We start from the raw sequence: 69,728 nt of genomic DNA on the forward strand, positions 1-69,728 counted from the left end.
AGTGTAGCTCTATCAAGAAGTGTGAGTGAGAGCTGTCTTACAAGGGCCGTCCCTCCATCACTAAGCTATCTATAAACTAAAGAGTGCAGAGGTGGATGAATGAGATACGGACGGATGGATGCGAGAATGTGTGCTGAGAAGTGTGCGAACGTACTGTGTACTGAACCTCTAACTGCCAATCAGAGTGTTATCTGTGTGTGTGTGTGTGTGTGTGTGTGTGTGTGTGTGTGTGTGTGTGTGTGTGTGTGTGTGTGTGTGTGTGTGTGTAAGCCACCTTCCCTGGGCTCTGGTCCTTGCTCTTTTGAGCTGGACACTCCTTCATCCCCCTCTCCCCTCCTCCTTCTTAGACCCCCACCCCCTCCTCTCAGCAGGTGTTTGATTATGATGAGCTGGTTAGTCAGGGATTGTAAGAAAGGGGCCCATGTAGTGTAGCTTTAGCAATAACTCTGCTCACCTGCGCTTAGGCGAACAAGACCTTGTAACTGGATCCAAATCCTTCCCAGCCACCGAACATCAAAGAAATGACCAACAAACCGTCCTGAGGGTGAGTCATAATGTTAGCAGGTCTGTGTTAAAAATATGATGATGTAGCAACCAAAGCTTCCATAGCACTGGAACAGCAGGTTTAGAGCTAATGTAGAGCTTATCTAGAGCTCATCTAAACATGAATGCAGATTTATGGTACTGAGCAGATGAGATCCAGGGTGAAGGTGGGTCAGTGTGTAATGACAGTAGCGGGACAGTTTTGGGTCAGATGGGGACAGAAGAAATATGTAGGAAGGTGACTCTGCTCTGTGTGTGTGTGTGTGTGTGTGTGTGTGTGTGTGTGTGTGTGTGTGTGTGTGTGTGGAGGGAGGAGGGGGCAGCAATTAGCCAGATTGTGTGGATTAGTGGCATTGAGGCCTACTGATAGTCTCCTCTATATACAAGCATTTGATGAAATGCAGTCTAGATCTCACTTTTGCTTGTTCTTGGATCAACCTTGTGTCGAGGATCAGACTTGGACAGCATGACAAGCAAATGTAAGAGTGAATGAGAGAAATATATAGAATGAGAGAGAGAGCAATAAAGAGAAAGAAAGAAAGAAAAGAGACTGCATTTTGAAGGAGAGGGCATAAAAGGGTTCCTTCATACTTCAGCATCATCATGCACATTTTTCAGTGCCAAAGTATCACTTCATGTTTGAAAACTAAGCTTTGGGATTGTACCAAATATCACTGCTGTCAATTCCAAGCTATTGAGCCAAAGGTTCCCACACAGGTTCACAGGTTTCACAGGTTCCCACAAGTTCCCACAAGTTCCCACAAGTCTTCATAGTGCAGATTTTTTCTGAGTTGTGAAGTCCAATCATTTTGTGTCAAAGAAGTTCACATAGTCATATCAGCTGTCATGTGAAATGTGTTTCACCTCAACAAAAGGAAGAACTCCAGGAAACCATCCCTATCATGTGTATCTCCCTCCCTATATATAGTTTAGATATACACTCCACATTAAATAGTCAGCACTTTATTAAGAAATGTTCACATATTATCCAATCTTGTTTTTCTGGGAAAGTGTGATTTAATTGCACAACAAACATTAAACAAACAAAAAACTAACATTGTTTTACTCCTGAATAAAATATATGAACAAAACAAAAATGTGTATTACATTTTAATGGAGGAAAAAGTTAGGACACATACCCTACCCTCTAATAACTAGTGTTGCCCCATTTGGCTGAAATAACTTCAGTAAGATTATTCTTCTAACCATCTACCAATTTCTGATATCGATCTGAAGAAAGTTTACCCCATTCCTGAACTGCAAATTCTTCAGCTGTGAAAATGTTTGAGGGGTTTCCTGCATGTACAGCCTGTTTTAAGTCACTCCACATCATCACCACACTTTGACTTGGCCATTTCAAGACTATCCACTTCTTCACAGTTGGTATGAGGTTCTTATCTTGGAATGCTGTATTTGGTTCAAACCAAACAGGTCTTCTGTTCTAATGTCCAAATAAATCCATTTTAGACTCATCTGTCCAGAGAACAATATTCCAAAAGTCATGGTCTTTGTGTTCTCTCTGTCAAACTTCAGTCTGGCCTTAATGGTTTAGAGAGGAAAGGTTTCCTCCTTGCACACCTCCCATGAAAATTAAACTTGTGTATCAGTAGTCTATTTTGGATAGTTGAGTCATGTACTTTCACATTGACAGTAGCAAGAGCCTGCTGTAGGTCCTGCTGAAGGTCCTGCTGTAGGTCCTGTGATTAACTTTCAGGATTTTTCGTGACTTCTTTTAGCAGCTTACGACCTGGGCATGGTCTCAGTTGTTCTGAATGTCCTCCATTTGTAAACATTTTTCCGCATGGTTGAATGACTGATGTCAAATGCTTTTGAAATCTTTTAAAATCCCTTAACGGACTCATAAGCAGCCACAGTCTTCTTTCTGAGGGCTTCAGAAGCTCTTTGGATCTCACCATGGTGCTCACTCTCACTTCAGCAGTCAGGGACACACCAACCTAACACCACACCAAACCAAATTGTTCAGAAGTTTAAACAGGGCAAGCCTCATTCAAAATGCTAGGTGATGAAGTACTGATCATGTGCACCTGATGTGATGCACGTATGTGTGATCTTAACTATTTTAAGTGGAACATGTACGGGTGTCCTAATTTATTCTTCACCAGAAATTGAATTATTTTTAAATTACATTTTATAGAAAGTTGTAAAAATGCCTTTCTTAATTTTACTTTCTTAAGTAATGTCTAAATATTTACATGTCAGAAATGTTTAAAAATATACAGGCTTTCATAGGGTGTCCTAATTGTTTTGCATGACTGTATACATACTAGGGTGATGACTTTTATACAACCTCGTTTCCCTGTATCATAATTTGATGAGCTTTCATTTAAGATTAAATAAAATATTACATTCAAGGCAAGTTGATAAAAAACCTCACGCACAAAATGATTTGACTGTCCTGGCTGACTGTGTCTACGATGTTCTGGAAAATTCTATACATTTCTCTGCTACGTAAATTATTGCACAAGTCGGTTTCATGACTTATGTTATATATATATATATATATATATATATATATATATATATATAGTTAATACAATTTATATATATATATATATATATATATATATATATATATATATATATATATATATATATATATATATATATATATAGTTAATACAATTACATAAAATGTAAAATGCTAAAATTTCAATTACATTAAATTTCTAAGTGGTTTGTGCGTGACCTTTTTCAATATTTTAATGGAATAAACGTCATTTTAGTCATTAATAGGCAAAAGTTCATTCATTCGTGCTACAGGAAATAATGTTTGAGAAAAAAAATAAAAAAGTCATCACCCTAATACATACACACACACTCACACACACACGATGGGCCACAGAAAAGTACATTCCAGCGATATGACAAGAGGAACAAGCAAGTCACACCATATTTTGAAAGCGAACCCTGTTCATGTCTTTGCATCTTTGGGCAGGAAGGTTTATGTTTATGATTATGGCTAAAATTATCATTATGGGGTGAGTTTCCCAAAACGTTCTTAGCGCTAAGTACTTCGTAACCTACTTTGTACGTACGAGGATACAAAGTACTTAGCGCTAAGAACATTTTGGGAAACTCACCCATGGTTAGTGCCTATGTATACACGTCTAGCCTTAAGCCAGTTTTAGGATTTACATTAGTTACATTAACATTTGTCTGTGTGTGTGTGTGTGTGTTTGAGTAGGGAGAGAGCCATTGACTATGAGTATATTAGTGTTTACTGTCACAAGGGCTCAGTGTTGGTCTGTTAAAATATTCACTCTGTGATTGTGCACAGAAATCATCTTCACTCAATGATTGTGCTATATGAAGTCTGGCATTTGACTGGGGTTTGACTTGTCCTGTGTTATGTCGACAGTATGAATGCTACCTTGAGCAAAGACAGAATCCTAACAAACCACTGGTACTGCCCAGATGTGCATGATGTGAAATTCAAACAGAACCCAGAAATCTCATCTAGACATGTAGCAGATATCTAATCTAGAGATAAACTGCTGGATGCTTGCCTTTCAAGTATCCATCCACACTCTGGCTGTTATGGTGATTCCTGGACATGCTTCCTAAATGTTTTAGAAGTGGTGAAATCTCCCTCTCTCTTTCTCTCACTCTCATTCTTTCTCTTTCAGTGGTTATATAATTAATTCAGGCCAATCACGTCTCTTATGTGATACAGTATACCTAACTGGCTGGCTAACAGAATCATTAAAATATCAATGAGCGTAACTGACTTCCCTTTGTGTCAGTGTTTGTATGTGTGTGTGTACAGGAGTGTGTGAGAGAGTGTCAGTGTTTACATATATGTGTGTGTCAGAAAGTGTGTGTATGTAAAGAACTGAGTAATCTTCATGACCATTAGAGGGCATTTCTGCATCACAAGGTCACAGCACATTGTGTGTGTGTGTGTGTGTGTGTGTGTGACACAACTAATAATGACAAGAAAAAGAATCCAAAATCTATATATCCAATACAAACTGTATTAATAAATAATGTTTATTTTTATAGCACCTTTCAAGATCAGGGTTGGCCATCAATAAATAGGAACAAAAAACTAGGGAGTACAGAGACCAGTGAACCAAAACAATACAACGCAGATAGTGTGAAGGCCTAAGAGACAGCAGTATGTATGTGGCTGGCTGAGGCAGCACTAGCAGAGCACAGATACATTGATGTGAGCTCATGAGCTTGTTGCAGTGGACACACTGAAGAATCTGGATGCGTGACAGGAGATGGTGCTCACTCTAGGTCAGGAGTGTGACCTTCGACTGTGACCCACTAACCTCCTTGTTCTCATGCGTAGCATGTGCGTGGATGTGTGAGCGAGTGAACTTGCCGTGTCAGGATGAAGTGTGTGTGCGTGTGTGCATGAGAGAGACACCTAAATAGCACACCTAACAGATGTGGAGGAGCAGCACAGACGTCAGAGCGCTATAAATAGCTTCTCTTTCATCAGTGTTCCTGTATGTATTATCTGTGGGTTTGTATATGTGTATGCATGAATGTCTGTTCCTTTTTTGTTTTATGTTAAAGGTTTTGTTATAATATTTATTATAAGCTGTAATAAATAATGGAAGATGGTCCATGGAAGATGGAATTGTAAGCACTGGTGGACTGAACAGAGAGAGATAGATAGAGAGAGAGAGAGAGAGAGAGAGAGAGAGAGAAAGAGAAAGAGGCAGCAGCATATTTTTGCCCTCCTTGACCTCGGCTCTGGGTGTCTGTGTCCAGTCATCCCTGTTTGTCTTTAAAGACGTGGACCGATGAGCCGTGTCATACATAATGGACAGGGACAAACTCAAAATTTTTGCTATGTTTTGACATATAAGCAATAACTATGAGTTTAGAGCATGTAATACAAACATTACATCCCTATGGGGTAAAAAAATAGCAATCATATCCCTTTTAAACACAGTCCCCAAATTTTCAAAGATCAAAAGTAAGGAGACAAATGGCTGCTCTGCTGTGTCCAGACCAGGTGTGTGCTGTATCAAGAAGTCACACACGAGAGAGTTCCTCTGGTTTTTCTAGTGATTCACTTCGCTTGCCAGTTTGGCTATTCCTGTTACTGCCCCTTTTCCTGCTCCCGGACTCGCGTCCTGGAGTCGGGTCCCAGAGTCGGGTCCTGGAGTCTGTTATTGCTTCTGATTTACACGTTAAACATTCAAACCTTGTTTTACATTAACCTGCTTGTGGCAGGACACAACAGTCCTGGCCCTCACAGAAACTCTCACATGACACCACAGTCCTGGCCCACAAGGAATCTCCTACAGGAGACCACAACCCTGGCAAAACTTGCTAACAGAAACATAAAGTTACACAATATAAAAGAAAAATATTAAACATCCTTAAAACAAACATGTAGAGTTTGTACGACATTAAGTAGAGCTGGGCAATATGACAAAAAAACGAATCTTCATATGCTTACAAGAAATGATGATAGATATGATATGATGAAATATGATGAAAATGACATTATGAAAACTTTTGCAAAGTGTAAAGTGTCACTGTTTATCTGTAATAACAGATAGATAATGTATTACCTGTCTGTTCCTCTCCATTGTTTTTTACTGACTCAGTACACTGCAGTGAATGTAGTATGAAATGGGGAAATAATGCTGCTACCTTTAGCTGCAGTGTTTTGGGGGTTTTGTTGTTGTTGTTTAACGCATACTTTCCACAACACATACAACCTTGGGGGTCATGCCTCCGACGTGTGTTTGTGTGTACGAGAGGGCGAGAATGACCGTGTGTAGCAGATGTAAAAATATAGGCCTACTTTGGTTCATGTTTGCTTCATATAAATAAGCATTGGGCAACTGTACAACTAGTTTTCACTCTGCAACATTCATTATGTTTTGTCATTTTAGTTAAACAAAATGTTAAAAGGCTAAAAGCATTTGAGTAAAAAGCGGTACTATTTATTTTACAGACATGCAGTTTGTAGGTTCGCGCTAAATTTCTGTACTTCAGTCTGCGTTAAGTAGCCTACACAAGGCGCTCGTATACCTTTATGAACTGCTCCGTGTAAAGGAGGCCTAAAACAATTACTGTTGGACAATGGCATTAATTTGTAATATGACGTGATTACAGACGTATTTCATATTTTGGAATGTTTTGTGTTTCTTGATATGGTGGTAAAATGAGTTATGTTGAGTGTCCTAAGATAGGCCTACGTGAGCGAATAGCTGGAGCAATGCTATCTGCTGAGATATTGAGAATTTCTTCTCTCGTTGTCTCAGGAGTCTCTGTAATGAACCATCCTTTAACATTTAATTATGTTACATCTTTTACAACACAAAACAACAATAAATGTCTTGCGAGAGGACTGACTCAGTGTATTTTATATACACAAGTTCATACAAGGTTCATCCCAGTATTACCAGTGACGCACAAATGACAGGACCGGATAAATAGGAAAGGCTGCTGGTGTGCTAGTTTATTTGTGTTTTAAATCGAACTGTTAACGTCATTTTCTATACCTTGCACAAAATAATATCGAATCTTTCGGTATTTGCGATATCTCAGCGACACGATGAAGGTATGCTCTCATTAGTGTAGGATCACAGGAACACCTCTGACTACACAACACGTTACCTCAACTATGAAGTCCAGTGTCGTGTCCAATTACTTGTGAATGACATGAACCGTACAACCATTCAAACGTTTGGGCACGTGTTTGTTTTCTAGCGTGTGCGAGCGTGTTTCTTTCTGACGGGCACATAATGGGATGTCCTAGACAGCTGTTTGTTTTTTTTTGCCGTGTTGATAGAAGCAGAAGATGCAGTGTGTACCAGGGAGGTATGCTAACACCTCTGCACCATTCCTCACACACGCATGCACACGCACGCACGCACGCACACACACGCGCACAGCAGAGACACTGCACCAACTAGCACAGGCACTTGCGACAATAGGCCCCCTGCGTTTAGCACATGTGGCAGGGCAAAAGCCAACCACCTCCCACGCCTGCACCCTCTTCCATATGCAATGTGAACTGATATTTCATTAAGTTTGATTTGTGTGTGTGGGGGTGGGGGGTGGGCGATGTATGTTTTATTTGTGTGTGTGTGACTTCGTTATCCTCACTAATGCTTGAAATGTCCCATTTCCACATTTATATCATGATTTCTGGTCTCTTTTATGCTTTTCTTTTAATCGTTGTTGTGCTCTTCGTATTCCCACATGTTATAAGACTAATATATCTGAGAACTGTGATACCATGACACCATTGAAAAAGAGATCTCTCTCTCTTTTCCTCCTTCCTCACATTATACGGCTTATAGCCACGCAAGGTCATTTTCAAGGACACTCCAGTATCCCTGCCCGCCTCCTGGTTGGCTAACTGACTGTTAAAGAGACAGCATTCTGCCAAGCACAAGCTCCCAGGGCTTACACACACACACACACACACACACACACACACACACACACACACACACACACACACACACACACATGTCTTACAGCAGACTGCAGCGTCAGCAGTCACACATCGTTTACAAGTGTGGCAATCCCTCAAGATGCACCATGTCAGAATATAAATAATTCTTCAGCAGTCACATTCAGCCTTTTTAGGTGAGTGCAGAACCAGCAAGCCCCGCCCCAATCTGTCCGCGCTGCAGCGATGACCTTTCCTCCACCTGCCCTTTAGCAGGGGAGCAGGGGCCCCGCTATTCATGAGCCCACCTAAAGGTCACAGTCATCAGGAGAGGGGGTGTGAGCCTCAGCCCCTCGGTCCGAAAGGCCCGTTTCACTGACCAACCACAGCCTGCGGTCCCTGCTGGAGGAAGGGAGCGGCACTCACAGCTTCTTCTGACCCACTTTAAATTAAACAGGCGTGAGAGAAAGAGAGAGAGACAGAGAGAGAGAGAGAGAGAGAGAGAGAGAGAGAGAGAGAGAGAGAGAGAGAGAGAGATGTACAGTTGAATGGGACTGAAAGGATTACAGATGATGGACTACTGCAAACTTTACAAAAATCAAGTTGATGATCAAGTAGATGTCGTGTAGACTTTTATAACGACTAGTACACCATTCAGTATGCCTAGGTAAAAATACTCACACAACTGTTTGTATGTGTGTGTGCATTTCAAGCTGAGGTTTATTGGTCATATATCACCTAGTCCTCGTCTAATGTTCCTGTCTCGGTGTCCCTGTCTCCTTGTCTCTGTGTCCTCTTTCATATTCACTCCTCAGGTTGTCTTCCTCTGTCTCAACACCATTCCACCCTGCTCATCTTTTCCCTCTGCCTGTTCCTTCTGTCCACCAGCTAACTCGGTCATGCTAGCCACTTCCTCCCCAAGGGGGCATCTTCTCTCTCTATTCCTCTTATCCCTTCTTTTTTTCCACTCCTCCATTCCCATGGTCCTTGTCCTCATCTGAGAAGACACCCCAGTTACTATTCCCAGTCTGTGTGCTCCATCACAGGGAACACTGCATAGAATTTGTGTACTGCCCTCCCCTCACACACACACACTCATACACACACACACACACACACACACACACACACACACACACACACACACACACACACACACACACACACACACACACACACACTCACACACACAAAACATGTGCCCAAACGTGCCTACACAGCAATCTTAGTAGAATAGAATGTCTAGCTCTCAGTTATATGCTGTGCTTGTCAGACACTGTTCCTGTCACTCTCTTCCTGAACTGCTTACACAGGCCTCAGCACGGAATGACATTTCAGTCTCTTCCTCTGTCTTGCTTTTCCTGCATGTCTCTTAAAGACTTCTATAGTTTTCTATCTCTCCCTCTCTCCCCCTTTCTCTCTCCCTCTCCCTCTCTCCTCTTTTTCCAAGTCAGCACAATGATTTTGAGGCAAGGTCACCTGACCGCTGTTGCTGTGGAGACCGAAGTTGGGGATGTTTTTCCTCCTTGGAGAGATAGCAAGAGAAAGACTAAAGGTAAAGAGTTACTGAAGGATACTGAACATACACTGCGACGGCCATTTTACCTATTCAAAAGGCAAGGGAAAACTTTATTAAAAGTGCAAGTTGTGAACAATGTTTAAAAGATTGCAGTCTCAAACAACACCTTAGGTTTATTTTATTAAAAACATGTATATCTATATATGATAGTAGTATAAACATTTAAAGTATTAAATGCATAGTAAACACAATGTTTCTGTGTGAGAAGCTGCCACTGTTTTCTAAGACATGTCTGGTCTTTCAGACCTCAGGAGACCTCCCCATCACTGCATTGAGGGGGAGCTCCTAACAGGAGGTGCCTTCATCCTGCCACAGCTATACTCATCCTCCTCTCTTCTGTTTCCAGTGTGTTTGTGTATTAGCACATGCCAAACACACAACAAAGTATATACAGTGACTACATATCTATCTCTTCCCCTTCCTAGGAGACAATATCTCAGAGGGCTTTCATTCCTACCACTGACCACAGGAACCGACAGTTGCAGCAAAATGAGCTATGACACTGTATGCATCTGGAATAAAATTAACTGGGGAATAAACTGTAGCAAAAAGCACAGGTTTTCTTCTAAAGAGATAAGGTCCTTGAAGTAAGATGTGCTGACCTTGTGCAGGGTCATGGAAAATAACTTATGTATAATTTACATATCATGAGGAACAAAATTTCATAGAATTTGCATAATGATTCCATAAGTGGCACTAAGAATACTTTAATTAGCAGCGAGTGGCGCAAGATTTGGGTGGAGTGACCAAGTATCTGTTTTAACGGTACATTGTTGGATCGCCCCTCTTAAAGGAGCACGCTGCATTGTGTGATCTGTGAAAATCTTCTAATGCAATAGAAGCTTGTTTGAATTGCTTGAACGACTCTGACTGATTTCCTTTCTACACATCAAGGAACACGTGAACACTTAAACACTAAACAAGGAGGGTGCTCATACAAAGGTCATCTAAGCAGCCATTTACAGGTGAAAATCAGTGCTGGCCTGTAGCACAGGATGCAGGACCTTCAGTGATAATTTCCTAACTGAAATTTTGGTCCAGAGCTGTAAATTGCAGGGAAGGGAAGCGATGTTCGCAACATTCGTACTGAGAGGGTCTGAATATGCAGTGATGTGACTGAGGACAGACCTAACAGGCATGGAGTAACAAAGGGCCTAGTGCAGCACAACTGGCGCGCGTGGGGCTGCATGCACGCGTGTTCAACGCTTTAACATTTACGTCACGCCACAAAAGTATTCGGCAGGCCAACCTTTTAAAAAGAAGTGCCATGCTACATTACTAACTTTGACTTAGCTTGTAGAGTCCGGTCATTAAGCAAATTTCTCCGGAGAACAACGGATGATGGCCCGGTACACTGAATTCTGCAGTAACGAAGGAGGGGCATTTGTTACATTCGATTGGTCCGTTTAATCATCCATCGCCGTGAGGATTGGACGAATGATACGTCGATCGAAAAACGCACTGGGTTCTCATTGGATCTGTGGGTATATTGTGGGCGGTTCGCGGAAAATGTTCATTTATGAGGTTGGAAAGGTTGAAGAGTGCATCACTTACATCCACCGGTGCTTCTTCCTAAGGCGGAGTGGTGCGGGGAGTAGCGGGGAGTACTGCGGCAGCTGGCTGTACCGCGGAGGTAGACGAAATCCCAAAAACGGGACAGTGCAGCGTCTTAGTTTTGCCGGCTTTGTCGCAAGTACTGAGCAGTGTGCTGAGACCGGCATACTCATGAGATGTGCTGCCCTGCTCTGTAATTTAATTCGATAGTTTATTTAATTCGCTTTAATCTTTTGAAGGTTATAAAACTCGATAACTTTATATTCCAAAGAGTAACTTATTTTATTTTAATACTTATTGCAACTTTGACAACTAATCTGCAGTTACTTTGTTAGGTTAACACATCGAAAAATCTAAGCAGTTCAGTATTTTTACCTCGCATTTCCATATATATTTTTGAAACACTCACATTTCCCTCCTCGTTCAACCTGAAAGGCTGACATCTTCTCGTCGTATCAAGTGAGGAGAGCGGACTGACTGCGCAACCATGGGGGTAAGATTGGAATCTCCAACTTTTTAAAAGCATTTCATCGTTGGTTAGGGCGCAGATAGAGACGCGACTGGCCGACAACGAAAGAATTTCTGTTCCGAGGACATTAAACTGCAGTGTCATGAGTGCGCTTGAGACGAGCTATGACAGAATGACATTGACTGTAATGCGGAATTTGTTTTACCTCCGTCTCAGACTGCGACAATCTGATGGAAAAGCCTAGAACAATCTCCCGCAGTTATTCATTCAGATGATTTGAAAGGACAGTAAGAACTGTAAGGACATGCTCATTAACTTGTATCCTGTGGACTCTCTGCAATTATTGATTTATTTATGTGGACGCTGACGCTGAAAGTAATGACTGAAAGCTTTGCGCATTAAACGTGATCGATTGATCGACTCGGGATTGGAACGACTTGACCGTCGTTCGTATTTTATTTGTTATTTAAGTAACCTCTTCGCGGCAGGCTAATCGGTTTATGCTGAGCGTAAGCTTTCTAGAAGACAGCAATGCGTAATGCAGTCACCTGCGCAATAGGAGTCATTTTGGGTTACAGAAAAAAAGAGTTGTCGCTTTTTTACCTTGTCGCCATGCATTTTCATGACTATTGCGCTGTTTCATCACATGTGCACGTGTGAGGGTGAATCCTATGGGGTGAGCCCCCCCCCCACCCGGCCCCATTTCAGCTGACCGCAGCTTACTGTAACATGCTCTGTCCATGTAATTGGCTGGGCGCTTTTAACACATACTATATAATATATATATATAATCGGCTGCTAAATATGTGTTCTTCCTTCACAGGAACCTATATAAAAACTTTTTTATTACAGCGCAAATGTGCCTGAGACTGGCGAGCTGCTGGAGTCCATGCGTCATAATGCGGTTACCGGGAATCAGCGCTCTGCCGGTTTAAGTCCGCTGTTAATTTGTGACATAACCGCGTTTTGCTAATCGCAACCAAAGTATTCCCACACGGCAGATTTAAGATGTTATCCCTGCGCACTCGATAACCCCAAGGTTAAAATTACTGTATAGTAAAGTGGCTATCGGTGAGCCACTGCGTCAAATAACGATAGCTCGACTATTTGGACAATAACTTTGTGTTAACAACTAAATCATCTGGTTGGAGGAACTAGATTTCGTCCAATTACACGTACAATGACAAATTAATTGTTTGAATCAGTTTTTGACTTCCTGGGAATACACGCGGAGCAACAAAAGCGGGCGTTTGGCTGATCTAGACAGTTTTTTGCTTCATCATCCTCCCGTTACAACCCCCCAAATCACGTATGAAGCGACGACCCCTTCAGAGCATGACGTGATAGAATAACACAGTGCATGTCGTATCATGACGACGCACAAGATCAAGAAAGTTGCGTTCGGTGTCAGATGCGATTTGAAATCCCAGCCAGGGCCTCGCACAATTGATTAAGTCTGATACTTTATGCTGTTAACGGGGATAACAAATAGGTTATCGATTGAGACGTTTATGTTATAGGATCTGAATGACAAAAAGGCACTGCGTCAAAAGTGAATTATCGGCAATGTTCGGTGGATGCGAATAAAAAAGAAGACGCATGCAAATCGTGTAGACTATAAATCGTTCTGCTGTGCGTGAATGAGAGAGTAACAAAATGAGCAGATGAAAAATTACGTGGACGTTCGTTTTTTATCTGTTTTATTAAATCGCACATTCACCATTGCGTGATGTGCCGGCCGGCGTCTCTCAAAACAAGCCGCGAGCTCGCGCTGACGCAGTGTTGCCTCGTGGCCTTGTGCCACACTGATGCTGCTCGGCCTATGGGTTTATTCTGCGTCATTTAAGAGGCGTGGCCAGACGAGTGGAAATTCCCTGTAACGGGCTGTGATAGGTAAATTGGTCTGATATGAAAATAATTTTCATAAAGAACCGTAAAACAGATGATATAACTAATTTAATCTAGAAATGACGGAATCTAAAATACGGGACATATGAAAGCTCCCATCTTTCGAGGCATTTAAATCATTACCAAATATGATTTAAGGATAGAAATGTTATTGATATTAGCGTAATGTTGCATTTACTGAGAGAAACAGACGGAGAAAGGGTCAGAGGGAGAAAGAGAGCCGATGTTAGTGGATTTATTTTACACATTGTTACAGCCAATGCTTTAACTGTAATAGTTTATTATTAATAGTGTAAAATCAAGGGGGTAGTCGGTTCCACCTGATGGGTGGTGTATTAAATGGTGTGCCTTGGGCCTGTCAGAATCTGACCTACAGCAGTTGCACGCACTAAACCAAAAGACTCCACCGTATAACGGAGAAAAGTGTTCACATCGCCCCCTACTGTTAGCGTTCAAAACGAAAGTTAACGTTTTTTCGTGATTTGGTTTGAAGAACTCGTTTCTAGACATAATTTAATTAATAGACAATTGACATCTTACGTGATATCATATAACAAAATGAATTAAGTGGAGTGGGAGGGTTTCTGGCTCTCTTGTCTTTTCTTTGCTGGGGAGATGGAATACTATCACATCTACCCTCAGATCGAGCCCTGGTTACAGCTCACCTCACAGACACGTCAGGACTCACTCAAACAGTGTGTATGGGAGAGGGACCATACTGTGTGTGGAGTCACAGGACTAAAGAAAGGTCTAGGAGAGAGAGAGAGAGAGAGAGAGAGAGAGAGAGAGAGAGAGAGAGAGAGAGAGAGAGAGAGAAGGGGAGGAATTGTGTTCCGCCTGAGCTTGGGTCATGTTTCTTAAGTTAGTATGTACTCGGGTGTTAGGTAACGCTGAGCTGTTAGTATGTACTCAGCTGGATGGATTATGTGCTCTTTGTGGGGTGATGGTGAAGACAGAAGTGGACTGGGGGCTTGTACGATCTTTTACTTTAGCTTAATGTCTGACTGTGGTTATATGCTTAGAATTCATAATCTGTTTGGGCTTCCAGTTCAGCACCTGCATCCTGAACTTAACTATTAAGGCCAATATGCAGCTAGACTTCACTACACACCTCATGAGTCTTTGGAACCATGACTCTCCATGAGGATGATGGAAGAGTCACCAGCATGGGTTCAGGAGCATGTGATGTAGGCCTACACCATTGTAGACTGTAATTAGTCCTCTTGAATCTGCAAAGTTTCTAAATCTGTGAATTTCTAAATGTGTTTGTAATGAAGGAGTGACTGTCACACTCTGAAGGTTACATTTGTATACCCACCAACACTCAGGGCCATACCAATACGCCCTGCCTAGGGCCCCACCCAGACACCTCACCTAGGGCCATTTCTATATTCCCCACCCTGTGGATCAGACCCATTCCCTTTACCAGGGGTCACACCCTTACGCCTCACATGGGGGTTAATACTTATGGGTTAATACTTGGGAGTTTAAAAAATGTATATAGTAAAAGTATGTAGTAGACCAGTACTTTAAAATGCTAAACACATGCGCTGATCTGAGATCAGCAGACAACAGAGACGGTGGCTGTACGCCTGTAATGTCTGGCGGGTTCTTTTACATGCATGTGCACATGTGATGGGTGTGTGTGCGTGTGCAGTGAACGTTTGGGCTCCCAAGGTAGGATTACCCCCTCCTACTGTTCCCCAAGTCATGATATGGGCCACTGGCCCAAGGTTAGTGCAGCAGTGCAGAGATCAAGGCGACCTGGGGGAGGTGAGCGGAGGTGATCCGGTTCCCTGTGAGGCACAGAATGACTTATTCATGCAGCTCCCTTCTACCCACTGAGATCGGCCATGGCTGAAAAGAAATACATGTCTTTTTCACACAGGAAATAGGATCCCCCTCTCCATTTGCGTTTGTGCCCTCATAATGTTTGGCATAGGGAGCTTACCAGAGAGTTGGACTTGGCACTGAGCAAAGCAAGCTTTGAAGTTATCTTACCTTTTTTATTTTTGTTCAGACATACAAGGTGTCAGGTTTTAGATGAGACAAACAAACTGATGGGGAGTGTAGGGAGAAAGTGATATGTGCTCTTGTGTATGTCCTTGTATGTGCATGTGTACCTCGTGTGTCATAAGCACAAAGACTAATTGAAGGAGATCTCAGGAAGTTTCCTGTCCAGTGGAACACACATGACCATGTCACAGTATCTTAACCCTATCTTAACCCTAACCCTAGTAATATTTTTATTTGAATGCTTATTAATAAGATAAATACCTAGTGAAGCTGATAGACAGAGTCGATGGAATGAAGGATCACAGAAAATGATTGGGGTAGTGCAGAGGATTGATGTAATTAAAGAGATTTTAGTTTAAGACATTTTCCATTTCCATGAAGATAAAAACATAATTAAAGGTAGAAAATAAGGTAGAGAAAACCATTCCCTAGTGGACATGAGAATTATTACATATTCTTTCTATTTTACACTGTAATTTCTGGTGAAATTACATGGCCATGGTAATGCACATGGATACTGTCCTGTCCACACAGAGGCATCCACCCTTCGGTGCTAAAATAATGTGGATCGCTGTGTGAAAAGAGCTTTCCTACGTGAGGGCATCGCTGGATGTGCATGGTTCAACAAGCGTGTTGGGGAGCCTGGCAGATTGATTCCACCCCTCACACCCTTGCTGAGCACAGTGGAATCAGAGCTCTCACAGAGGAGCTAAGAGCCCAAACCGTGGCTGCAACAGTGGTTGGCATCCATGGTGCAAAGTTATTAATTAGACCCTGACCTCACGTTAGAACAAGCACTGACTACAGTGAAACGGCTCTGCGCGGTAGCTCAGCAGAGCGCGTGGAGGTGTGGGAGCAGACGGAAGGGAACAGGCTGGAGGGCACCGCGGCACAACCAGAAGACCAGGCGCCACAACAACGTGGAAGATTTGGTGATGCAGGGGGGAAATCAGTGGAGAGACGGCCGGTGTCCCTCCAGAAGGGGCACTGTGTGGGGCAGTCGAGCATCAGGAGAAGAGATGTCTTTCCTGGTTGAGCTTATAGCGAGCATTTCGGAGACAAGGACAGAACCGGTCAACTTGAATTACGAGAACATGGTGTTCAGGTTAGACATGAGAACATGCAGTCACTGCTATTCATCTTCTTCAAAACCACACACAGTTGGAGGAGCCCTACCAGACTAAGCTGGAGTCCGTATGACATTGAGATCATGGGAGAGACACTAATTACAGCGGACATGGTGTCCTGTGCAGCACTAAAGCACACATTCACTCAAGCTGAGAAAGATCGAGCATGCTACCAAACCTTTTGCAGACTCAGTCACTCAATTCAGTCTGTCATCCATCAGGAGGTTGTGAAGGGCAGAGCCATTCAGTCAGGAGACCCGAGTGCAACAAGATGGCAAGATGAACAAGATGAACAGCTGTGAGGGAACCCGTGTTGACCACATCTATACCAGAGAGGAGCTCTGAGAGAACCGTGTTGACCACATCTATACCGGAGAGGCCATGGCAATGTGATGTCTGATAGCCACAGCAGAAGATCTTTGGAAGGATAGGGAGATGTACCATGCTACACCATCGGAGACCATCTACTCTCCAGTTCGTCTTCTATTGGGGAATTACCTCAGCTGCCAAAACCACAAATTCAGGTTTAACACCGAGACGTCCAAACAGGCACAAGCTAAAAAGAAGAGACACTAGGAACTGTTGTACACCAAAGGACAAAACACACCCACTTCTTCTGATTGGACCAGACCAGAGTGTAATAACCTTTGAGAAAGTACAGGGTTTAGTGATCCTGCAGTCCTACTTGATGAGAAGTAATGAGGGACAGTCACACTCACCACATTCACCTGCAAGACACTCACAAACCACAAGCCTCCAGCCCCGCCCAGATTAACCTATTTCTTGGTAACACACACACACACACACACACACACACACACACACACACACACACACACACACACACACACACACACACAATAATATCACCTACTAAGTACAGTGTTAGTGTGACAAAGTCAGGTAAAGTGTGATGTCCACTCCAAAGAGGTTTAGCTGATGGTTTTCATGGAGAATATGTATTAGTTATTAGTTCTGAATGTCACTACTCTGCTCTGTATCCGTTTGGTCTTCTGCTGTGAAAGTGGTAGGTAGATTATCTAAAGATGTGATTAGCTGTGTTAAATTAAACCCATGTTTATGGACCTATGTTGACATGTTGAACCCTGCCTCATGTATGAAGGTGAATTCATGTGGGTTTGCATAAGCATCCATTTGATAAACGCAGGGGGAAACAATGAAACTCAATATAGGTATGCTATACCTTTGCATGCAATAAGGCTCTGTGTGCAGGACATGGTACTTACACCCACCTATTGATGCCACTGGTCTTTACTCTCTCAGAACCACAAATTCAAATTGCACTCAGTTGCTTCATCTGAATGTGATTTTTTAAGCATTCACCCCAGAGGAACATTACTGAAATCACTAGAGATGTTTGCTGTAATTTCCCTGAGGCACAGAAAAGAACAAAACTGGAGTTAGTACAGACATGTTATTGCAGAAGATGCATAGTGCAAATCCAGAGTCCAGAAGGAGGCGTTTGACAGCCTGTGGAAATATGTGTAGTTTGTGTGTAGTTTGTGTGTAGTTTTGGTCTGTGTTTCTTTTCAGAGGGCAGGGGGAAAACAGACTATGTCCAGGGTGAGTGGGTTCCTTAGAAATACAGCTGCCTTTCTTTAGTAATAGTCCAGTTTAAATGTCCCTGAGGTGAGGTAGTGTCTGTCGTCATGTAGATCTGAGCGGAGGTTTTACTGCGTGTCACATTTCACTGACTGTGTGTTATTCTTAATTATTAAAAAACTATGTCATTGAGCATTTACATTTAATCAGTATATTTATCTGTGTGTGTGTGTGTGTGTGTGTGTGTGTGTGTGTGTGTGTGTGTGTGCATGCATGCGTATGTGTGTTTGTGTGTTCAGTCAGTCTGTAATTCCAGCCTGTGGTTTCTGGTTCTCAACATCCAATTTCATCATGGGTTCCCTTTTGAGTATTGGTCCTCCCATGGTTTCTTCCTAATCCCCGCCCGGGGAGTTTTTCCTTGCCTTTGTCACCTCCGGCTTGTTCATTAAGGATCTGGACCCCTGCGTTAGTGCTATATAAATAAAATTGACTCACTCATTCACATACAGTGTTATATAGGAATTCAGTGATTCGGGCACACTTTAAGGACTACCACACAGCTCCAACACATGCTCTACCCAATACATCTACCTTTATTCCAGAGGTCACTTCCTCCTCTCTGAGCCTAGCTGTGTTTGCCTGTCTGAGATCAGTAAGTTGTCATTTATCCTACAGTGTCTTCTTGTGGGCTGATTTGGTGATAGAGTTGGTGTAATCTGATCTCATATCAGTGTTACAGAGACTGTCCCACTCGCCCTCTCCCCTTACCTCCCTGTCTGCACACCGCAGTGCAGGTGGCATTGCAGATGTATCTGCAGCGGGTACACACATGCACAGTGCAGGTACACACACACACACACACACACACACACACACACACACACACACACACACACACACACACAGGTGTACAGGTGCACAAACACACACAAACTCATATATATATATATATATATATATATATATATATATATATATATATATATATATGTATATATATATATATATATATATATATATATATATATATACCTGCAGTGTTGTTTCATCTCCCATTTCTGTGTACTGTGGTGGTTTGTGGACAGTTGTGAAACGAGAGTTGATTAGAATTTGCTAGTGTTTATTCATTTTCACAGGTTTGTGTAAAATGTTGTTATTGGACTCATCAAAAGGTTTTTGTTCTCAAAGTTTCATTAACCTTGTACAGACTTGCTTACATGAGTCACTGAAAATTTGGTTTTGCAAAATATTTTTAGTGTTTGACATTCACATGCAGAAAGGACAGTTCAGCCTCTATAATTACAGTGGATGGCAATTTAATATATTTTCGAAAATTTAAACGCTGTCTAAATTAGCCATGAGCCTTTTGCTTTTAATATAATCTAAGTTGGTGTTTTGCTCAACAGTATTATACAAGGGGGTGTTTTGCTACAACAGGTTAATATAGGAGAATGTTTTGATATATTAATATAATATAATATAATATATAACAGTTTAATATAATCTAAGAGGGTGTTTTGCACCAAATGATTTTCTGGCTACACGTCTATCCCCTCACTGTCCTTTATGACAGATTTACTGCCGTTTGTCTGACGACATCCAGATGTAGCAAATGACATCCAGATGTAGTTAATTACATCCAGATGTAGTTAATTACATCCAGACGTAGCAAATGACATCCAGATGTAGTTAACTACATCCAGATGTAGTTAATTACATCCAGATGTAGTTAATTACATCCAGACGTAGCAAATGACATCCAGATGTAGTTAATTACATCCAGATGTAGTTAATTACATCCAGACGTAGCAAATGACATCCAGATGTAGTTAATTACATCCAGATGTAGTTAATTACATCCAGACGTAGCAAATTACATCCAGACGTAGCAAATGACATCCAGATGTAGTTAATTACATCCAGATGTAGTTAATTACATCCAGCCATAGTAAATTACATCCAGACGTAGTTAATGGGCTGGATGTGTCCAATTGAGTTGCAGAGGATAATTTGTGGATTTATTCATAATTAGAGTTTAAAAGTGATCCGTCATTTCTGGAGTGTTACAGTAATGAACGCTTTTTCACCTAGCTTAAACGTTCAGGCAAATGTTTATTGAACACTTTTGTTTGTGCCTCAGCTCCACTTTACCTGCGAACTGTAAATGTAAATTAATTATACAGGTGGTTTAGTTCACCTGTGTAATGTGCGTTTACACAGTGTCATGTACTCGTCTTTGTGTGTGTCTGCACCTTCGTGTGTTCCAGGTTCATCGTGCGCTATCCGCGCTATTTAAACTCCATTAAAACGTATACGTTCATGCTCGTCTCTGCTTTCTGCATCCCTCGCACGTCACAATGAGGCTGACATGGACATGGGAATAGATTTTGAATTATTAATATTATATTACTATATTATATTATAAGTCAGCAGATATAAGCTGCAGAACTAGTGTGTATGGGTGTATGTGCAGGTGTGACACACAGCAGCTTCTGCAGTGGTAATCCTCAGCCTCCCAGCTCTTACACTCACTCACACACACACACACACACACACACACACACACACACACACACACACACACACACACACACACACACACACACACACACACACACACACATGCCCGTGTGACCATTACAGGAGCCTGCTCATATGTGTGTCTGTGTGTCCAGTTAAAAATGGACAGGTGGCATGCTGGTGAGAGCCATTAGGTGTTAAATGGCATCGCCGCTGGCAACAAGCATCCATGCTGTCCGAGCAGCAGGTCAATATCTAATTACCATGCAGGACGAAAAGGACCAACACTTGCTTTCTTCTCTCATTCTCCTCGTCTTGCTTGCTGCCTCATCCCTTCATCCCATCCTCAGTCACCTGTCCTCCATCACCCGTCCTCCATCACCCGTCCTCGTCATCTGTCCTCCATCACCCGTCCTCGTCATCTGTCCTCCGTCACCCGTCCTCGTCATCCGTCCTCCATCACCCGTCCTCGTCATCTGTCCTCCATCACCCGTCCTCCGTCACCCGTCCTCGTCATCCGTCCTCCGTCACCCGTCCTCGTCATCCGTCCTCGTCATCCGTCCTCCATCACCCGTCCTCGTCATCTGTCCTCCATCACCCGTCCTCGTCATCTGTCCTCCATCACCCGTCCTCCGTCACCCGTCCTCGTCATCCGTCCTCCGTCACCCGTCCTCGTCATCCGTCCTCGTCATCCGTCCTCCGTCACCCGTCCTCGTCACCCGTCCTCGTCATCCGTCCTCCGTCACCCGTCCTCGTCATCCGTCCTCGTCATCTGTCCTCCGTCACCCGTCCTCGTCATCCGTCCTCCGTCACCCGTCCTCGTCATCCGTCCTCGTCATCCGTCCTCCGTCACCCGTCCTCGTCACCCGTCCTCGTCATCCGTCCTCCGTCACCCGTCCTCGTCATCCGTCCTCGTCATCTGTCCTCCGTCACCCGTCCTCGTCACCCGTCCTCCATCACCCATCCTCCGTCACCCTTCTCCCCTTGATATTCTCTTTCTCATGTCCACTAGGGAAGATCTTGCTCTCAGTCAGTCAGTCCTTCCACCCCCACACTCCTCTCTCTTTCCATCTGCCCTCTTTAACTCACCCCCCCCTCTCTCTCTTTCTCTCTTACCGTCTATTCATCTACCTCTTCTGTCTTATCTTATTTGTTCATTTAACTGGGGTGCCACCTGGCAGCTGGTTCCGTGTGTTTATACACCAATGCAGGTGTGTGTGCGTGTGTTTGGATTGGAGGGGAGGGGTGGTTATAAACACAGGTGTGACTATACATATATATAAATATATATTTATATATTTAACACCTGTCTACATTTGAGAAGCCTGTCGTGAAGACATCCTCAGGGCTGTATAGAAGGGGAACAAAAGCAGACATGTGGATGGACGTTTTCGATCATCACATGTGATCAGTGTATGTGATCAGCTGTTTGCAGACTGAGTGCCTGACTGAACAGGTGTGCTCACGTTTAACTGGAAAAAAAACAGCAAACACACAGGCCATCTTTACCCGCAATACAGTCTGGTATCATGACATTCGTCAGTCAGCAGGGGGCGCTACTGTTTGGACCTGTTTGTGGATTCTAAGCTGCAGCTGTAGCTTCAGTGCTGAGTCAGGACGCGTCTCCACATTCTCATCTGAATGGTTTCCTGAAAGGGAATTTGCCTCCAACTAAAAGGAGCCGGCTGATATTGATCAGGCTGCGTGATCAGGCTGTTTCCTGTTCTAAAGGAGCCAGAGACATTGAAGCAGAGCCACTGATCCCCATGGCAGCCATCTTGGCTCTGTTCCCTAGGGAGGAAGTGGTGGATCCGATCCATTTGACAGACAGCTAGTATTACACATAGCCAGTGAGGGCAGGGCAGTGGAGAGGTGTAAAAAAGGATGAAAGTGGATAGATCTGTCAGTGTTAGGGACAGATGCCCTGCTTAGAGTCCTCGTGTTTTCTGGGAGACTAAACCCCAAATCTCATTTGTGATTTTAGAGAAATATGAATGATGTTTTAATAATGAACTTATGATAAAAAGAGTTCACAACCACAGAGAGAGACAGAGAGAGAGAGAGAGAGAGAGAGAGAGAGAGAGAGAGAGAGAGAGAGAGAGAGAGAGGGAAGAACAAAATTAATGTTCTTGGATCATTTATCGTCTGAACAAGGCAAGCATCAATTAATGTGCTTTTTGAAGCATTAAAAGTAATTAACCTATGTGTGTTTGTGCTCAGATTTGTGTGTATGCATGTGTATGTAAGTGTGTGTTTCAGGTTTCAAACTGTTTAATCTGATCAAAGACTGAGACAAACCAGCTGGTCTAATCAGAAAGTCTTTCATGCGGACAATGAGTCATCAGTAGTCTTTGTGTGCGTGTGTGTCTGTGTGCGTGTGTGTCTGTGTGCGTGTGTGTCTGTGTGCGTGTGTGTCTGTGTGAGTGTGTTATCAGAAGCATAACCTGAGTAATACAATGAAGAGGGAAAAAAGCAAAGATTGAGAATTTTATTCTTTACATTTTCTGTGAAATAAGAGGTTGTGTTTGCAGTTGTGTGACACGGCAAGACAGAGACGGTTATTTTTAAATATTATGTTGAAATTGTAAAACAATGTAGAAACAGTGAAGATGTTTCTATGTTGTAGTGTACATTAACACTATTTTTGTGCACATTACCATTATTTTAGTGTACATTGCCACTATTACCACTATATGACTCATTCTAACGATGGACACGTAATACTGCTGGTTTGGCGGTGTGTTGGGATTGACAGCAGTGGTCTGCTGGCCCTGAGTGACTGATGCTCTATGTGTGGCCTCCCCACAGGACAAAGACAAGGACTCCCCCAAGAAGAAGGGGGGAAAGGATCTGGATGACCTGAAGAAGGAAGTGCCTCTGGTAAGAGCTTCTCACACACACACACACACACACACACACACACACACACACACACACTGGGGGTGAAAATGTTTTTCAAGATGGTTTTACCTTTCACCTGGTTGTTGTTGTTTCTCACTCGCAATGTTGTTTCTCAGACAGAACATAAGATGTCAGTGGAAGAAGTATGCCGGAAATTCCAGACAGACATAGTTCAGGTGAGCACTACACACACACACACATCCACATGTGAATACACAGGCACACACACACACGCGCACACACACACACACAAACACACACACACACGCGCACACACACACACACACACACACACACACACACACACACACACACACACACACACTTATTTTAATGGAAATAAAAGCTTTATTTGTACATTTCAGTTGAATGCTTCAGAATGTCCAATAGATGGCACTGCAGAGCCACAGTGTTCAGATTTGCCGTGTGACAGGCTGCCCTTTGCACTGGTCCTATAAAGCATTAATCATAAGCCACATATACACAGGAACAACATATACACATGGGTACTTCCAAATGACTTTAAATACATTTTATCTGACAAGGGTACTGCCAGTTTGTCCGAGACCTACTTTGCTTTAGCAATATGCCTGTGTCTAAACAGGCATCATTTTCTTTTCTTCTGTTTCTCACAGGGACTGACCAATGCGAAGGCAGCTGAGGTCCTGGCCCGCGACGGCCCCAATGCCCTGACTCCGCCCCCCACCACGCCCGAGTGGGTCAAGTTCTGTCGGCAGCTCTTTGGAGGCTTCTCCATCCTGCTGTGGATCGGAGCCATTCTCTGCTTCCTAGCTTACGCCATCCAGGCTGCCACGGAGGACGAACCCGCTGGAGACAATGTCAGCATTCCACATTAGCGTTGAGTTGCACGTGTGCTTTGTTTATTAACGAATAAACCCAGTGCTCTGACGCTGTAGGATACTCTGCTGGAATGATAAGTAATGCTCTGTGTGGTCGCTCTTGCCCTCAGCTGTACCTGGGAATCGTGCTGTCGGCTGTAGTCATCATCACCGGCTGCTTCTCCTACTTCCAGGAGGCTAAGAGCTCCAAAATCATGGAGTCATTCAAGAACTTAGTCCCACAGGTATCATCTATGCACCAGTAACATGGTGCATACATCTATTACACAGACACATGGGGGCAGGAAGAGACATGCATGTTGTGTTGTGTGTGGTAAATATTCTCCTTGTCCACAGCAAGCATTGGTGATCCGCGAAGGAGAAAAGATGCAGATAAATGCTGAGGAGGTGGTGGGAGGTGACTTGGTGGAGGTGAAAGGGGGTGACAGAATTCCGGCTGATCTTCGCATCATCTCCGCCCATGGCTGCAAGGTACACACACACATACATAAAACTGTGTGTATATCTATATACATACACATATTCAAATCTATGGTGACTTTGTTAGGTGAAATATGTAATTGAAGAGTCTGTTCTGCTCACAGGTGGATAATTCCTCTCTGACTGGTGAATCAGAGCCACAGACACGATCGCCCGACTGCACCCATGACAACCCGTTGGAGACCCGCAACATTGTTTTCTTCTCCACTAACTGTGTAGAGGGTACTGCCTCTCATTGGCTCTCTCAGTCACTTGTTCTTTTAATCTGAATTACTGAATTAATCTGAAAACTTTGTTTCCATTCATTGTTTGTCTCTTGAATTTATGGTTGAAGTTTCCATCTAAAAATTAATGTAATAATTGTGTTTTCTCTTCCTCTCTTTCCGCTGTCTTTTTCTCTTCCTCTCTTTCCGCTGTCTTCCTCTGTCTCCCCTGTCTGTCTCTCGTCCCTGTCTCTCTGTCCTCCAGGCACTGCCCGTGGCATTGTTATATGTACTGGTGATCGCACTGTGATGGGCCGCATCGCCACTCTGACCTCAGGGCTGGAGACGGGCAAGACGCCCATCGCCAAAGAGATCGAGCACTTCATCCAAATCATCACTGGCGTGGCTGTTTTCCTGGGTATCACATTCTTCATCCTGTCCATCGTCCTGGGATACACTTGGCTGGAGGCCGTCATCTTCCTCATTGGAATCATTGTTGCCAACGTGCCTGAGGGGCTCCTGGCTACTGTTACTGTGAGCAACCTCTCTGACATGTGTACACACACACACACACACACACACACACACGCTTCAGAGAGACCAACACACTTACACTCAGTCGATCAGGGATCAATTTCATTCACCTTCCTCCAGGTGTGTTTGACGCTGACGGCTAAGCGTATGGCTCGGAAGAACTGCCTGGTGAAGAACCTGGAGGCTGTGGAGACGCTGGGTTCCACCTCCACCATCTGCTCAGACAAGACAGGCACCCTGACACAGAACCGCATGACTGTAGCCCATATGTGGTTTGACAACCAGATCCATGAGGCTGACACCACTGAGGACCAGTCTGGTTAGTAGCCTTCACCTGGCTTCAACCAGTGCCGGCTGTAGTCTGTCCCACAGTGCTGGGCAATATTATGATCAATTGTATTGTGGCCATACAATGTGTGTCAAATATTTAGAATATTGTGATACAGTCAATTATAGATTTCTATGTTTTTCTGTTTTCAGTGGTTCTCGATGGTTGATGTTTTTGCACAAGAGTAACATAATACTGTGATATGTCCAACATACTCTGAATCCGTTATGTAAAATGAGCGACACTTCACTGAGAAGTACATTGCAGAGAGAGAACAGAACAAATTGGGTCTTTCATGAGTAGCCTGCTCTGAAACGGATGTAGGAGGCCTGTGTAGGAGAGACATCACCCAGGGTAGCAGAGCTAAAGAGAGGCAAGAATAAGAGACGCAACAGGCCATGAGTCAGATCAGCAGGCCGTTTGAAAGGTTTCACGTACGGTAAACCTGATGGTGTCAACGTCCTCTCTGCAGGTGCGTCGTTTGACAAGACCTCGGTGACGTGGGTGGCTCTTGCCCGGGTGGCCTCCCTGTGTAACAGGGCGGTGTTTAAAGCAGGCCAAGATTCTCTACCAATCCTGAAGAGAGATGTGGCAGGCGACGCCTCCGAGTCCGCCCTGCTCAAGTGCATCGAGCTCTCCTGCGGCTCCGTCAAGCAGATGAGAGAGAGGAACAAGAAAGTGGCTGAAATCCCATTCAATTCCACCAACAAATACCAGGTAGGGATTTAAAATAAGCCAGAAAATATCCAAAAAGCATCCATCAGTTTTACTATAAATGTGTATAGTCAAGATTGCTAATTCATCAGGTGGTAGAATTAATTGGTGAATTCAACTGTGCAATTGAGAATCATGACAAAACTTTTACTTACCCTTGAGGTCTTAGAAGCCTTAATAATTAGAAAAATGACAAACTGAAACAAATATATAAACGTTATAGACAAGGACAAAGTAGTGTAGCAATATTTATTTATATATAGGCTAAGCAATACTACAAATGTAGTTAAAAATGATAAATGAAGTTAAAAATTTGCAATAAATGAATGTGAAAAACCACCAGCAAATAATTCTCTTGTGGTTTCAAGTCTTCTTTGCTAGTAGCTTCCAGTCACTGTTAGTCATGTTGTTGTCAGCCATGTCTTGTCGAGCTGTTCCTTTAGTTGTGAAGAATAATGGTCATGCGAGACAACCACGGCCCCCTCACACATGCTCTCTTTCCCTCAGCTGTCTGTCCACGAGACGGAGGACCCCAACGACAACCGCTACCTGCTGGTGATGAAGGGGGCGCCAGAGCGCATCCTGGACCGCTGCTCCACCATCTTGCTGCAGGGCAAAGAGCAGCCCATGGACGAGGAGTTGAAGGAGGCCTTCCAGAACGCCTACCTGGAGCTGGGGGGCCTGGGGGAGCGAGTGCTGGGTGAGGGACGGAGGGATGGGGTTGGGGAGAGAAAAGGAGCTAGAGATAGACTGGCAAACTTTAATAATACAATGCAGTTTTCACAGTAATAGAACAATTTGTGTCTGGAAACCTTGACTGAACTGAAGAGAACTGAAATTAATGGCTTTGAGAAGAAGCCATTTGTTCACCATTATTGCAATATTGGTTTTTGTAACATTGATCTGAGAGAAGGCTGCAATACATAGATTAGATTTCAGACAAATCACAGCATTTTTTATTGTGTAAAAAATCCATCTTTCCTCACAAAAATATTTTGTCCATATCTAGTATAATGATATAATCACACTACAGTACTACAGATTGTGGATTTTATGTAATTTATGAATGTCTGTAAGTCTGATCTGTACTGCTGCCCATCTAGACCAGGACACCCTCATAAAAGAGATTGATAATCTCAATGGGAACTGTCTTGGTTAAATGAAGGTTATTGTAATAATAATAATCCATATCTACATGGATTATTGTGCTCCATGTGCTGATATGTGGTCATCGCTGTTCCATCCTCTCAGGATTCTGTCATGTCCTGCTGCCTGAGGACCAGTACCCCAAAGGTTTCGCGTTTGACACGGATGACGTTAACTTCCAGACTGACAACCTGTGCTTCGTGGGCCTGATATCCATGATCGACCCGCCCCGCGCTGCCGTGCCCGACGCGGTGGGCAAGTGCCGCTCGGCCGGCATCAAGGTCATCATGGTGACTGGGGACCACCCAATCACAGCCAAGGCCATCGCCAAAGGTGTGGGCATCATCTCGGAGGGCAATGAGACCGTGGAGGACATCGCTGCCCGTCTCAATATTCCAGTCAGTCAGGTCAACCCCAGGTGAAGCTCCCGTCCGGCACTGCACAACACACGCACAGCTTATCTGGAGCCCCTGATCATGTGTGTGTGTGTGTGTGTGTGTGTGTGTGTGTGTGTGTGTGTGTGTGTTTCAGGGATGCCAAAGCGTGTGTGATTCATGGCACTGAGCTGAAGGATATGTCTCAAGACCAAATCGATGACATTCTGCGCAACCACACGGAAATCGTCTTTGCCAGGACATCTCCTCAGCAGAAGCTCATCATCGTAGAGGGCTGTCAGCGACAGGTACACACACACACACACACACACACACACACACACACACACACACACACACACACACATATGTGTGCAAACACGCACACAAACAAAATCCACACTCTGTCTTCATCTGTCTCTCCATCTCTCTCTTCATCTCTCTCTCCATCTGTCTCACTCAGGGGGCCATTGTTGCTGTAACCGGTGATGGTGTGAATGACTCTCCCGCCCTGAAGAAGGCCGACATCGGTGTTGCCATGGGGATTGCTGGCTCCGACGTGTCCAAACAAGCTGCTGATATGATCCTTCTGGATGACAATTTTGCCTCCATCGTCACAGGCGTTGAAGAGGGTGAGTGATGGAGAGGAGAGGGGAGGAGAGGAGAGGGGAGGAGAGGGGAGGGGAGAGGTGGGGAGGGCAGCTGAGGGGGGGCCGAGAAGAGAAGATGGGAGCTCCAGTGTCTGCCAGTAGAGTGCTCTACTCTCACTCTTCTCAAAGGTCGCCTGATCTTTGACAACCTGAAGAAATCCATCGCCTACACACTGACCAGTAACATCCCAGAGATCACGCCCTTCCTCTTCTTCATCATTGTCAACATCCCACTGCCCTTGGGCACCATCACCATCCTCTGCATCGACCTTGGCACAGACATGGTGAGATGCCCACATGCATACACTCAAAAATCAGTTTAGGCCAGTTTATTTGTATAGCAGTTTTCAAACATAATGGAAATTCAAAGTGCTTCACACAGACATTGTAGAATCAAGTTATGATAAAGCGTATTTCATCCTGAGATCTAACCTCAGGAAATAAAAGTTATTTAAACAGTTTATGTCAATAGAAAATGCAATTAAAAAAGTGCAATTTGTTTAAATATCAAGGAGACATACAAATAATCTAGGAAATAAAAATTAACTACATATTGATTCAGAAGGAAAATTATAATGAAACAGAACAAAGCTATTAAGCTATTAGGCCTATAACCTATTCGTCTTACACACCGTTTCTGCCTTTAGGTTCCTGCCATCTCTCTGGCCTATGAAGCAGCTGAGAGTGACATCATGAAGCGTCAGCCCCGAAACCCAATGAGGGACAAGCTGGTGAACGAGCGTCTCATTAGCATCGCCTACGGACAGATTGGTCAGTTCATCTGACACTAAGGCCCATGTTGAAACCCCCCCCCACACACACACACACCTTCCCTCTGTTTTTTTTTGCTGTGTCATGCACCTATTTGCTAAGTGGTCTCTGTCTGTATGTAGGTATGATCCAGGCTCTGGGAGGCTTTTTCAGTTACTTTGTCATCTTGGCAGAGAACGGTTTCCTCCCATCTCACCTAGTGGGCATTCGGCTATCATGGGATGACCGCTCGTGCAATGACCTAGAGGACAGCTATGGACAGGAATGGGTAAGTACTCTGTGCATGTGCGCACAGTGTGTGTGTATGTGTGTGTGTGTGTGTGTGTGTGTGTAGTGACTGGAAAGGTTAGAGAGTGTTATGATCACCTCCGTACCATGTTGCTCGCAGACCTATGAGCAGAGGAAGATTGTGGAGTTCACATGCCATACAGCCTTCTTCGTCAGCATCGTGGTGGTGCAGTGGGCCGATCTCATCATCTGCAAGACCAGACGAAACTCTGTGTTCCAGCAAGGGATGAAGTGAGTCGCTGTAGTGTGGGTGGATGGGTGGGTGTGTTTGCATCTGTTTGTTTGTATGTGAAGATGTGGGGTGTGTGTGTGTGTGTGTGTGTGTATTTGTGCATATCCATAGTGAACCATATTTGTTCCCCTACAGAAATAAGATTTTGATATTCGGGCTGTTTGAAGAGACGGCCCTGGCTGCGTTCCTTTCCTACTGTCCAGGGATGGATATAGCACTCAGGATGTACCCACTAAAGTGAGTCACACACACCTCACACACACCCTTAACCCCTCACACACTCCTAACCCCTTACACACACTCCTAACCCCTCACACACACCCCTAACACCTCACACACACTCCTAACCCCTCACACACACTCCTAACCCCTCACACACACCCCTAACCCCTCACACACACTCCTAAACCCTCACACACCCCTAATCTCTCACACTCACTTTTAACACACAAAGAGCCATGGCAAGACAAGACAAAATGTATTTATGCAGCACCTTTAACACAACCATGGTTGACCAAAGTGCCTGATAGGCTTAATAATAAAATTAACATAAGGTAAAGTTAGGGTTATAAAATACAAGTGCTAAACCAACTCAACTGGATTTAAAGGCCAAAAGTGAAATGATTTTTAATGTCTTCAGCATTGACAAAAATATTTTAAAAATCAAGCATAATATGGGAAGAGATGTTATTATGAAGAGTTTGGGGCAGCTACTGCAAAGGCTAAATTGAGGCTCATTTGATAGTGTCATCCCATTCAGGGCTTTAAAAGAATAACAGTTGTGATGGGTAGGGTGAGCAACTAAAAAGGAAGCGATCACGCCAAGTCTCAGGGAAAGAGGATGGTTTAATAGAAAGTGTGCAAACCACTTTCCCAAATACCCGTGACATAGATTGAGATTAAGGAAATAATAACCAGCAGTCAACTGGTACAAAGACAAGACATATAGAGACGAACAAACGACCCTCAGGTGAGACGGATCACGGGTCCCGCCCACCTGAGGGACGAACATCAGGTGACCCAAAACAGGACAGCTGCCGCTGTAAACGGGGGCGACCGGCAGGGGCCCCCCCCACAACGTGACAACAGTAAAATCTTTAAATCGATCCTCATTTTCACTGGAAGTCAGTGAAGGGATATGCCAGGACATGCAACATCAAACGACGCTTAAAAGACACACTGTCTCATTTTGAAATAGCTGGAGATTATGAAGAGACAACTGATCCACAATAATTCATCCAAGAAGAAATAAAAGCATGAATTACATTTTCAAAATCATTCAAATAAAAATTATTAACTGAAATATACTAAGAACTCGTCCTCTTATTCAACTAAGAATTTAGATTCAACCAGTTTTTATACCATGCAGAAATGATTGGCCAGATTTAGATTTGAAATGGAAATACATTTCTGTGTCATTGTCATAACAATTAAATAAAAATAGTGGCAGCGTATACAGTGAACAAAAAAACTGGACCCAAATACATCCTTGGGGAACACCAGAATGAGTTGGGACACGAGAATGAGACATGCAGAAAAAATGTGATCATCCACGTGAGATGTAAAGGAGCTGAGGGCAATGTCTGTGAGAGCAGCATCTATAACCCCAACACACCGCTCAAAGCAAGCTGCTCTCAGACCCAAAACCAATACAGCAGAACTCCCACAACCAGCATTTAGCGATAAATCATTATAAAAGTTTTAAATACCACTTTCTGTGCTTTGAAATAGATTAAACCTGATTGAAACTTTTCATAAATATATGCCATGTTCAGCTAAAAATGCTTGCAGTTGAATAAATACAACATTCTCTAAGACAGTTGAAAGGAAAGGAGATTTATAGTCAGAAAGATCTGAGGGGTCCACTGGTTTCTTTTTAATGAGAGACTTTACTACAGCAGGGTTCAAAGCAGCTGGAGCACAGCTTAAGGTGAGCGATGTTATCAAGGCAAGAATGAACATAATCAAAAACCTCTTTAAGTAGACGGGTTGGGATGCTATCCAATGGAGCTTAGGTAGGCTTCATCTGGTGAACAACCTCAGCGCACATTGAAAGGGAAACGAGCTTAAATGAGGAAGCACTACCATATGCACAGGAAGGACAGAGAGAGCAGGAGCAGGTTATATAACAGTGGACCTAATTGTGTCAGTTGTATCAATAGAAAAATGAAAAGTTTCACAAAGATTAGGTGTAATGAAGCAATAGCAGCAGTTTCACTAGAATTCATAAGCGAATTAACAACATTAAAAAACTGTGGTCTAGGAGAGTTTTTTGGATACAAGCAAAGAAATATCCTGGGATTTAATGGCTTTTACAGCTTTCTGATAGTATAGGAAACATGCCTTTAGAAAACATAAGGAGACATATTTTCTCCATTTCCTCTCAGCTTGTCTATACCTTCTTCTAAGAGTACAGTAGTATTGCTTAACCAAGGCTCCTTGACTGATTTAACTTTTAAAATATTTAATGGTCTCAACTCTCACACAGAAGCACACACACATCCCAGAGTAGGTGGATTCAGTTAACATGTTCTGGATAATGAAATCTACATGACATTTCATGTGCTGGATAATGAACTAGATTGAGTGAATATAACACCTTTTGTGCAGGCCTTCCTGGTGGTTTTGTGCATTCCCGTATAGCTTCCTAATCTTTGTGTATGATGAGATCCGAAAACTTCTAATCCGCCGAAACCCTGGAGGTTTGTTCTTAAATCACAACACAAACACACCATACCACATAGCAAACATACCAACAATATTTTATTCATGGCAATTTGATGCTAAATGTCAAATAAATAATACAATTACTGATTGCCTTTTGATGCAATACTGCTTTGTGACATTCTCTCTCGATCTCTCATCTCTCTCCTTCGCAGGTTGGGTGGAAAAGGAGACGTACTATTGATCGACAAACTCCTTCCGTACTCCTTCCTTTACATCTCCCATTTTTCTTCTCCTCCGTGTTCCTCTATGCCTGATCAAGACGCACAATCGTGTGCCCTCTCAGCCCCTCCCCCCACCATCCCGTCACACAGCCGCTTAGAGCCAACGCCGCGTCCGCCCCCAAAGAGATAACCGCAAAGCCCCCCCCCCCCCCCCCCCCAGCTCACCACAGACCACCTCTGCGCCCCTCCCCCGCTGCCCTATAGTACTCCTTGCATGTCTTTTCATTTGGGTGTGTACATAAAGTCTACAACATATTTACCTATGGCAGCTGCATAATCATTATGTAGATCTGAGAGGAGCTTTCGATGCTTTAAAGGAGAATATGTGTGCGTGAACGCGCGTGTATGTGTGTGTGTGTGTGTGTGTGTGGTTGCTCGGCTACCAAAGGGCCAGTCCTCCGCCCCTTCCTCATCTCTGCATTTGTAACTCCTCCCTCGGTTTATCAGACCTTTTTTACTCCTCTCCACTCCACCCGCTCCACCCCTCCATCTTTCTTCCAATCACACACGGGTACACGGATCACATGACTTGTGGCGGGACGCCACCGCCGGTAGGCTTTCCTTAATGCTCCCGCCACCTCCGCCTGTCTGGAAAACCTCCCCCCTCCCCCTCCCCCTCCCCCCTTCTTGTCTTCCTGTCCATGTCGATCGCCTTTCCATTTCTGGCTCTCAGTGTCCGGTCACGTGACCAGTGGCGGAGCACAGGGTGGTTCAGAGGCTGGAACTGGTTTTCTCTCTTTTTTTTTGTCAAAGATGGAGAGAAGCATGTCAGCTGTTTCTACAGGAGAACTTAAGTACACCCTCATCTTTAGCTCTCTCTCTCTCTCTCTCTCTCTCTCTCAGGCTGTTTTTTTCCTCTATTACCTGCTCTTCTTCCTCTGACTTTGTGTTCTCTGCTGCAGTACCTATTTCAAACACAACCTCAGAGTGTGTGCTTTAGAAAAATACAACATATACTATATCACAGTACCGTGTTCTCTCAAATGAATTACCACTTTGGAAGACAAAATGCCTGAAGAAACAGAATGGCTCTCTTGCGTGTCTGTTGTGACTGGAATATACGCTGATGCAAAACAATGTGGATGAAAGTCCCTTATCAGGTTTTTGGAGAGTTGGTATTAACTCAGAATAATGTTTCAGGTTCTACTGCCATTTTGGTTCCAACCACACCAGGTTCTGCTTTTTCCCTCACACTAATGTTTGTTTTTTTTTATTATTAAAAAAAAAAGAAAAAAAAGAATGCTGTATCATCATTGGATTTTGCCTGAGTGGACAAAAACAACATTTCCTAAAGCAGAGTGGTCATATCATACTACATTTCTTTATTATAAGAGATATAGAAGTTTAGCAAACCTGCTTGCTTATTGATGCCTATGAGATGGACCCCAGTCTCTGCCACAGTCGCATTACTGGTGATGACTGCAGTGAACCTGGTGTGTGTTGGGCCGCTACTGCTGGTTGATCTGAAATGGCAAGCATGTGCTGTGTGTGGAGCCGCCACAGGTCTTGTGCTGTGTGTGAGTGTGTGTGTGTGTGTGTGTGTGTGTGTGTGTGCGCGCGTGTGTGGTGGAAGAAGTGTGCTGTAGCAGTCTGCCTAAGACTGCGTCCATCTCAAAGAGGAGTTGAGGGTGACAAAGGAAACAGAAGAATAACCTATGCGGAAAATTATTATAGAAACAAAATGTTTGAAAGCAATGAAACCAACACCAATAAAACATCTAGAACATTTAATACAACAAAATCTATGTGTCTTCATTCCACTTGTCCCTCATCGTCTCTGCGGTTACCTCTCCAGTACACTGACCCTCACATAACTGCATATAAATCATGATTTATTAAAGTACAGTTAACAATTATACAGTTACATGCCCAGGCAGTACAAACGCAGAAGCCGCACTGCAGCAAACTACCACCAAAGTCACATTGTAATATCTGAACTTTACACTATAAAATCTGCAGTGTGAGTGTTTCTGGACCGATAAGTCAACACAGTAAGAACACGGAATATGAGAATCATGGATTTCTAAGGCAAAAGCTGGCAATGGTTCTGGTTTAGAATGAGTCACTGTTGATATGCTGACAGAAACAGTTTCCTTTGGATACTCTTACATCAGCACCACGTCCTTATTTGAAAAGCAGGCAGCCCAGCCAAACACACACACACACACACACATACACACACATAGTACAAGTGCACTGCAATCAGCCCCCACCCTGTTCACTGCACCACTGTAATGAAGTATCGACCGGCCTGCCTTTTTTGCCGCAGTATGGTGTAAAGAAAAAGGGAGAGCTTATTCTCCAAGGTCATTACTATAGCAACCAAAAAATATATTAGACTGGCTGCAGGGAACAGGTCCATGAGGTCAATGAGGTCAGGGAAGAATTGAGAGATAGACAGAAAGAGATTGATTGATTACGAATGAACGCAAGATACAAAGGGTCTCGACTGCCCCAATATCCATCTGTATTGAGGGAATTCAAGGCCTCATAACACCATGAAAGCTCCACCCTTCCCCAGACATTCTGCTGCGACATCAGACACAGCACACAATGTTTTACAGGCTGTGAACTTTATTGCACTTCCCTTTAGATTAAAAACAGAGAGAAAAAGAAAAAAAACTAATCTAAAAAATTTTATGTTATGGACAAAATTAACATAAGCCCCGGCAATAAATGCATTTTGGTTTGTAATGCAGCAACATGCGTTAACTAAATCAGACTTAAAACACCGTATATCACACAACATGGCAGCCTACCACCGCTGGGAGCAGGAGGTATGGAGCAGGACACAATGCTGTTGATGATGATGGCAATGACAGCACCCTGGATAGCTTTCAGTCCACCTACACTTGCTTTAACTGGCTTCCTTTACTCCCCCCATATGGATTCTGCAGACTTGATTTAGTCCATCTTCAGTAAGCTACTAACACTCTACTCAAAGCTTCCCATAAGGGTCTGAGGAAGCACCAATTTTAAGAAACATTGTTTCTCTCATGGAATATGACAATTTCTTTTAGAGGTTGCTGATCATTGCCTTTGCATTCCTACATTATTTTAAGGCTCAATTTGTCTCACACATTTTGTATCTGTGCATGCCTTGGGTTCTCGTTATCTGCCAAGCGTGTGCACTTAAAGACAACATACGGTGCACATTCACCATATAACACATGTGGGTGGATTTGCATGAGCTGCCAGTAAAGATAAATTGTGCTTGGTCAGTTTTCTCATTGAAGTACGTCAGTTTGCAAACAAAACAAATTGGACTGTGAATGATGCAGACGGGTAAGGGTGCAGTACCAGCGCCTGGAAGCGTCTGGGCCAGATATGTAGGTCTAGGTATGTATACTGATCAGTACGTGAGCAAGACAATATTGACCTCGTTCATAAGAACTGGAGAAGAGAATGGCCAATAAGAGGACAGTAACAACATGCGTAACAGGAGAGATGCTTTTTTAGATAAATAATTGGTCAAAAGGCAAAAAGGTCGGAGGCCATAGGTCAGAGGATTAAACAGGCTCCATTAGTAGCTCCTCCACGTCTGAAGACTCCAGCTCACGGAAGGCTGCATGGGTGCCAATCACTGCCAGCGTAGCTCCTGGGTGAGACCGGACAAAACCAATCAGCACAAACAGGGAGAGAGAATGGTTTCAAAATGGCTTCATTCAATTCACTGCAAATAAATCTAATAAATTAGCTTTTTCCATAATGCCTATAACTTTTTTCTTAAAGATTGTTTTCAGATAGCACACAGCTAGACCACAGTATCCATTGATCCACAGGGGCTAGCAGGTGAACCTGCAAATACTGCAGTAAAAGAAGTGAGGGACAGGCCACTTACCCAGTACCCAGAAAACAGCTGCTCCAGCCCCTGCCAGCCAGAACACAGGTAAAGACACCGCACCGGCCAGTCCCAACTGGTGACCCTGAGTCATCTCACGCCCTGCCAAAATAGAGAGCACAGTGACACTGGCTTATTGCAGCTCTGTGAGATATCAGTACCACAAAGGCCAGCCAGCACTGCGATACACTCACACCCAGATTGGCAGACTCATACTGACCAAAGACAACCAGCTTGGACTCCATGGACCTCAGGTGGATGATGTAAAAGGCTCCAACAAAAACGGCCAAAGCGATGAGCAGAATGGGGGAGCTGATGCTGTAGGAGACAGAGAGGCAGTCAGCAGCTACACTTCTCACAGGACGGTCACAGCCACTTACAGCATGTTGCTTTACCGAAGGTGAGCGTCTCAATAGCTGTAGCTGTGGTGTGTTATCAGTATTAGGAGTAACAAATTAAAAAGAGGGAAATACATGAAATCAATTCCATTTCTCAAGAGCCAGTTTCAGTAACCTATGATCAGAATGCCTTCGGACACTGTCCCATCCACTACGCACTGGACCCTTACTACTGCCCCTCCCACAGATGGTAGGCCCATGGGAGAGGGGATCCATGTAGCTCCTTTGGGCTGAGCCCAGCCGGGAACCATGCGTAAAGATCAGGCCACCAAGTGATCACCGAGGAGCTCCAGGGTGAGGCCTTGGTAACCCTGATCCAAGCAAGGGTAACTAGGTATTGATATTTGTAACTTCCATAGGATCTCTCTTTGTCTGGCCCATTACCCAGGACCAATGTGCGAATATAACTACGAATCTCAGTTATATGAGGAACAATGTGGGTTCCATCCTGGTCGTGGAACACTGGACCAGCTTTTTACCCTTGCGAGGGTCATAGATGCCAAGAGGCAGAGGGGATTCGTTTTAGTGGCCGTAGGATTCCGCGTCCCTTTTTAGCAAATGATGTGGTCCTGTGTGCTGATGATGTGGTCATCGGGCCATGGTGCTCAGTTGGACAAGGAAGGAATGTCCTCTCTGGGTCGGGAGTGAGTCCTTGTCACAAGTGGAGGAGTTCAAGGAGGTTGACAGGTGGATCGGTGCAGCATTTGTGGACGTTGAACCGGACCGTTGAGGTAAAGAGAGAGCTGAGCCCAAAGGCAAAGCTCTCAATTTACTGGTCAATGTCTCCTACGGTCACGAGCTCTGGGTAGTGACTGAAAGAATGATATCGCAGATACAGGCAGTTGGTCCGACCCGGACGCGGATAAGCAGATGAAAATGTATGGACATGTAATCAAATTAAAAATAAATAAATGAATTAAACAAACATTTCACAAAGAACAAAACAGAATTTTTGAATTATTTTTAAACAAAATAAAAACATAAAAAATGCAAGTGTGAGACTAGTGGTATGATGGCAGAAAAAGAATGAGGTGTTCTAGAAACCTGATATACAGTAGCTCCAATATACTGCCTACGATGCAACTTGAAATCTTTTTATAACCATCACTGTACACACTGTTCTGAGAGGATGTCAAATGTAAGAATACATAAGTCTGAGAAAGCACTTACATCCACAGCCACCCAAACCCACTGTTAACAGCTACAAAGCAAATACAACAAAGAAACATATGCAGATAACACAAAAATAAACAAAACAAAACAAAAAAACCTTGTGACTTGTTCGCTTTCGACTTTGAGAACGGCTCATCCTAATTCTATACCTTTCTCAAAGAGAGAACCGAGATGAGGAGGCATGGCGTTCCAGGAAGGGTGGCTTACATGCAGTAGAAGATGAGACCCAGGAAGATGAAGGTGTAGTTGCTGTGGTATGTGTCCAGGTTGCGCACCACGCGCTGACACACTTCGCCGAAGTTCTTTGGCTTGGAGAACTTGCGCTGGTCGACAAAGCTGGCCCACGGCCTGATGGACTTACGGCGCCGGTCCAGCCAGTCCTTCAGCGCACTCCCAGAGATCCCTTTGGGCAGCATCCTAAAAGAGCAGGCAGGGAAGGACACAGACAATCACTAATGCAGTTCCTATTCACATAAAACATTTAGAAACAACATTGCATTAAACATGACATTCTTCCTATCTACAGCCACATTCATTAATATGTAGAGAACTTTTCTGCAGTCCGTGTAAAGGTAACTGTTGGTGGTAGCACAAATTAGTAAAACCCTAACTCTAATCTTATGGGGATAAAAAGGGTTAAGGCTATGAGCACTGCACCATAATGTCGTATAAAAATAACGACACCCGGTGAACATGAATAAAGAGGGCTGATGCGGATTCACAATCCAAATGTGGGATGAGCGGTTTGAGTGTCCAGCTACGTACCTCGTAACTATCCCTGCTGCAGGAATCTCCTCTGGGTCACTGCTGAAGGGGTCGCTCGCCTTCGGATCCATCTGTACGAGAGAAACCAGCTAATTACACACAAGATTTTGTTGGCCCCATTCAAAACGCAAGGCTAACATACTTCAATTAAATACAGACCATTTAAAACAGTATTGCGTTTGTTTCTTACAACAACTATAAAGTTTATGTTTATGTAGAATACTAGACATGTATTAAACAAGCCTTAAACATGAGTAGGAACGAAACCCCCGAGGTCACCAAGTTGCCACCATTCAGGACCTAAGAACACAACAAATGTCGCTCTACCGGTTCAAGTGCCACAGCTAGCTAACCTACATTATTTACACTGCTTCAAAGTACTAGCTAATGGCACTTCGTTACGTAATATAACGAAGCTTTATAAAACATCAATCAATTATAAATTACTCAGATCAGTTGATAAGAATATTTGTAAATTACATAAACAGTCACAGTATACTACAACGAAGACGAACTTTTACATACATATATATATAACAATTAATTCTTGTCGTGGTAAAAAACACTTACAAAAACAAGAACTTCCTACAGTGAACCTACGTCTCCTCTGTTTTCGTGTTGCGGCGGATATGATGTGGAGCGATTGTGGTTCTTCTATTTCCTTCAGTGGGGTTTCTATCCGTGTTCATGTGGATTGTCACCCCCTAGTGACCTAAAATAAAACGGGACTTTTATTTAAAAATGAGTTAAGTTTGAACATTTTTCTGGTTCTTTAAAAATGCGGGAGACGTTAATTATTCATAAAATGTGAACAACTAGCGACATGCCATGTTATTTACATTCATAGTAATGTCCTTAACCTTCCCAACATGGCGGCTTTTACCTGCCATCAGTCTTAGCGGGAGCGCGCGGCGCGTCTGCGGCGTCACTCTGTACGTCCGCCGCCCACCGCAGCTAGTAACGCATATTTCAAGAAACCTGACTGTGGTCGCCCTCATACTTTGTAAGTGGCAAAGAAATGGCTAAATAACGCCCAAAAACAAGGAGTGAGTTTATTTGATATTGGTAGCTAAATGATGAGAAGTTACAAAAACGAGTTCTTTAAAATGATTTAATAAAAACATTTGTCAAGGTGCAGCCTACCAGCTAGCCTAGCTATCATTAACAGTCACTTGACGTGAGCGATGTGTCACTTGTTTGTTATGCTAGCTAGCGTTACCCGAGTTAGCCAGCCAGCTAGCTAGCCATATTTTCATGCAAAGCTAGCTAACTAACTTCCTTGACTAACCAAGCAAAACATACAATAACGTTCGCAACTGTCTAGCCATTTTTTATGTAGTTTGTCGCAGTAGCTTTGCAGTAGTATCGTATTTTTTGGACAGAATATTCGAAACTAGTAGCTGTAATCCTTTGTTTGTATTTATTAGCTAGCGTTAGCTTGCTAGCTATTCGCTGTAAGGCTAATGCTGTTGCGATGGAGCAAGGTTAACCAAGAGGTCTCGCTAGTTAGAAATAGTTAGCTAATCTCGCTAGCTATCACAGATGACCGAATAGAACCTAATAGCAGGCGTTACTTTTGTTCATTATTGGAGTCTAAAGAAATGCCCCTTTAATTTAAATACAGATTAATATGATTCATATAAGATTCATCTGAAGAAATATTGCCATATTCCTATGAATATTCCTATGAGTATCTTTTTTTACGTGACATTACGTCATATGTGCACGTGATGTTATGATCTAACTAGATTAGCTAGCTAACCTTTCGCGTTTTGATTTATCATTGAGACAAAGTGTTTATGTAAGAATTTTCTGCAAGACTTTTTGGAATTGACTAGTTTCTATCTAACGTTAATGTTTTGTCTTTTTTGATTGCTGACTGCTTTGAGTACTGTCCTACATGACCTAACATGAGTTATCTATAGACACCGCGTTTGACTATCATTCATATATATGTATATGTGTGTGTGTTTGTGTATTTAAAGTATATATATACATATACACGCATACATATTTGTACATACATAACTAATATATTGCGTGTTCCTCTTCCAGAAACGTTATCCCTGCCTGGTAGAAGATTATTTCGAATAGCCAGCTAATCATGGCAACAGTCCGCTGCCCGAGGTACACTCTACATTGGGAGGAAACCGATTGCTTGAGCTACTATGACATGCTGTCGCTTCACGAGGTGTTTGAAATTGTTGGCTCCCAGCTGACAGAGACTGATGTTGAAGTTCTGTCATTTCTTCTGGAAGAAACGTATCCTGGCAAGCACCCTCTTGATCCAGAGGGGTGGACTGAGGATATTTCCCCAGACCTTTCCTTGCCCCGGAATCCCCCATGCCCACGTCTCTTGGAAGCCTGGCGTCGGGTATGTCCACAGACCAACCTGTGCCACACTGCCAATCACCACAGGCCCAAAAGTGGTGTTGAGATGCTGCTTGAACTGGAGAGGCGAGGCTTTTTACATGAAGGGAACCTGGAACCTTTGTTACAACTTCTTAGAATTCTTACACGACATGATCTCTTACCTTTTGTGTCCAGCAAAAAAAGAAGAACAGGTGAGGAGTAGGACAGATGACCTAATGTACATTTGACATAATTTATATATAATTTACATTTTGGGCTAATGGTTAATGTTTCAAGGTGTAGTTTGTATATTAATTATGGTTTATGCCAAATCCTTCTTAGTGTCACCTGAGAGAGAATCTATGAACTATAAAGATGAAGAAAACAAAGAACACACACACTGCAGTTCACACACAGACCCAGCATCTCTGGAGAACGCACACACATCTCAGTGGAGGACAGGTGAGTGCAAATAGTTACTTAAAGAAGCACCATTTCTCTTTTTCATTTTGAGTTGGTATGAGCACTGTATGAAATGGTCAAAGTGTGCTATATGTTGCTGACAATCAACTGTTACAGTAGCTGCTCCCTCCCGAAGAAAACGGGGGAGAGGGCGTGGTCACATGAGGGGGTGTGGCAGGACCAGAGGGCATGGCTGGACGAGAAAGGCCAGGGACACGTCAGAAACTCTGCCTCAGCCTGCTCCTAACAAAGTGACCTGTGGTAAGACCACTTTATCTTCATCCATATTTCTCTCTCTCTCTCTCTCTGACCCTCTCTCTCTCTCTCTGACCCTCTCTGTTTCTCTAACATTACCTGAACCTTCCTGTTGTGTATCTCTAAATAGGCTCTCCCCACTATTTTTCACTGGTCTCTGCTCATCCTCTCATCTGTGATCAGATGCTCCATTGTTCAAATTCAGCCATTTATCATGTTATCATGACTCATTTCTGTCCTAATAATGTCTAGGCAGGTTTGTAAGCTAATGTTACACAACCTCTCTAGATGTAAATGTCACGCTTATGCCATTTACATGTTAACCATTTCATCTTGCAGAATGCCCTGCAGTCTGCATTTGTGTTGGTCTTTGTGTGTTAGTGCTCTCTTGCCATTTAACCTAGCATTAAAATGAATCTCCTTTTTTCACTAGTGACTGTGCTATCGACTTCATTAGGGTCGCGACATAACACCTTCACAGCCTGTACAGATCATATAGGCTCTGCATAAATCCTCTGCAGTGTGGATATTTCTCAGTTGCTTCATCATTTTGAAACTGATTGCGCATTGATGGGGGTTGGGAAAGTGGCTGTTACTGTGTTCACATGATCATTACATCATCTTTGAAATGTTAGAGTAGTCTAAAGAAATGACATTCACTAAAGTTGGCTCATTTGAACCATTTGACCTTTCAGATGGACCTTTCAGCTAAATACTTAAATAAATAAATAAATAAATAAATAACAAAAAACTGCTAAATAACAGTTTTTAACACACTTCTGTTCACTTTTGAACTTTAGTTTACCACAAGTTCTTACACACAGGCATTAACCCATTCATCTATGTGTCAAAATGGTATTTTCATTTCTGTCTTTAATAAATGGGTTTGTTTGTATCCCCATCTTTTAGAACTGAAGTGGTCAGGTTTTCTTCACCTTAGGCTCTAAGTTTATAACCCCTGGAAAATAGGTAGATTTTGAGTATTCCAGGCCATTCTGACAGGAAAGCATCTTTATTTTAACAATCTTATTTATTTATGTTCATTCAAATTAGCTGAAATATACTCTATGTAGTTTATATGTCACTGTAGCCATTTTGTAGTGGTATTCAGACAGGTACTTAGCCACCCTAACCCAAAAACTAGGTGTGTCTGATCTCTGATAATCTTTACATTTTGAAATCTAGAATACTATTAATAGAGAATGTTTTGAACATAACATGTTGGCTACGTGTTTTTATTAGCATATTGAAGTTTTTTTGGTTGCACTATAGGCAACATGTACATATACCGTATTTTCTCGACTATAGAGCGCACCTCAATATAAGGCGCACCTACAAAGTAAAAAGAAAAAAAAAAAAGGAAAATGTTGTATAAGCCGCACCGGGCTAAAAGCCGTATATATCTACTGAACCGAATACATTTAACTGAACTGATCAGTTTCCGAACAGTGCCTGTAGCATTTCACGTGTGACAGATTTGGCTTTCAGCCGGTGTTGTGCTGAACTTAGACTCCCCTTGTTTATCCGTGCATAAAGACACTACAGATTATGTTGTCGATTTAGTTTTCTATGCATAAATAAGAGCTAGACTTTAATTATCCATCACAGCAAACGGCACAGCATTATCTTCGTCCAAAGCCACACTGGCTCAAGGGTGTTAATTAATTTAAATAAAATACACACTGGCTATACCGAAGTTCACCTCTGACTACATGACTTTGCAGTATTACAGCAGTATTATGTCTACATATCTAGTTAGGACAAAACTAGAGTGCTCAATGAACTAAGTTATAACCACTGTAACTCCCGAATATCATCTGTAGCATCTAAATGCGTGTGCAAACAAGGGGAGTCTGATTCTGCCAGGGAGTCGGAATTTGGCACAACACGTGTTGGTTTGAAAAAATTCCCTGTTGTGCCTGCTGCTTGTATGTGCTGAATGAAAAAGAGCACTTTCTTCTTTGATTTACAATTTGCAATTGACATACCACCTGATTAACTTTCTGCTCCTCCCCCTGACGGGTGAAGAAAACTCTACAGAAAAGCCGCACCTCATTATAAGCCGCATGGTCCAAAGCGTGGGGGGAAAAAGTAGCGGCTTATAGTCCAGAAAATACGGTATCTTCCTAAAGGTCACCAAGACCAAGCACCTAAAGTTTAGCCAAATAAGTTGAAAAGATGTCTGGTGTTGAAACGTAGTGCACACCACTAATGAAAAGCAATGCCTATATCCCACCAGTTACCACTGTGTAAACTGCATGCCAAAAGCATTATAGCATTATGTTTGAATATACCATTTTTAGAAATGGTTTCATAAAGTGGCAAAATAAGTTTGTACACAAACCAAATTAGAACTCCTATAATTTTTGTCAGCTTCGCCTTGCAGTACTCTTGTGGTTCAGGAGTTGGTTGGTGTATGTACGGTAAATATGACAAACAACATAATTTGTACACCACATCTGCTGAATAAACCAATGAAAAAGCAAAATGTTTAATTAAAAAATAAATTACTCCATTTTATTTTTATGCTGCCATGTCATCAGATATGTTTGGATTTCATATCATTAAAGCTAGTTAAGGACAAGTACTGCTAAGAGTATCACAATTATAAACATAAACATAGTATTGCATAAACAGACTCTTTTTTTTCTCATTACATTTCAGTTGCAGGATGCAGCTCTAACGCTACACTACATCTGTTTTCTTAGTGACTCTTCTTGAGTACAGACTTAATGCATGAGTGTATGAAGGCTTAGGAGTGAAATGCATTTGCTTAATTGTTGATAACTAACTGGAGGCTAGCCACTAATTAAATAGGATTAAACAAGATGCTTAATAACATTCTGGAACTAACTCGCTGGCATAAAATTTCATTATTATGTTTCTAAAAGGAAAGTAGCTTTGCTCATGGAATGAATTAGGGATTTTAGTTTGTTTTTAGGTTCTGAATTTTGCAGCATCAAATTGAGTGGAAGTAGTATTGTGAAGCCAATACTAGTATATACTTTGGCCAAACTAACGGTAACATTACAACTGATCACCTATAGAGTTTGTGCACTCAAGATTTCAGCATGAAATACCTACAGGCCCTGCATGCTTGATTCTTGCATACCTGGTGACAGTTATGCTTGTGAACTGTTAACAATCTGTTGTCACTGCACATATAAGATTCTAGTACTTGGTTGACCTTTAGTTAGTTTACTAGCTCAAGATGTTGCTTTTATCCCATCTTACAAATTCACCCCAGAGTCTATAATTAGATGACATTGGTGTAGATTATTGCTTAGGATTTGCCTTCACCCTTTCGTGTGTGTGTGTGTGTGTGTGTGTGTGTGTGATCTGAATTCTTGCCTCCTTTCCATTTCTCTGGTCCTTGTCATGATAGAACTCAGCCCTACAACAGTGAGACACCCTCATTCTACAAGGTCATGTCACCCTTTTCCTTTACTGCTCCCACATTTCTCTTTCCCTTCCACTCTTCCTTCCCCCTTTTTCTAGTACACAATAAAATCCTGAGATGTTAAATGAAATGCAGCTGCTTTGATGACATATAACTGCCATCAAGTTGCAGCTGCCTCCATTATACCCATCAGGTCCACCTTTAGTGTAGAGCATAACTCTGCTTACTTTTAACCAAACTGTCTGAAGCCCACTGACCACAGTGCTCAGGTCTGTTGGAGCACAGTGAACATGTACCTGCCAACACTGCCCATCATGCCCTCACTAGCCCATTACTGATCAGGTGATCCACTCCCTCATATATCTATCAAATACCAGTGAGCCTAAAGGAAGCATGAATAACATGTTGTTTTTCAGTTTCTTCAAGTGTACAGTGATAAAGGGCAATAAAGGCCTCTTCTCTACTACTCTTCTCTACTCCACTGTACAGTAGTGTGTGTGCTGCACATTCTGGGTTACTCATGAAATGATGCATATGAAGCCATTTCTTTCTTTTTCTCCACTGTTATTGCAGGGGATCAGGTGGTTTTTGTGTTCGTTCCTTTGGAATGACAGCATTTTGTTTTTCTTCCTACTTTTAGTTTGTCTCCTTTAGTTATAATGCTTTTAAAGCTCTAGTGGTTTTCCATAACAACTGTGGCTGTTTTGCCTGTCTTCACCCTGCATATTTTCTTCAGAGTATTCCACTGTTTAAATTTTGTAATACCCAGTGTCTGCCATAGCTCTCAAATTCGATATTTGTTACATTCTATTGTTATATGATTAAAAGTACTGCATAATTCACTTGCTGAGAATTAAGCATTCAAATGTGTCTGTGGGGAAAAAATACTGTACCAAGTTGCTCATAACAGTAGAAATCCTAACAGTTGCTCATAACGGTAGAAATCAGTGGATCAAAGCAATTAAAGCCTCCAAAACTTTTAACGGGTATTACATTAGATGAGCAAGGAAACGTTTCATGATTTGATGCTGTAGAGCCTGTTTAATGATAGTTTTGGGAAGCTTGGCCCACAATGTCTTGAATAAATTCGTTTATGCAGGGTGTAGATATACACGCGAGGTGGTCAAATGAACTATTGCCTTCAAAGATTTTTACAGATTTACCTCAATTTTTGCAGCCTAATTACACATTGAAACTAGTACTTCACATATCGGCAATTGTAGTTTGAACAACAGACCAACCAGCCATCCTTGAGTTGTGGATGTGGACTCCTGATCCCCGTAACAAACACTGTTAAGGAGAGTTGAAGGTACCTACAATAACAGTGTGATTAGCTAAAATGCAGGTTAACATAGCGATGTTTCAGCTGCCTTATTAACTAACATTTCATGTTTTAACTAACATTTCTAACTAACATTTTCTTTTTAACAGCTGCATTTCTAGCTAACATAAGCTACGCGGCAAAAGTAGCTTAGCTTAGGCTGATCTAATTGGAAGAATATTTAAATTAAGGGTGTGGCTTACCTTGTTGCCAGGGGAGACATTGGTTAGTCAATGATACTTTGCTACTCAGTCAGTTAAAATGGTTTATCGGTTTGCAAGCCGCATGATTTAAAAGATGAAGTGCTATCAACTCACTACTGGAAAATGTAAATCTAGTTTCAAATCCTGTAGTCACATCTGCATTCTGCCAAATTGCCAAATCAGACTCTGTAAGCATCTGAATAGAATGGGCCATTTTTCTTCAAAACATTTCTCTTTAAGGTGTATAAACATTGCTTTAAGAGATTGAACACAAAAATGTATTTTTGCTCCAAAGCAAAGAAATCCACACTCTCCAAATCCCCTGATCTGAAAGCAGATGCCTGTGTGCTTCATATTTCTCATTTCCTTGTGTAATCCAAACATTTTTTCTCAATAGACTTAACAGTTTGGGCACACTGGCCCTATATTTAAGAAGAAATCTTAGTATGTAGTAATATAGAAAGACGGGTCATGATTTTGAAAAAGCAAAGCTCCTTCTTTAGTATGTATATGTGCTTTACATGATGTCTGGTGCTCCAGGAGATTAAAACGTGTTGGTTATAGACTAATGACTTTTAAAAACGATCACTGTTTAAGCTACACTTCTGCTGCACCGTAAATGCCCTGTGAGGTTTGACCTTGTGCCCATGAACATGCTGAAAATGCTGTTTGCTTTCTGTTGACTCCACATTTGATTCCAGCAGGTTGACTCAGGAATGGGTAGAGAGTGCACGAGAATGGATAGAGAAAAAGAGAGAGCATGTGCGGCTCTACAGAGTGTGTGCTGTCGTCTCTGTGCGATCGTACAGAGTCGAGCCAAACCTGTGCTTTCTCGCTCGCTCTCTCCTTCGTGAGTCCTGGTCCATGCCCAAGGTAAAGAGCTTACCTTCCTCACTCAAGCTACGAGGAGGGGTGCTCAGACTTAAGATACCAGTGTTCTGTTTTAAATGGTCCACCTCAAGCTTTGCACCCCAAAAGACGTTTTCCTCCCCGTTTAATTCTGTAGTGTATGTATTGTAGACTCGGGGAAATAACTGGCACAGAATGATGGAAAAGTTGTTGGCCTCAGAGTTTCACAGAACTGCCTCAAAAAAAATTAATAAAAATACATGTATGAAAAAAGGTTCTAAAATGTTTCAGTCCAAACCTTTTTGGAGATGAACTGTTCCTGATCTGTCATTCCAAATAAAAACAAAACCCACCTCTAACCATTTTATTCAAATATTTTAAAATCCACCTTAGAAGATATCCAAACCTTTTACGTTCTGACAGCCATGTACTGTTTTCACACCCTATTCAGAATGGCTTCTGGCTGTATTCAAAAACCCAGTTTTGTTTTTTTTTTATTTTTTGTTTTGTTTTTTTGTTTATTTTTTGCGTGAGCAGTTCTGAGGAAAATGACCCAACAGAGATCTTACTTAAGTGTTGCCTTCAATATAACTGGAAATATCATTGTAGTTTGTTTTTGAAATTGCCTGCTGTGTGCTTGATCCCAACAGAGGATGATCCTCTAGAAAACGTTCATCCCAAACTCTGCTTGTCTCTCTCTCTCTCTCTCTCTCTTTCTCTCCTTTTGTGTCCACAGTTGAAAAACAGACTGACTCAAGTGTCAGGAACAAAACAAGTTGGCCATCCTCACATACTAAGAGAGGGAGAGAGCGAACTTAAAGAACGAGGTTAAATGGCCGATTCTGGCCTAAGAGCTGTTGGTCAGCAGCCACCTGCTCTCAGTCTCTCTCCTTCCATCTGGGTTTGTTGCTCATCAGGGATGGAAATAGTGTCGAAGCTCTTCGCATGGAGCAACTCCTCACTAAATGGTGCCTAAAGGTTGTGCCTTATTGGAGTGATGAATTGTGGGCTTTTAATCTGTTTGTTTGTTTTGTAAGTAACAAAAAAATTAAAATATAGACTACCTTTTCCCCATCGTGCCTTAATGTAATTTTGCTGCAATGATGCTGTGTGAATGCTAAAATGGACTTGTGTCCAGTTGTTTGTAAAGAAAAGACCCATAACCCATTATAAAGGAAAAGCCTTTTCCTCGTTTTGTCATGTGATTTGTGCTGGATCCACTCTCTAGACAAAGTGCTGAAATAGAAGCGATGTTCTCTTTAAAAGAATGAAGAAAAACACTGTCATACCTGCATGAAAATATAGGAGGTAATGGAAAGAGCAATGTGCATGTACACTGTTCATTTTGCCCTTTTGGAGAACCTTATAAAAAAATTCTAGCTTATTGTGTACAAACCTTCATTGGCGTGTAACATGTCTGGGAAAATATTGAGGAAACAAAAGAACACGGATTAAAGTTGAAACATTATGGCTGCCTGTTCACACACTCAGTATTGCCTAACTTGAATACAAGTGGAATGGACCAGGGTCAAAACCTTGGGGCTAAGAACCAATATGTACTTATTACACTTGTTATAAATCAGTAGCCTAAACACCTTTCTTTGATTATTACTATCCCATGTCAGCAGCTTTTTTCTTTATGTATCTTTTTGGCGATTTAATGCATTGTACGATGTATAAGAGACCATATATTCAGTAATAGTTTGATGGCTTAAAATTCACCTGGAGTAATGGTCTTAATTTTCATACTAGTTACAGTAAAATCACTTTAAACATGAGTGCCGTTATCCAAATACATGGATTTGCTACTTCATACATTTTGAGATGCTTGCATTTTGAATCCTTCAGAATCTAAGGGAATTTTTCATAATTTTCCTGAATTTCTGAAATGCTAAGGAAACCCAAGTAAATCTTTGTCCCTAGTTTTCTCAAGTACTCTTTACAGAACACTTCTTTGCCTAAAAAAATACACTCAGATGCTTCCTCTCCTCGTGCTTTACCCCCCACAGAAATGTTCCGATTTAAGCCTAGAAATAAAAGCATGTGGAGGTTGGGGTTGAGTTTTGGTTGTGGGAAGATTGGATTTGTGTTGCAGCAATGTTCTGAAGATCGATGGGTCCGCTTCTGCCTCTGACATGAAATGACATGAAAGGAAATGACATCACTACGAAGCTCTGGTTCAGTATGTATCCTCCAATCGTATCTTACCGTCTCTGTGCCCTGTGCTGTTGCATGACATCAGTTCCTCCTGCTATTCTCAAAACCACAGTTGTGGTACAGTCAGCCCTTATTATTTCTTAATACTTTTAACCTTTTGCCTCTGAAATATGAAATGTTCAGTTCAAAGCAAAAGACCCAATCTGCTCATTGCCAGCCCAACTTGGAACAACTGAAATACATTTGCTTTAGGACTGAGATCATGGTCATATTCCACCGTATTTAAATATGAAAATATCCTTCAATACTGAATTTTCTCAAAACAATGCCCTCTGCTGATGGACTTTTCAGCACTTGCTCAAAACTGAAATACCCATAGTGAACCTTGACTCCAACAAGTTACCTCAGCATGCTTTAGACAGCATGTCATTAAGACAGTCGTACATTTTACACAATTTTAATCACCAGCATATAAGCAAGATGATTTTTTTTAAATGCTGGAAGTGACTTGGCATTCATAGTGAAGTTTTCATGAGCTGGATTAAACCGTGTCCTCAAGAAAAGCCACCATGTTGGGTTATATTTGCTCTGTTGAATACACCAACCCATCTGTGCCGGCAAAGTGTCACTTCAGTAAATGGTCTTCTGCAAGATCCTCAATTTGTGCAGACTGTCTGTGCTCTTAGAACTGAAATAGTTATTCTGTTGGTTTTGAAAATGTTAATGAACATTCAAATGTGCCTTCATGTGGGTCAGTTGAATGTTCCTATAATTTGAGTTTGATTCTCAGTCCTCATCAGTCTGTTGCTGTTGAGCTTGGAATGCTTGGTGCCCCCTGCTGCTCATAGCAAGACCTACACTGAGCAGGCAAACAAAAAACTTGACAAGGCCATTTATATCATACTAAGCCCTGTCCCTTGCGCACTCTGAAACACCATCTATTATTCTAAAAGGACACCCTAGACCTCTTAAGTCTAAATGATATAGTACCCAAAGAAGTGTTTGTTGACATGCTGAGTCAGTTTGCTAAATAACACAGGTTTCTCTTTTATTTCTCTACCTTTTACCCCTTTTCACCTTGCTTTTTTTTTTACTCTTTATGTTCCCATGCCTCTCTTTTAAACACCACTGTTTTTCAACAAATCTCACTCCTTCATTTATTCTATTACCATCTCCCCACCGCCTGCTTTTCCTACACCCCTGCACTCTTTCATATCCTGTCACCCTGCATCTGAATCTCTCCGTCCATCTCTCCATTCATCTGTACTCCTTACTCCTGCCACCTCCTTTCCTCCCATCTCTCTCCTTATTCCTCCCATCCTCCTGTACCAACACCCCCCCCCCCCCCCCCGGCTCTTCCTGTCTCCGTCGCAGACATCCGGCTGCGTGTGCGGGCGGAGTACTCCGAGCACGAGTCGGCCCTGCGCGGCCGCGTCTCCTCAGACAAGCAGCAGCCGCTCGAGCGTCAGTTCGAGCTGTTCAGCCGCGCCAGCCTCCTGCTGCGCACCCGAGACCTCGGCTCCATCGTCTGCGACATCAAGTTCTCCGAGCTGGCCAACCTGGATGCCTTCTGGGCCGACTACCTGAGCGGGGCGCTGCTGGAGGCGCTCAAGGGCGTCTTCATCACGGACTCGTTGAAGAGGGCGGCCGGGCAGGAGGGCTTGCGCCTGTTGGTCAGCGTGGATCAGGACGACTACGAAGAGGGCCGTAAGCTTCTGCTCAGTCAGCAGACGCATAACCAAATGAGCGTCGGTGCGTGGAGGTGGGTGACCTTTCTGCTCTCGACTCCCTAGACTTCAGTTTGCCTGAATTCTTATGTAGTCACCAGCCTGTGATTGTTTATTACGAGACGGAAGTATGAAACTCATTGAACAAGCTTTTGTATCACTATCACCTTACTGATGACGCGTACCAGTTTGAGCAGTGTGTAATGAGTATACGCTTACCAGCCACTTTTTTAGGTACACCTTGCTAGTACTGGTTTGGACCCTCTTTTGCCTTTAGAACTGCCTTAATCCTTCGTAGCATAGATTCAACAAGGTATTGGAAACATTCCTCAGAGTCTGGTCCATATTGACATGATATATCATAGATAGATGGAGAGAGAGAGAGAGAGAGAGAGAGAGAGAGAGCTTTATTGATCTCTTGGGACGGATCCCTTTGGGAAATTGCATTTCTCCAGTAGCAGCGTTACAGTACCGTAGTGTTTACAAGCACTAAGACAAAGATTAAGCACACAACATAATAATAAAGGTAAAGAAGATTAAATAAGGCAATGTATAAAAGGATGTAATTGCACATAGCCCATTATGGAGTACTGCAGCCCATTATGTAGTATTGTGATTCTGATTGATTATATTATAACATATTGCACATAGCCCGGTTTATAGGTGATCAGTTAATATCATGTAGTTACTGCAGATTTGTCGGCTGCACATCCACGATGTGAGTCTCCCGTTTCACCACATCCCAAAGGTTCTCTATTGGATTGAGATCTGGTGACTGTGGAGGCCATTAGAGTACAGTGAACTCATTGTCATGTTCAAGAAACCAGTCAGAGATTATTCGCACTTTATGACATGGTGCGTTATCCTGCTGGAAGTAGCCATCAGAAGATGGGTACACTGTGGTCATAAAGGGATGGACATGGCCAGCAACAATATACTCTGTATACATGCTAGGCTGTGGCGTTGACATGATGCTCAATTGGTACTAATGGGCCCAAAGTGTGCCAGGAATTTGAACTGCAGCAGTTCGTTTTGGCCATGTCTACATGCCTAAATTCAGTTGCTGCCATGTCTTTGGCTGATTCGGCATTTGAGTTAATGAACAGTTGGACAGGTGTATCTAATAAAGTGGCCGATGAGTGTATAGTGCCCTGGCTTTTTTGTATATATGCTTACTGAACTCAAACTTTAATTTGAAAAACTAATGTTGACAGCGATCTCAGAACAGTGAAAATAAAAGTTGTGCCACAAGGGGGCAGCAAAGAACATAAACGTTTCCCTAGCGGCTTGTCATTGTGGGACCAATTTTCCAAATGTAAACCTACAGATGAAGTACAGCAATCATAATATAGTTAAAGGCTGTTTTCAATCTGTGTCTAGAAAAGTGGCACTTTATAAGTGTGTTCATTAAGTGCGCTTCCTAAGTGCCTGACCATCATTTTCCAAGTTGCTACTGTGTTCTAATTTCATTCTCTTCATATATCCTCACAGGTCCTGAGAAGTTATGGATGCCAACATGAAGAAAATATTTCTTTGAGTTATTGTGCTGGCAATAAAAAGGGAGGGCCTGTGCATAGATTGAGTGGAGCAGTTTGGATTTATGTACGACTGAAATGAAAATGGACACTTTACAAAACCGGGATTCCTAGCTGGAGGAACCACGCACGCAGAGTGTGCATTGATTTGTGGGGCCATGTTGACACTGTTCTTGACTTGTCAGAATGAGGGCACATATGGACATCCCACACAAACATTTACCTGTCGGCTAGTTATATCTTCCTGTGGCACCAGTCATTTGTGCATTACAGTATAGTAATCGCCCTTCTGTTTGTGTTGAGTGTGGATTTCACTTTTATGTTAAACTGTTCCAGGATCGGTGGACATTATTCTTGATATGATTTTTGCTGAAGATCAATAAGTTATGGAGAGGTAAGATGAGCTTGGGAAACTTGGTAGGGATCCTTAAGAACCATAGGTCATCCACAACAAGTCAGATGGACCCCACATTCATCTCCAAAACTATTCAGTGCTGCCACCATTACTACCAAAATATACCCAGATATACTGACATAGGTGTGGTGTCTGTTTTCTACAAGCAGGAAAATACACCTGAGCTGTTGCTGTAGTGTAATCTAAACGTAAGCCTAACAGTCACCAGCATTACAAGGACCGAATCCAACATAACACAGCAGCATGTTCAGATACGAGTGACGGACTGTGCGTCGATAAACAGAGAAAATGTTCAGAAAGGAAAGGAGTATCACTGTCATATGAACCAATGAAACAGATGAAGTAGTCTCCTTGACCTTAAGTCACAACCACACTGGGCCATTTTTTTAAGAATATATGGGTGAATATATACTTATTGTCTTTATATATTGTTTGAAGAAATTAACAAAAAAGTTCAATGGTAGATAGCCATTCTCTGTAGTAATGGATGTAAGTATATGTTAATTAAAAAGGCAAATAAGGTGAGGGGGAAATGTTTTTGTGTCTTTCTTGTTTTCGTTTAATATCTTAATTTAAATAACGCATGTACGGACCTTTACTTCTGAATAAAAATACTGTTGAACGTGGTAGTTGCAGTCTAATATTCATTGTTTGATTCTTCAGTAACATCACTATCAATCATTTTTACATTTTATTTAATGTGTGACCAAGCTAACCCTAATTAATGAGGGGGGAATGGTTTAAGTAAACAAAACAAAAAGCAAAAAGGCTTAAGAAGGAAGAACGGTCAAACGATCATGGAAACATCTAAGTGTGAGCCAATGTCTGGCAATTAGTAGTCGCTCATCATATTCGGATGTGCACTCCTTTAAACGTGGGATGAAGTGTTTATGGATTCCATTAACCCACATCTTGAGGTTGAGAACAGTCAAGTGGAGCAAGCACCCCACATGTCCAGGACTGGCCCCATTTGTAATGCCATGGGTGTGGAGCGATAACGAGGTGGACGCATACGCCGAGTAGAGAGATTTATTAGGGACAAATCCATGAGGATCAATAGAACAGTCCAGGGTCAGGTGGGCAGTCAGAATCGTTCAGGTATCCCAACATGAAGTGACCTGACAAACTGAAGCAGACCCAAGATACATGGCAGAATCAACAACTAAACAGAAGCTAGGATAAACAATATGAGACGGGACTCAAACAAATTATAAGCTTACAATACAAACCAGGAATATTGTGGTACTTGTAGACTGAGAGACGTGGGGCTACGTACAATGACCAGTCGAGCAAAGCAAGAGACGTTATAAATACACGAGATAATGAGGAAACTAAACAAACAGATGATGACAATAACAAGAGGAGGAGTAACGAATGACAAAGCATGAAAACTGAAAACACATAGGAAACCAAAACAAAAACACATGATTGACAGGAGAGGGCTGGGCCAGACATTACACCGTTCACATGCCTTGGCAGGCAGCAGGTCTCGATTGCCTGACTGCAAAAGGGCCCCCAGGCTTTCCTCCAAAACTCCAAAGACCGTCCTGCATAGGTCTGGTCTCAGGCCGACTACGCCACCACAGAACCTTTCAAAGAGCAAGATTACTTTGACAGCACTCTTCAGCAGGAGAACATCGTTAGTGAAGAGAGTGAGACTCTCCCAACCCCACACAGGAACCTGAGCCTGCAGCACTGCTGAGAGTTGAGGAGCTGCCACCTTTGGAGGAACCTCTCGTTCCCTAGATCACAGATCCAGCTCTTCCCATCTGAACTTGAAGAACTGGTTCAGCCCTGGAGCAGCTGCCTGGGACCACAGAGGACCACAGTGTTGCACCGCTACACTAATGTCTACTGTTCACCCATCACCAAGAGCCCAGGAGTTGCAGCACCATTTAGCTCCTTTTCTTTGTGTCCAGTCATCCACGGCCCTGTCAGTGAACAAGCTGTGTGGAGCCCCATCACTGCTGAACCAATGTGCCATACCCCTCCAGCTCTACGTTGCCAGTCTGTCCCACTATGACAGGACGAACAGGACACGAACAAGGAAAGCAATGAGGCAGGGATGAGCCATTGCTGCTGCTTGAAATAAATGGGTCAGGGTTTCTGTCGATTTCTTGCACAAAATATCAATGGTTTGACCCTCATGTGGTAAACGTAGATGACCTTGTGTGCAGCTGTTTCTGGTAAAGCAGTACCGCTGGTTAGTTAGACCAATCACTGTGTTCTGAATCAATCACAGGGATGATTCATTCAATATTAACAAACAGCAGCACAAATAATGAAAATATTTCTAATATTAAATAATAAAAATTATATATCAGTAAATTACAATACATTGTAATAATAAATACATTACAGCTCAACACCAGTGTTATGCTCATATTTGCCCCAAACAATTTGTTGTTTGATAGGTGGGAGATTGCTGCAAGATCCAGTGTAATACCAGTGTAATGTTATATTCCATGTATGTTTTTAAATTGAATTGTATATTCCCAATGAATATTCAGCCTTGAATATAAGGTCATGACATTTAAAGCAATAAAGGTCAGTGTGCTCGCCATGAAGGAAAATATATACGTATTAAAATCATAAACATCCTGCAGTTTGCAAAATGTGAAGTGGCATCAAGATAGAAAAAAACAGCAATATGCAGAAATATGAATTCATCTAAACCAAATATGTTATTATGGAACATATTGACAACCATATATGTCTACATGTCAAAAGGCCTTTTTTTAAGGGACTCACTCATCTTCACATCTAACTATTCCTTCCTATTAGTCATATTAGATTCATTCACATGTGAGCTCTCCGTCATATTCCACAGGATATCTGGCTCAGTCTGGACTAGAGATATGACTTGACAATTCTGTATAACCCTTTGTATGTGGTGCAGCTATTTTTTACTGAACATAGTGGTGCAAGAAACACATTTATGGAGCCTCCATTGATCAACTACAGATGAGACAAAAACATCAAAGACATGCTCGTGATGTGTCTTTCCTTTCTTTAGAAGGTATTATTTATTGCAGTGTGCAACAGACAACACCAACATGCTGTACTGAGCGTAAAAGGAATCAGTCGTGTGTTTGCTAGGTAGAGTTGGCCTAACCCAAACATGATGTTCGTACCAGCCTTCCAAAACGATTTATATTCCACAATCTTTAATTACTATAGAATTCCACAATCTATAGATTAAAATTCAACTTTAGTAAGATTATTGTCAGCATAACGATGTGACATGCTAAAAGATCAACCGTTCCAGGTCAATGTTAAATGGACTGTTGAAATGCAAGACGATGAGCAGCTTTTATTTACCCTAAAAGCGGAACCGAATGGCAGCTCGCCTAGTGACGTCATAGAGACCCTTCGCGTGCTGCTTTCCCAGAAACCTGTCCATGGTGCTGAAGGTGCCCGTGCTGCCTCTGACCGTCTCGTGGTGGTGCTGAAAGGACAGCACCGACACAAGTTTTGTCACTAGCCGAATCGGTGTAAACGATTTTCTTTGTATTTTGTGTTTTGTTAAAGTTTCGAAAATTAACGCGTTCTCATTTTTTCCACAATATGGGAAATATAGGCTTAACTCTGCAATTTGCTTTGAGATTAAGCCTTTTCTCTTGGGGCTTTCTTTCGAGTGTTGCTTAATTGCTGATTCCATCGGTTGGTGGCAGTATTTAGGCTTGACGCAAAATCGGCTTCTGCTTTTACGAAGTGTTACGTTTTAAAGTCACTCCTAGTTTACTCGGACATTCCCATTTAGCCCACTCAGGAGCAACCGATACGTCGCCATAGAAACCGCCGAGAGTCACGTCGGGGTTGAGGGGGTGGCGGAAGGGGTGCTGCGGGATGATGAGAGCGCGCGACGGTGCTTGCCCGTGAACACCCCCCTGTTTCGCCTGACCCCATCACCTTTCACCTCGGATTCAAATTTTCTCCCCTCACCCAAGTCCCTCTCTTCCCCCCCTGTGTCCCTACACTGGCCCCCTGCACGCAACCCTGTGCCCCCCGCCCCCGTCTCTCCGGTCTCTCCGCTTCGCTCCCTCTCTATCCTGCGTCCAGCCAGACTGCGCGTATAACGGAGATTGCAGGCGTTCGTCGACGGACATGCTGGTAATGTTAAAAAAAAACCGGAAAGAACCCATTATCAAACGAACATTGCTTATTAATAAGTTTTCTTTCTGTAGTCAATCATTTTGATCCTCCCCGACCTGCCGCTTTCTTGCTTTCTCTTCATCCTTCCTGACACTGAGATGTTTCTCTGTTTTCTGCTGTTTCTGTCTGTTATATAAATTCACATTTATTTCCTTAAACGCTTACTAATTCGAACTTGGGATGCGTCTCGCACGCAGGAGCACGAGCGGAACAGCGCGAGCGTCAGGATCTTGTTACTTCTAATGATTCCTTGCGAGGGCCAGAGTTTTCTTTTTTATTGATTAGTCAGAAACTAATTCTCTAGGCAGCCCCGGTGTCTCCCTCGCTCTCTCTGTACCCCTCCCTTCCCATGTCTCTCTGCATGTGTCTGCGAATCGGTGTGTGCGCGAATTCGCGCGAGTTCTTTTCTGCATCCAGTAATAGGCGCGAATCATCGCGGGAATATTTAAGATGAAACGTGGCGGTCTATTAAGCCTGTATTACGCATGCAGGCGGAGGTTTGCAGTCTAGCTTCCGCGCTTTGCGAAGCTTTTTCACGATGTTCTGAGAGCACCAGACTGGAAAGATGTTGTACTATTGTATCCATTGTTGTTGCTTTGCTTGTGTTGCTTTGATATCTCTCCAGCGCGTGTTTGTTCACACACGATTCATTTTATTATAGCAGTTTAATTAAATTACCTTTAGGACGGTCTGAATAAATCCTTCAATTGTGGCCAAGAATTGCCAGTGGAAATCATACACATTAGCAGTGGGTTTAGTCGATTCAGTGTTTTAGGTCTTGACGGGTTGTACCTATAATCCTGCTGAATATAAACACTGCATATAGTGTCTATGCTGCTGACTGAAAACAGTTAAAGAGTTTTTCATCCCGACACTTTGTAATATTTTCCACACTGTTTTATTGTGTATCTTTCCGTCAGTGCTGTCAAAGCCTTTGTTGTTAATGTGTGTCTTAGGTGGTGAAAGCGCCTTGTGTGGAATTCGGCTTCTCGGTCATTAGCGATGCGCTACACTCTTGTCTCCGAAGAGACGGAAACATGCATTTAGTCCTCCACGCAGGTATTAATCAATATGGTCGATATTTGTTTGGCGGCGTGGGCTCGATAACCGGGCTAAAATAACACCATCGTGCGGCCTCGTCGGCACGAAGAACTGGCACTACCGAAGGGAAATCGATAAGCAAACGTAGTTAATTATCAAAAAATCTATTAAAAGGGGGATGTTAGTGCTTTGAAACAGAATGCACGGCTCTCGTACGGACAGAGGCAGGAATTGGTCGGTTGGATCTCCCGTAGTGCAGGCTGTCGGTTTTCTGTTTTCATTCTTCCGCCCTGGTCAAAGGGAAAGAGACTAAGATGGCAAAATGCTTCATTTTCTTGGGGTGTGATTAGATCACAGTTCTGTGATACTGTCTGTTGGATGGTGGTCATATCCTAGTAATCATAACTAATTACATCATATCTTTAGATATATCCAACTGATGTCTGTTATTTTAAGTTAACGTGTAGACCAAAGATTTCATGGTGTAGATATATTAGAAACAGTAGACCTATAGCGTATGGCTTATCGTTTCAAGGTGAGCAAGCTAAATGCTTTTCAGTCCATGAAAGATGGTCATATTTTTATTGGAATAGACATCTGTCTCTGTGACTCTGTATGTGTGTACCTGTGTGTTCTCGCGCACGCGTACGTGGACTGACTGCTCTGTTATATTTATAACAATCAGTAGTGTTGTAAGAAGCGCAAATATTTAAAGAACCTTTATGCATTAAGCTTTAGTTATGTGCCCTCAGGTTTTATTTATGATGTACTGACGCTTGTAACAGATACACGTACTGCAAAATACAAAAGAGTAGGCCTAATCTTGTAATATTTAGACCTCGTCTAGGCTAGGAGGCCGTACCACTGTTTTGGAATATGGACAGGTATATTATGCAGAATGGAATGGAAAGCCCAGACAAAAAAAGACTTACTAATATATCACGGTTTACTGATTGAATGTTAGGTGTCCCAAATACAAAATCGAACAAAGTTGGCGCAATCTCTTCAGGAGTGGCATTGCCAACATAACAGAGGTCAGAAAATTAACTTGTAACTCTGAGACACTGGAAAGTTATTTGGTCGTTTATAGAGATTTGCAGAAAGAAGATTAAAAAACGAAAGTAAGCCATTTTTTAAATGAAAACTTCGTATTCATATAGAGTTTCACATCTCGTCTTATTAATGCCAGTGCATATGAAAGAATTACAAATGTCACTTTTCACAGAAAAAATAGAAATATAGGCAATGATAATGTAATCACCACGCTTGACAGTGGATACTATAGTCTGCATTAATTCGTATTACTTCAATTTTAGTCATTACAATTTGTCAGGGTGTATCCTTTATTAAAACAGACGAAATTAAATTACATTTTTGGAATTAATTGAACCGACCAAATAATATTCTGAAAACCAGTCATTTCAGTGAGTATACGCGGTAATTGTGCTAGGTTGACATACATTTTTTGCTGATGAGGTGTTGAAATTTACATCTTACACGCAATTACAATGTGCGAGTTTTTGCGAATCAACCTTTGCACGTGCACTTCCGACGTTTAAATGCCTCTTATATGCATAATGAATAAAATATGCTAAACATATAATTAGCATATTTGAATAAACAGATTATTTTACTGTAAATACTGTAAGTTGTTTGATTTGACTTATTTTAAATGCATTTCTAGCACGCCTGCACACTATCTTAAGAAATCATGTATCTTCTAAAAAACGTATAGTTGCAGTTTGTTCTTTGCATAAAGTTTGTTCAAAAACATTTAGAATTGAAATAACACATTCACGACATTGTTGTAATTACTTAATATTTCCACCTGTTAAATTGTAGTTTTGTATATGTATGTACAATATTTCTATTTCCAAAACCAACCCAGCCATTTACCAAAATCGCGAAGAATGACCATAATATGTACATGTACTTCAGACAACTGATTTAATGAACGAATATGTACATGACGTGGCACATGACGTGTAATACATTAAATCTAACCCGTAGTCTATCTTTCTGCGTAACGATATTCGGTAGAATCCACATTTGTAACATTTTGCACACCACCTTTTAGGATATAGCCTATATATAGCTTAGTTACAGCGGAATATGACTTAAATTGGAATTATTACAATTTCTTTATTTTACAGTTTCTGTAAACCTTCTGCTTTTATTTTACTTAGAGTGAAGATTGTACAGTTCGTGGGTTTGATGGAATGGGAATATTGCATAGACATATTAAACACATTTGCAAAAGACTAAGAAGTAAAATAATAAGATATACTATGTCTACTCCTAATTTGTTTTTAATGGAACGTTTAATAAAGGGGAAAAGAAGATAGTTTATTCAAGCGACTATACACCCTGCATGAATCAATTAACACTATCTTCAACAGGCCTATTGTATATTCATTTTACTTCTGTGAGACAATTTTGCAAAGTTTATGAACGATCACGTTAGTTTAAGTTCTGCGTGGGCCGTTGTAATCGTCAGCTACACATGAATAGACTGGCCAGTTTCCTGACAATATAAAATAATAATGAGGCATATTATGGTATAAATCGGCCACAAACAATTTTCACGATGAAATTTCATTTGAATCGCTCTACTTTGAAAGCTTACGTACTTTTTAAGATATTATTGTGTCAGCGATTGGGTCAGCGATGGTGTACCGCGTGTTCAACTGATAATGCGCATTCAAAAGATTGTCCTATAACCACGAAACATAATCTAATAACCAAATAATCATTTGTTTAATCTTTTGCGGACTAATGCTTCCCAGTTCTCTCAGGGCAGTCATCTAATGATCTAGTTTCACGGGGCGTCAGTTCATAAACCCAAACCCTAGCTGCGAACACCGCATAGCGCCGCTCAACAAGAGACAGAAGATTACGCTATAAGACGAAGCTGCGCGACTTTCCCCGTAATATTGCGAAACTGTGATAAGGATTATATTCTAGTTTTCCATAATAGGAAATGTTATTAGACTCATGCATGAAAATCCTTTAAGCGCTCTTTCCATTTGACTTGCCCAAGTTCACCTATGTGCCTCTGGCGAAAAGACCCAGCCGTCCTGTGAGGATGAATGATGCTCAGGCTTTTCCAACCCTTTGACATTTTCTCTTTAAAGGAATAACTTGTACCAAAAACCAGATAAAAATAATTCAAGATTATTTGTTGTCTCCACTTTGTGTTGACTGTAGCCGTTGTTTGTAATGAATGTGATGTTGTACATTTCTTCGCCAAGTTCAGGCCTGTTCTCAGTGGTCGCGCGAGGGTCTCTTGTAAAACAGCTGCGCTCGAGCGCAGCACACCGACCTCACGGTCAAAGGCCAAACGGCCACCGGCACTACGAAAATTGACAGATTGTACGTCGCTTCTCCTTACAAAGAGACACTTAATCATTTTATAAACAAATATATAATATACACACACTATAAGTGTAATATATGTGTGCAATTTCAATGTACTAATTAAGCGATATGATCAGTGTAACTTAATTGAGTTTTATTAGCATCTCATTAACATACAAACGTAAAAACACGGGGGTTCAATATATAACTAACGAAATAATTTTTAAAAAGGTTTATAGATGTTATTTGTATGTACTTTATATACATCGTGCTAATATTCATCTTTTAGTTTAATTCATTCACTAAGAAAATAAATAATTTTGCTGTTTAATGATCTGCGCCACTAACGTGAAGCGGCCAATATTTATTCAGCATTTTTGATAATGTAATCCAAAACTAAAACAAAATGAAACTGCGTTTAAATACAGTAGAGATTAGTTTTATACTCCGTATCCATTAACATATTTATGAAAAGATTAATTATTATTATTATTATTATTATTATTATTATTATTATTACCAGCAACAACTGGGGTCGATAAGTGAGAAAGTGTATCATTCACCGTTTCTGTGATGGGCTAAATGTCGTCGTTTTCTAATCGATCTTGTGTACTGGAAATGTTGTAGTGGTGACTATTTCATTTAGAGTCCTCTTTAGCCGTTTCGTATTCTCAGTCGTAATTGAGGCATAGTAGCGATAATGGATGTGTCAAAATAATCACGTTTATAGACCGAGGCCCACTCTGGACTATTGGGCGCGTCTGTTTGCCCTGTGCACGTGTGTGTGCGCTCGCGCATGTATAGAACCTGATCAAGCGACAGAGGTCAGAGTTCAGTTTCAGCCTCAGACAGACGACCTCACTCGATTGCATGACCCTGGCGGTCTCAGAACAATGTCAGAGGAGGGTATGGGGTCAGGAAGCGAGTAAAAAGAGATATAACCTATCGGAGAAGCAATCAAAATTCACTTTGTTTCTTTTTCAATAAATTACGCAAAGTGTGGCCAAAAATAACTTCAGGCACAAATACGTGCAACCTAAATATGACATTTTAAATGCACACTCGCATATCCGCAGCCAACACATATCCCCCGACACACACACGGGCAGGCGCACTTTACGCTTGAAATCAGAAGTTGAAGCTGAAAGCACCTGCATGCCCCCTGAGCACAGTGCTAAGTGGTCAGTAGAGCCTTGCTGTCAGCCCTCTTCTCTCTTCCTGCTTTCGTCCTGGTGCACAAGACCTGCAGGTCCAGTGCGAGGTAGTTCTACCATTGACCTGTGTGAGGCAGCAGAGAGTCAATTGTCTGGCCCAGTTAGTTGCGTTACTCATCCTACCCAATGACCAGGTGAAGAGGAAGAGAGCAGGGAGGGAGGGAGGGAGGGAGGGAGGGCAGGAGGCAAGAGGGAAAACAGCAGGGAAAAATATGTCTTTGTGTACCACGAGAGCCTTCCTGCTTGCCTGCTAGCTCGCACGCTGCCCTCTCTTCTCCTGTCTCCGTTAGGAGCACACAAACCCCAATCGTTTAATCCTCCCTCTCTCTCCTATGCCTCCTAATCCCGACTATCTCCTCCCCTTACCTCTCCTCCACTGAGCCCCTCTGACACCCCCCCCCCGTATTTTGCCTTATTCACTTTCTCTCTCTTTCATTCATTCTCCGAAAATCCTCTTAGATGGCTTTGATCTTCTTTCTTATATGTGAATTTGGAACATAAAAATTACACTCAGCTAAACAGTGATATCTGCAGGAGCAGGATATAATCCTTATCTGTATATAATCATTCCTCCTCCATACTTCTTTTTAAAGTAATTTTTCTGTTTTCTTTTATTCATCATTTTGTACTTGTCTTCTCCTGAAGCGGTAGGCTCCTCCTCTAACCTCACCAGTTTGGGCGCCTGACGACCAGCGCGCGCCTAATCCAATGCTCTAAGCATCTTCCACCCGCTCACTTCACCCAACCGAACAACCTCTGTAGCACAGAGATGAGCACCGCGTGCTCACCCGGGCAGCGCACCAACACTCTCACACTGGTGCCTGGCCGGAGTGTCACGCCTTGTGACGGAAGAGACGGTTATTTCCCTTCTTCCTCTTTCTCTTTTTGTCCAATTGCTTGTTTACGCACAGCATAATTGTAACACGGTGCAGCGCTATTCCCTCATCCTTGTATTCCACCTAAACAACCGTCTTAGTCACTTTCCATGTATTAGACCTATAGAAGGGTGTTCTAGTGCCTTCACTTAGGCTTTCAGGGAAGTGGCAGCTCTGACTGCTTTTTGGCCATGAAACTGCTCTTCAAGGCTTTTTATCGAGGTTCAGGTGGCGGCTAGTCAGGCTTTCTGTGCTAACGGGACCATTTAGTGGCCCGGTGTCGTTAATGGAAGTTTAATGTTTAATGGAGTTGTTCCGTGGCCGGTTTGCTTTTAGCTTCAGCACACAGGGCCTGACTCCAAAGCTGGAAGGCTAGAGTTCAACACAGCTTTGGCGGTTTTCCTCCTCAAACAGTCGATTCAGCTCAGTGGGTCATTACCAAATTTCAGAAAGCAAATTTGAACAAGGGACACATAAGATTGTGTTGGATATGCCATTCGTCGACTGACATCGGCAGTGACGGAGTTACACCTTTATCCTTGGGCTGGCCAAAGTAATTTTAGGGGGTCTAAAGATTACGACAATTAGTACTAATAAAGAAACACAGTCAACTGCCGTCAAAATTGTATGTATGTGCGTATGTTCTACGTGCGGGCGACGGGGAGGGGGGTGGGGGTGTCATCTGGGATGGCACCTGGGGGGTCCAATCAGATTTCTGGGGGGGGGGGGGGGGGCTGCTTTGGCTCCGCCTATGGTCATTGGGTGTCCCTGACTAACTGCGTTTAAAATGCAGCTATTTCAGTAATTAGCCTGTGAGTAATTGGCGTTTACCTTTTTTCAACAGTTCCGTTTTTAGCATGTGGGCTCAGTTGGTCACGTGAAAGCATTAGAAAAATGCCATTTAATAGGTGGCCAAAGGTCATTGTGCAAGAGATAAACATCTCTATTTTGAAACACTGATCAGACTTTTCTTGTAACATATTGTAATATAATCTGAATTTATTATTCTAATTTGCAAGTTTAGCATGTGATAATACACACATTTTGCATTTCGAATTTTTAGAAACCGAGAACAAAGACTTCTTAAGATACAATTTTAAGAAAGCTCTCAAATATTCTGCCAAAAAAAAAAAGATTATTATCAATTACATTTCACTTTAAAATTACAGCATTAGCGTCATATTTGACCAAAGGTATTGGTACAAAAGGCAACAGTTTCTGGGTCTGTTGTTAGAGCTCTACAGTAAGCCTGGCATTAAGTTAACTCAAGTTCAATCTTCTGGGTGAAAGTGCATCAAAATAAATTGACTTTGAAATGAAATGAACACCCACGTTTGCACCACTGTAGCTATTGCGTTTAAAAGTTTATTTATTTATTTTTTTTGTAAAGAATGTAACGTGATCGATCTTGCAAGCGAGACTGTGTCTTCATCAGCAGAGCCATAAAACGCTAACGGTCTACGAAGCGAAATCCACGCCGCTCTTTAGGCTCTCGGGCCTGCAAGAAAAATCGACATCACAAGCGGCCGATGCCTCCACTTTTCCTCGCATCCGGCCTCCTGTCAGGGAGAATGGTTGATCTGGCCTTTCCAGCGGGATCCCGGCAGCCGGGGGATGATCCTAATGAAAAATCACGTTGGTTCTGCTACTCTGTATCATACTAGTCAAGCCGCTCGGCCGGCAAAGGGGGTAAATGTTAAGTCCGCCGTTTTGGTTCATCCAGCATTTTTGTATCCGCCGTGTTTAATGTGTGGAGAAGGGGTTTAGGGTTTTCCCTATACGACTATGAAAGTACTTCATTCCTGAGAGGCCGTTGTGTGTCTGTGGTTGATACAGAGAGGCAGACGGGAAGAGTCTGAGGACAAACGTGCCTTATGGGAGAGAGAAAGAGAGAGAGAGAGAGAGAGAGAGAGAGAGAGATTCACATTTTATTTGTCTTGGTTGTCTTTTTCACAGTACACACTATTTTGAGGATTTCATTTTTACACAACGGATCAGATAGAACAACTTCCCATTCCCTCCCCCGAAAACTACAGAGAAGAGGAAGGCGGCAGAGCTCTTTTAAAAAGCTTTCATGGGGAATGGATGAAAGCGAGAGGATATGACCGCAGAATCACCTGTGAAGCCTCGATGTCCTCAAGGACTGTTTTCATCTCCATGTTTCCTCTCTAGCCCAGTTTGACATCGCGCAGAACCACGCGCGCCGCTTTTGGGTTACAGCGGTCACTCATTATACCCCGCAGTGCGCAACACTTAGATTGTAAATTGATTTTCTTCTGAGATAGTGATTTAGACTTTCAATGAGATATTTTAAAAATGTGCTAAAATCTGTGGAATTTTAATTAGCTGCTAGATAACAGAGGAATTCATTTGTTAACAGAAACTATATAATATAAAATATAATATAAAATATTTCTTACGAAAACACTTGAAAGCTGAAAGCTGTTTTTAGCCAACAAGTTGATGTCGTGCCAGTAATGATGTGAACGTCTCCCTTTCTCTGTCTTACATACACAAATTCAGTGAAATCGCCTTGAAAGATGCTTCACTGTAGGTCACGTTAGTGTTTCGACATTGATTTAAACCAAATGTGTTTTTTTTTTCACACGTTCTCTAATTTAAAACAGAATTTGGAATGTTAGAGTGCCACGGACAGACATGGCAAATCATCCCATTTAATTATGCTGATCAAAAACATTTCCAAACTATTCGCTTTCATAAAATATTTGCTCACATATTAGGTCACCTTCATTTACGATGTTTATATAGTCTGAATGCTCATGTTTTGATTGTGTGCTTACGGTAAATAATAAGCTTGACGGGTATTCAGTTTACATTTACGAGTGCGTGTGCGATTGTGTGAAGTGTGTGTGTGTGTGTGTGTGTGTGTGTGTGTGTGTGTGTGTGTGTGTGTGTGTGTGTGTGTGTGTGTGTGTGTGGCAGGCGTGCGAGACCTTGGCTTCCCCATCGATAGGTTAAAGCAGGGATGTCAAAGTCAAATGCACCGAGGGCCAAAAAACCAAATTTGCAACAAGCCGAGGGCCGGACTGGTTCAATGTTTATTAAAACATTGAAATGATTGCACATAGCCTATTGAACCAAGACCTAACACAGTGTTTATTATTTAATGCTTAAATGAATAAAGCAATACTTTCTTATGGATCTGTCAGTAATTTCAAGTGAAAAAATTTTTCAACAAGCAAACTGATAAAAACAAACTTCCTTCAAAGAAAACATGTCCTGTACATTAAATGAATAAAGTAATAAAGGTTTGAAAAGTACTGGAATTTAGGCTAAAGCACTTGAAAATGCTTGAAATTGTAACTACTTCGTTTCACAACAAATGAACAGTTAACAAATACGAGCCTCTTGAGAGAACGTGAAGACGTTAAGATTGAAAATAAACAACCATTAAATAATGTGAATAAAAGCGAATTATGTCGAATCATTTCGAATATATGTATAAATATTTAACTTAATTAAGTTTAACGTGCTGGTGCGCACAACGTTACAAAATTCGAGAGGTGCACGACCTCGCGAATCGACAGCGCGCGACGCCCTCGCGCACGGGCGGAGCCACTGCGATTACGTCATTTTCGCCGAGCGGACCTTTGCCGCTTGTGTGCGCTGCAGTGACTTCGCGGGCTACCGTTGCATTGTGGGGAATGTAGTGTTTGTGCGTGCAAAACACCAGCGGGCGGCTGTGGCCTGCGGGCCGGTTCTAATAGTAATTAAATATCATCCAGGGGGCCATAGATAATCAATTCGCGGGCCGGATCTGGCCCGCGGGCCTTGACTTTGACATATGTGGGTTAAAGGCTGCCGCGCCGGGCTGCCTGAGCGCGTGATTAGCTGCATGTTCAGTAATTCAGACTGTGTGACGGAGCTATTGACTCTGCCATCGACTGCCTTGTAGGTGGGGGGAAGAGAGAGAGAGAGAAAAAAATGCATCGATTGATTGACCCCAAATTAGCCCCATGCATTCCACGCTCCTTAGTCATTTAGGGCGTCTTCATTGGAATCCAGCCGCCGGCGTGGTTTATCTATTCGAAAGACAGTAAGGAAAGTACAGCCAAGTTACTGATCAGAGACGCGACGATGCTGGTAACACTAGCTTTTGTTATTAGGAATATGCATACGCCAGTTAACGTTAATCTGGTAACAAAAGACACATGGTGAACTGTTTGATATTTTCCTCTTTCTTTAGAAGGCTTCTGTGAAAGGATTTGCTCTTGTCCTGACCTAGTCGCGCCATGGAAACGTCTGATAATGTGAGACACCAGTCGGGTTCCTTTTAAGCACCCCTTTAGAAATGTCAAGAGACATAGACGGACTCTGTGTTGGTCAACCAGTAGTAATGACCTACGCGATCGCTGTTAGATGTCGTAAGGACGTGAGGACGTATTTAAAAGCACGCGCTTCCGGCGTACATATAAACCCAGACACATTCAGAAGTGCGATGCTCACAACTTGGAATGGAAACTGAAAGGCGCGGCAACTAATTAGTATATTTTCCCAACCATATTTTTAATCAGATTTGTAACAGCTCCACTGACTGCAATCTCGCCTTAATTCGTACAGCTCTGAAAACACTTTGGGAGCACGAGCATATTTGAGCATATTCCCGCCCCTTTAACGCCCGATAAGTCTTGGGTTGTACATCCTAAAGTATGTCAGTTCTATAACCATTAAAGACCTATTCATCCACATATCCATCTACAGTATCGTGGCTATAATTAGCAGGGATGCTATTCTATGACCCACGGTAAGTGCTGCGCTCATTTTCTCTGGGCCTGCTGGTGGAATTGCCGAGTTAACAGGGTAATTTAGTTCGACGTTGCGCTGAGGTTATCCGGGTAGCAAGGGTTGTAATCGCAATGACTTTAAAGGGCCAGCACTTCACCTCACCTTACACTGTCTCATTTACAGGCAACCTTCATGCAAGGCGTGCAGGGCATCAGGAAACTACATCTGCCACTCCCAAAGGTGCTGCAGTATTAGAGCGCGGCATGCAACAGTCTGTCTACAGAGAGAGAGAACAGGCCTTTTGACTCATACTGACTCTCGTTCGCTCTCTCTTCCTCGCTTTGCTGGAAGCAGACTGTTGTTAAACATTTCTCCAGCTCTTA

The 69,728-nt window shown here is 42.4% G+C and overlaps 3 protein-coding genes and 1 long non-coding RNA gene across 8 annotated transcripts; 3 read left to right on the forward strand and 1 right to left on the reverse strand.

Moving 5' to 3' along the window:
- The first annotated feature begins 8,789 nt into the window (after positions 1-8,789).
- LOC143493038 (uncharacterized) lies at positions 8,790-10,357 on the forward strand. Its single transcript, XR_013125314.1, has 3 exons — positions 8,790-9,494; positions 9,763-9,813; positions 9,944-10,357. It is a non-coding gene; the product is annotated as an uncharacterized LOC143493038 (long non-coding RNA).
- Positions 10,358-11,052: 695 nt separating this feature from the next.
- On the forward strand, positions 11,053-34,397 carry atp1a3b (ATPase Na+/K+ transporting subunit alpha 3b). The gene is made up of 22 exons (XM_076991130.1): positions 11,053-11,151; positions 11,508-11,565; positions 23,484-23,555; positions 23,693-23,752; positions 24,212-24,415; positions 24,547-24,660; positions 24,773-24,907; positions 25,021-25,138; positions 25,385-25,653; positions 25,774-25,972; positions 26,454-26,698; positions 27,203-27,395; positions 27,947-28,259; positions 28,373-28,523; positions 28,679-28,847; positions 28,995-29,149; positions 29,513-29,636; positions 29,759-29,904; positions 30,025-30,155; positions 30,292-30,393; positions 32,767-32,858; positions 33,036-34,397. Exons 2-22 carry the CDS (start codon positions 11,560-11,562, stop codon positions 33,062-33,064), a joined length of 3,027 nt encoding a protein of 1,008 aa, XP_076847245.1. The 5' UTR covers positions 11,053-11,151; positions 11,508-11,559; the 3' UTR covers positions 33,065-34,397.
- rabac1 (Rab acceptor 1 (prenylated)) lies at positions 34,377-39,993 on the reverse strand. Of its 2 annotated transcripts, none has more exons than XM_076991136.1 (6): positions 39,852-39,993; positions 39,282-39,352; positions 38,724-38,933; positions 37,166-37,263; positions 36,946-37,047; positions 34,377-36,702 (listed from the first exon to the last, which is right to left on the reverse strand). In XM_076991136.1, exons 2-6 carry the CDS (start codon positions 39,350-39,352, stop codon positions 36,614-36,616), a joined length of 570 nt encoding a protein of 189 aa, XP_076847251.1. In that variant the 5' UTR covers positions 39,852-39,993; the 3' UTR covers positions 34,377-36,613. The 2 variants fall into 2 exon arrangements, with proteins under 2 accessions (XP_076847251.1, XP_076847250.1); XM_076991135.1 differs by lacking the exon at positions 39,852-39,993 and adding an exon at positions 39,525-39,768.
- A 161-nt stretch (positions 39,994-40,154) lies between these two features.
- On the forward strand, positions 40,155-54,583 carry dedd1 (death effector domain-containing 1). 4 transcript variants are annotated; one of them, XM_076991132.1, is made up of 6 exons: positions 40,155-40,284; positions 41,337-41,845; positions 41,976-42,095; positions 42,213-42,356; positions 51,655-52,042; positions 53,499-54,583. In XM_076991132.1, exons 2-6 carry the CDS (start codon positions 41,386-41,388, stop codon positions 53,503-53,505), a joined length of 1,119 nt encoding a protein of 372 aa, XP_076847247.1. In that variant the 5' UTR covers positions 40,155-40,284; positions 41,337-41,385; the 3' UTR covers positions 53,506-54,583. The 4 variants fall into 4 exon arrangements, 3 of the variants coding, with proteins under 3 accessions (XP_076847247.1, XP_076847249.1, XP_076847248.1); XM_076991134.1 differs by having other exon boundaries at positions 42,216-42,356; XM_076991133.1 differs by having other exon boundaries at positions 40,220-40,327.
- Positions 54,584-69,728: the final 15,145 nt, after the last annotated feature.

This window comes from Brachyhypopomus gauderio, unplaced genomic scaffold (assembly GCF_052324685.1).
Source record: "Brachyhypopomus gauderio isolate BG-103 unplaced genomic scaffold, BGAUD_0.2 sc81, whole genome shotgun sequence".
NCBI lineage: Eukaryota > Metazoa > Chordata > Actinopteri > Gymnotiformes > Hypopomidae > Brachyhypopomus > Brachyhypopomus gauderio.

Excerpts from the sequence above, each read along its gene's own strand:
- atp1a3b (XM_076991130.1), top strand. Across the intron at positions 25,654-25,773 it reads GGCTCCTGGCTACTGTTACT|GTGTGTTTGACGCTGACGGC; the intron begins GTGAGCAACCTC and ends ACCTTCCTCCAG. Across the intron at positions 28,260-28,372 it reads GTCAGTCAGGTCAACCCCAG|GGATGCCAAAGCGTGTGTGA; the intron begins GTGAAGCTCCCG and ends TGTGTGTTTCAG.
- rabac1 (XM_076991135.1), bottom strand. Across the intron at positions 37,048-37,165 it reads GTCCAAGCTGGTTGTCTTTG|GGCGTGAGATGACTCAGGGT; the intron begins GTCAGTATGAGT and ends CTATTTTGGCAG. Across the intron at positions 36,703-36,945 it reads AGCTGTTTTCTGGGTACTGG|GAGCTACGCTGGCAGTGATT; the intron begins GTAAGTGGCCTG and ends GGTCTCACCCAG.
- dedd1 (XM_076991132.1), top strand. The coding sequence starts at position 41,386 with ATGGCAACAGTCCGCTGCCCGAGGTACACTCTACATTGGGAGGAAACC. Across the intron at positions 42,096-42,212 it reads CACATCTCAGTGGAGGACAG|TAGCTGCTCCCTCCCGAAGA; the intron begins GTGAGTGCAAAT and ends CAACTGTTACAG. Across the intron at positions 42,357-51,654 it reads TCCTAACAAAGTGACCTGTG|ACATCCGGCTGCGTGTGCGG; the intron begins GTAAGACCACTT and ends TCTCCGTCGCAG.